The sequence below is a fragment of the Desmodus rotundus genome, chromosome 2 (assembly GCF_022682495.2).
Source record: "Desmodus rotundus isolate HL8 chromosome 2, HLdesRot8A.1, whole genome shotgun sequence".
Classification (NCBI taxonomy): domain Eukaryota; kingdom Metazoa; phylum Chordata; class Mammalia; order Chiroptera; family Phyllostomidae; genus Desmodus; species Desmodus rotundus.
In genome coordinates, this window is record NC_071388.1 from 39,984,792 (window position 1) to 40,056,880 (window position 72,089).

Consider the following 72,089-nt stretch of genomic DNA (forward strand, 5'->3'; position numbering starts at 1 on the left):
TTTCCTTTGTTGTGCAAAAAGGTTTTAGTTTGATAAAGTCCCATTGTTTGTTTTTTCTGAGCAATGTCTGAGATTTTGCTGCCTGTTTTCTTCTATGATTTTTATGGTTTTGGGTCTGACATTTAGTCTCTGACCCATTTTGAATTTATTCTTGTGTGTGGTGTAAGAAGGTGGTCTAGGTTCATTTTTCTGCATGTATCTGTCCAATTTCCCAAACATCATTTACTTTTTTAAAGGTTTTATTTATTTTTAGAGAGAGGAGAAGGGAGGGAGAAAGAGAGGGAGAGAAACATCAATGTATGGTTGCCTCTCATGCACCCCACACTAGGGACTGGACCCACAATCCAGGCATGTGCTATGACTGGGAATAGTACTGGTGACCCTTTGGTTCACAGGCTGGCACTCAATGCAATGAGCCACACCAGCCAGGGCCCAACATCATTTATTGAATAAACTATCTTTAGCCCATTGTATGTACTTGCTTCCTCTGTAGAATATTGATTGACTATAAAGGTATGGGTTTATTTCTGGGCTCTCTATTCTGTTGCATTGATCAATGTATCTGTTTTCGTGCCAGTATCATGCTGTTTCAATTTTTATGGCTTTATAGTACAGTTCGATATTAGGTAGCATGATTCCTCCAACTTTGTTCTTTCTCAGGATTGCTGTAGCTATGCAGGGCCTTTTGTGGTTCCATATAAATTTTTGAAATATTTGTTCTAGTTCTGTGAAATACATCATTGGAATCTTGATAGGAATTGTGTTGAATCTATAGATTGCTTTGGGTAGCACTGACAGTTTAATGATGTTAATTCTTCCTATCCATGAACACAGTATGTGTTTCCGCTTATTTCTATCTTCTTCAATTTCTTTCTTCAGTGACTTATAATATTCTGAGTTCAGGTCTTTTACATTCTTGGTTAGGTTTATCCCTAGGTAATTTATTCATTTTGAAGCTATTGTGAATGGGATTGTTTTCTTGATTTCCCTTTCTGTTAGTTTGTTATTGGCATATAAAAATGCAACTGATTTTTGGATATTAATTTTGTATCCTGGTACTTTGCTGAATTCATTTATCAGTTCCAGTAGTTTCTTGGTAGAATCTTTGTGGTTCTCTACAGATTCATGTCATCTATGAATAAAGAGAGTTTTATTGCTTCCTTTCCAATTTGGATGCCTTTTATTTCTTCTTGTGTGATTGCTGTGGCTAGGACTTTCAGTACTATGTTGAATAAGAGAGGTGAAGGCGGACATCCCTGTGTTGTTCCCAGTCTTAAGAGGCATGCTTATAGTTTTTGCCCATTGACTATGATGCTAGCAGTGAGTTTGTCAGATAGGGCCTTTATTATGTTTAGGTATATTCCCTATGTTCCCACTTTGCTGATAGATTTTATCATAAATGGGTGCTGGATTTTATCAAATACTTTTTCTGTATCTGTTAATATGATCATGTGGTTTTTATCCTTCATTTTATTTATGTAGTGAAACACATTTATTGATTTTTGAATGTTTTACCAACCTTGCATCTCCAGAATAAATCCTACTTGATCATAGTGTATGATCTTTTTGATACACATATTGCTGTATTTGGTTTGCTAATATTTTTGAAGGATTTTAGCATTTATCTTCATCAGAGATATTGGCCTATAATTTTCTTTCTTTGTAGTGTCTTTATCTGGTTTTAGAATTAGGATAATACTAGCCTCGTAAAATGAGTTTGGGAGGCTTCCCTCCTCTTGAATTTTATGAAATAGTTTGAGAAGCAAAGGTGTTAGTTCTCAAAATGTTTGGGAAAATTCCCTCATGAAGCCATCTGGTTCAGGGCTTTTGTTTGTTGGGAGTTTTTTGATTGCTGCTTCAATTTCACTAGGTGGAATCTGTCTATTCAGATTTTCTGATTCTTCCTGAATTAGTTTTGGAAGATTCTATGTTTCTAGGAATTTATCTATTTCATCCATGTTGTCTAGTTTGTTGGCATGTAGTTATTCATAATATTGTCTTATAATCCTTTGTATTTCTTTGGTGTTAGTCGTTATCTCTCCTCTTTCATTTCTGATTTTGTTTATTTGGGTCCTTTCTCTTTTTTTCTTGATGAGCCTGATTAAGAGTTAGTCAATCTTGTTTATTTTTTCAAAGCAGTAGCTCTTGGACTCATTGATCTTTTTGTTTTTTTAGACTCTATTTCATTTATTTCTGCTCTGATCTTTATTATTTTCTTCCTCCTACTCACTTTGGGCTTTGTTTGTTTTTCTTTTAGAAGTTCCTTAAATGTGAAGTTAGATTGTTTATTTGAGCTTTTTCTTGTCTTTTTGGGTTTTTTGTTTTTGTTTTTGAGATAGGCCTGTAATGCTATGGATTTCCTTCTTAGGATTGTTTTCCCAGTGTCCCTCAGATTATGGATTTTTATGTCCTCATTTTCATTTGTTTCAAGGTATCTTTTGATTTCTTCCCTGATCTTGTTGTTGACCCATTTATTGTTTAATAACATGTTATTTAGCTTCCATGTCTTTGCGTGTTCTTCAGAGTTCTTCTTGTGATTGATTTCTAGTTTCATATCGTTGTAGTCAGAGAAGATGCTTGATATGATGTCAATCTTCTTATGTTTATTGAGACTTATTTTGTGTCCTAATATGTGGTCTATCCTAGAAAACATTCCATGTGCACTTGAAAAGTATGTATATTCTACTGCTTTGGGGTGAAATGCTCTGAAGATATCAATTAAGTCCATATGATATAGTGTGTTATTTAAGGCTGCTATCTCCTTGTTGATTTTTTGCCTGGAAGATCTATCCATTGAAGTCAATGGTGTGTTAAAATCCCTGACTATGAGTGTATTTCTGTTGATCTCTTCTTTTATGTCCATCAAGATTTGCTTTACATGTTTAGGTGTTCCTATGTTGGGTGTGTACATGCTTACTAGGATTATATCCTCTTGTTGGATTGTCCCCTTTATCATTATGCAGTGTCCTTCTTTGTATCTTAGTATAGCCTTAGTTTTAAAGTTTCATTTTGCTCTTCCAGCTCTGGCCTGTAGGCTAGGAAGCCCAGCTTGAGATTTAGAACTCACACTTCCCTGGGGAACCACCAGCCGCTAAAATGTCCCTCTGGATCCTCAGCAGCTGCCTGTGGGAGCCCAGCCAGCCCTCTCACATCTCCACACTCCCTACCACTCACATTGTAGTGAAGTGGTTTCTTCTGTCTGTACATGGTGATAATATTCCTCTCAAGCTAGTGTTCAGTTGGATGCTTTCTCTACAATTTAGTTGTAATTTCGGACTGGTCCTGGGAGGAGGTTAGTGTAGTTTCCACTTACTCTCTGCCATCTTGGATCTCAATACTGTTTTTGAAGATCAACATAAAAACAGCTCAATTATTCTACCCCTGCAGGAAGTAGAAAATCCACTCTCTTTCCCCACCACCCTTAGAAGAGAAATATTAACTCGTTTTTTCCTGATCACCAGTAGTTCTCATTTCCTATTCCTCCTGAACTCTGAGTTTTACTGAGTTATATCATTTCCAGGAATTATTCTTTTTGCTTTATCTTACAGAAAGGAAGAAGCAAAGACTTTTCCTTGATTTATCCAAAATGATGTCAATTATTTGTGTAGATGACTTCCCTGAAGTATTAAGGTAATGGAAGTCGGGAGTTAAACAGCACAAAATTATATAGAAAACATTTTAAAAACTCCCTCAACAGCCAGCTATTAGGAATTATTCACCAACTACCTCTCCTCAAGTTCTAGTCATCTGCCATATAATTTTTTTTTCCTGCCATATAATTGGAGCACTTGTCTGTCTGACTAATCCCTGTCTTATTTTTCTCTTCCTCCCTGAAACCCCCAAATCAGTGATAACTTTTCATGCTGAATTGTTTAGCTAATACTTCCATATACTTCCTTCTAGACTATAATCCTGTCTTCATTCATAGGCATTTTTCTTTTCAAAAGCATCTGTCTCCCTAAGAGGAATTCAGATGCCATCCACTAACATACATTTAAAAAAGAAACCCACTTCATATTTAATGTAATAATAAATACTTTGATAATTTAGTTACTTGTTTGCTGATTTATCAAAAACCAGAAAGTAAGCATAAGGGATTTCTGGGAAGCCAAATTCACCACCTCAGGCAATTTATTTATAAAAATGAAATGGTGTGAGAAGTAGCAATACTGATCAAATGATGATAACAACATTCAAAAAATTTCTCTTAAACGTAAAAAAAAGTTCTCAAAAGCCCAGGTTAATTCAGAAAAATGTTTTCTTCCATTGTTAAAAATGAGCTCTAATAAAGGAATAGAAGGATAGTTCCTGGACATGACATGCTCTCGAATATCATTCTAATACATTAATGGGTTAATTTATCATTTGATGAAAGTTTTGAACAGCCATTTTCAACTGTTTTAATCTCATAACTCACATAAACTAATTATCAAAATTCTGAAGTACACCAAAAAATATGTTTTTTGCCTTTCTGACCAGAAAAAAATAGGTGTAATTTTGATTCATTCACACTGGATGGCTATTGTTGTGTTGGTTGTTGTCATTTTTTTATTTGACAATCAAAGGAAAAAGATGTCAGTGCCCTTGACTAAATAGTCAGGTATTGCATGTTTTAAAAATTCTTGCAGCACACTGGTTGAAAATCCCTGGCTCAAAAAACAACAATGATAAAATAAGGTACACATGAAGATAAAGCCAACTTGGCTGCACAAAATAATAGAAAAGAAAAAGAAAGAAACTAAAACATTATATACAAAAAAAAGCAGAAACAAAAATAACTGCAATTAGAATATAAGTGCCTAGTATTCTCCTTCTAATTAGTATCTGGTAGAGACAGTGTGGAGCTTTAGTTCAAATCTTTGAAACTCACTGCTAGTTCTAAATCCTAAACCAGCAGCTAGGAATCAACAATCATCTACATTAAATTTTGTTTAAAAACAACTGGTTAAAAGATTTACATACTGGGCCAAAATATTTTAATAAATGTAAATAAAGAGATTAATTATTGACTGCCTACTCAGTATAGCAAAATCTTCAAGAAGAACATGCTATTAACCTAGGCTTTAAAGGATGAATAACATTTACTAAGTTTAGAGCCATGGGCATTCCAGGAAGAGGGAGCACACAAGCAAAGAAACAAATGTCCCAATTGAAATACTTCTTACTCCATCAGAAGGACACAAAGATCATGAATGGGTAGAAAGGAGCTCCTATAATGAAAAGCTGATGAAACAAGTGATAGAATGATTAATTTAAGTTAAAATAAGTACTTCTTAGGAGTTTTGGTAGAGTGGATAAAAAGTTCTGAATTTTTTAATTTTTTATTTGACAGCAGTTACAAGGGAAAAAGGACTCAATATTGAAACAAGTTACTGACAAAAATGTGTACATTTAATTTAAATAAATTTATGGTTCAGCATTAGTCAGTGATATGACTAATAATATTGTATAATATGAACATCCGGAACACATTTTCTATGCATTAGTATTTATTATTTCCTTACTATATACATATTATGTTACTTGTCAAGTAAGCCCAAATACCTGGAACATGGTAGACTTAGTATATGAGAAAAAATAATATTTTTGTGCCCACTCCAACAAAGAATGCATTCACCATATCCCCAGATTGCAGGCTATTTTTCTATTGTCCTTCAATTCAACCATGTTGTTTAGCCACAAACTTTGAATCTAGAACCAGACCAGGGAATTCTGTCCCTAGCAACTCACATTGGCCATTAGTGCTCTGTCCATCACCCATATTTTTAAGTATTATAATATGCTAATTTGAGTATTAAAGTTCTCCAAATAATAAAGTTTTCTATGAATGACCTAGACATAAGTATATACCATATTAGCAATTCATTATGTTTAACTTAGAACTCATGAGTACCTTATATCAAGTTCTAACAAGACATAAAACAATATATGCTAAAAATTATTGGGTCTACCTTTTGATATTTTACGAGTGCCTTCTTTTCTCTCATGAATTCAAATGTGCTTTTTGGGCTGAACTTGTATCTCAAACTGTCAAGATGATAACCATCTGTTTGATAGGTAATTGCTCTTTTTACTATGTCTGACACATTTTTAATTGTTTCTATTGATTTACTCTTCCTAGCAATTGTTGGTGGTGACCAGAATATTTAATATATGACTCTTCTGCTTTGTGTTCAGGGAGATGGTGTAAGTCGTACTCAAGAGTATATTTTTAAAATCCTTATCAAGAGAGTGTCATAAACTTTGTACCTGAAAAGGCTATAAAGTATTTATAGCAAATTGGCTTTTGTTCCCATAAAGAAACTTTTAAAATAACATTTAAAGTTGATAATAAAATAATCTAAAAACACAGGCACAAGCAAAAACAACAGAGCAAGGTATAGAAGAAGATAGAAATTTAATGACCAGCAAAGGTTTCCATTGTGAGCTCAGAAAAATTAAGAACCAGTTTGCTGACTTAAACAAAACCTGTAAGATAAATGTTTTCTAGGTGAATTGTCCCACCCACACTTCCCTCCCTTCTCCCTCTTTCTTAGCCTGGAAAAGAAGAGTACTGGAAATTCTGCAGAGATTCTTATAAAGTACCCCCTCTTTATATGGGGTTTCACTTTCCAAGTTACTGTCACCCATGGTCGACTATCCAAAATATTAACTGGAAAATTCCAGAAGTAAACAATTCATAAGGTTCAAATTGCACACCCTTCTGAGCAGTGTGATGAAATCTCTCCCCATCCCAATCCATCCACCTGAGACATGAATCATTTTTCTATAGTATCCACACTGTATGCTCTACCTGCCCATTAGCTGCTTAGTAGCCCACTTGGTTGTCAGATTGAAAGTCATTTTATCTTAGTGCTTGCGTTCAAGTAATCTTTATTTCACTTAAAAATGGCCCGAAAGCTCAAGAGTAGTTATGCTGGCAGTTTGGATATGCCCAAGAGAAACCGAAAAGTGCTTTCTTTAAGTGAAAACGTGAACATAGTACAATAAATTATTTTGAGATAGACCACATTCACATAACTTTTATTATAGTATATGTTATACTTATTCTGTTCTATTATTAGTTATGTTGTTAGTCTCTTACTGTGCCTAATTCATAAATTAAACTTTATTATAGGTATGTACAGAAAAAAAACCCAAAGTAACCACAGGGTACTATGTGGTTTAAGGTATCCACTGGAGGTCTTAGAACACATCCCCTTGGGGCAGGACTACTGTACACTGTGAAAATTGCCCAATCAGCTTTCTAGAAGGTATAGAATTATAATCGGCAGGTCTTAATAGGATTTGGATTTGAATTTACCCAAATTTTGGCAATTGTGGCAAAAAAGAAAAAAAAAACCTGGTCAATTTTCTATCTTTCTGAATTATGCATTTAAGTTTTGAGCCAGAAAAATGTATCTTATGCCAGGTTCTTTTCTAAAACCTTTGCATTTTCCTAAAATTCTATGATGTTACTCCTCCTTCCACTGTCCGCCCCACCAGCTATACATCCCCCCCCCCCCCCACACAACAGTCTCCTTAAAACTCCCAGTTCAACTGTGCCAACAGGACTTTTCACAGAGGGTGCACATGGGCTACTCTTGAACAACCGTTTTGAAAACTGAATTTCTCCTCAAATATTGTTTCTAGATGCCAGAAATCCCACCTGGGCAGACATACCCTATACCTTTGGATAAGAAAGATAAATGGGCTCCATAGAGGGAAAGACTAAGACTGAAACTGGGAAGGAAAATCAAATCACTCAATCTTTTTTTACCAGACTAAAAAAATTGTTTGTGCTTACCTGATGGCAGTGAGCAATACTCGCTTTCCATGCCAATGAAATTAATCTTGAAGCTGATGTGAACTGTGCCTGCGTTCAGAATACCAGCCCCTTCTGCTGTTGTCTGACAGGACCACCCCTTCAGAGATTCTTCTGGCTTTGTGCTGTGGACATTTGCTTCCTGCAAGGATGGTTGATTATGGTTAGATTTTGTGAAGGTTGGTAAATCCAATGACAACTATTTTCCCATACAAGCTGTGTGAATATGAAGTTGAAATTGGACATGATTAAGAGGAGCCCTTTCTGTCCATTTCCCCTTTATATCATTACCAGGTATGGATATCTCAGGATGAGGGGACCTATGTTTTAAGTAATTCTGGAGGCTTAAGTAAGTCCTGGGTGAACATGGAGGTAGGGTTAGTCAACTAGAATTTCAGAACTGGCCAGACTTACTCTGGAGTTAGGACTTGCAGCTAGCAACTGGGCAGTGATTCAGGAGGTTGCTGATGCTGAAAGAAAAAAAGAACACATGAGAGTTATGTGCTATAATTAGCTCCTAATCTCTTTAAAAACACCCGTAATTTCCCTTGTGGTAGCTTCTTTTTCCAACAGGGTTTCTGGATGTTAATTTTAATCTGATTTCATCAGGACACCATTGTGGGGAGAATAAAGGGCAAGGAAGATGAGTAGCAGAGGGATTTTATCTGAGCCCCACTCATTCACTGATGCCTCTGGCTGAAAACACCAGAAAAATTAAAGTAATGGACACAGCCAAGAGTAAACTTGGAGAGAAGCTGGAATGCTGACATCTATACACAATTAACAGAGGAAGAAGAAACTCAGCAATCGATAAGTATAACCTGAGGAGAAATTGGTAGGAGAAGAGGGGGAGGAGAGGGAAGGAAACATGGAGGGAGAAGGATGAAGTGAGAGAAGCAAAGGGAAAATGTGGGAACTCTATTCCTGGATTAGAGCTGGGTCCTCGGCATCAGCTCAGTTTTGCTGTCATGAGATGACTCAAACATCCCTGTCGCCTACCAACATTACATTTATTTCTCTCTCACGTGACATGTCTATCACAGGTCAACTGCCATTGGGCAGTTTGTTGTGTTTGTGTAGGTTTCAGGCTGACTGACAGAGAGGCCTTGATGGAGGTTTCAGAGACAAAACAGCATAAAAAAGTCAGAAACTCAGAGGGACACATTTTAACTCTGCTCACATTTCATTTGTCAAATCAAATAGACACAGCCAAGCCTGATGTCAGTGGGGTAGCTGGGAATGTATATTTTGAACTATATGTAATTATTTAACAATATGTAATAACCGAAAATGTAATCTTCACAAGAAAAGATAGATGCCATTTACCCTTTCTTGGGAGTACTGGTTGGGGCATTTTGTGCAATGTTCTTCAGTTTAGGTTTTTCTGATGTTTTGCTCATAGTTAGATTGGGGTTATGGATTTTGGCAAAGGAATACCACAGTGGGAAAGTGCCATTGTCATCCCACAATGTCAAGGGAACATGTTATCAATGTGGATCACCACTGTCGATGTTAAACCAGGGGGAGGGCTTGTCAGATTTTGCTGCTGTCGAGGTATCTGTTTTTCCTGCTTTATGTACTGTACTCTTCGGAAGGAAGTCACTGGGCACAGCCCACAGTTGCAGAGTAGGAGGTTATATTTCCTCTTAGCACAGCTGAGGAACCTGAGGTTCAAGGAGTTTAAGCTCAAGCTGATATAGTTACTAAATAGCATCAAGACTGATACCCATATTGTCTGACTTGTAAAACTATTCTTTATTCAGTAGTACTCAAAAAGAAGAGTAAGAATAGGAAAATGGTTAGAAAAATGAAAGGGTTTATCTGTGAGTTGTTTTACTGAAGCATGTTTGGCGATATTGCCCCTTGATACTAGAGACATTCAGATGACTCCTTAACTTGCCTCTCACTAGCGTTGGGGCCGGAGAGTTATGCTCCTTGATGCTTATAACGCTATCCAGTTATTCTCCTGCCATGGCCTAACTAGTCATCTGACTCTCTCCAATCACACCCTGACTCCATTCTAATCACTAAGCCAGTTTTCAAAATACAAACCAAGTCCCTGGAGCACTGTGATGGGAGAACAGATAATGAAAGTGATTTTATCTGCTCTTCTTCTAAGCAGTGTTTGTTTTGTTTTTTTAAGATAGTTATAATTCCAGGTCTGCTTAATAAAGAGAAGGCATATTTCTGTCACAGAAATAGATTTTGGACAAATGAGAAAATGTCACTGAGGTCTGCATCTGGCGGGTGAAAATTCGGTCAGGTTTTTCCTTCTTACCATGGAGTATAACTCAATGCTGATGTCTTAAAGTATGTGTCAGGTCCCACTTCTAGTTTCCTTTTGAAGTGTCATTGACAATGCCGTTCAAAGACACAAATGACCATGAACTCTACTGAGCTGTGTTTTCTGGACTAGGATCAAACCTCTCTTCTGACAAAAAACTAAGTAACAGAGAATGTATAAAGAGAAAACAGAGTTTGGGGAAAGAGTGTATATTTTATATGAATAAAAGCCTTTTCTCTACCCATGTTTATAAACAGAAGAGACATTATGTGATGTCTGAGTCACATGTGCACACCATGTGTTTATTTGTAATCATGACACCCTTGAACATGATTAGTTTAAATATTCTGATATGCAGGGATTTCTGCGTAGTCTGAGCTCTTGGCGGGCAATCAATATGTTGAGCTATTCACCCCTATTTCTCATACAATAGAGACATTTTTATGTTCAGAGATAATTTTCTCCTTCGGTTGTTGAGATTATCTGGAGTTTCCGAGGCCGGTATGTAAATCCTGCATGAGGACTGAGCTTTTAGGGCAGGGACTGATTTGTTTCCACTGTGTCCCGACATTGGGTGCATTGGAGGATGCCGTATGCACTTGATAAATGTGTATGAAATGAACACTGAATACATGTTTTAAAGAGAGAAACATTGTATAAATTTAAGGTAGTCATAAAACATGACTATATCTAAAATGAAGGAGTGTGTCTAAGTCCAAGATGTTTAATTTCCCTCAGCTCAAAATAAAGCTTATTTTTATGAGACCAAGTATGATAAAGTCTTATCACATCACTTGTGTGATAGCATGTTTTCTTCCAAATATCCTGATCAAAGGTGAGAGCCCCCAAGGTGGATATTGATGACTGACTCCTGTGCTATGCCTTTAGGAAGTTGCCTTTAGTATGTATTTATGTTTATTATCTCTTGTGATCCTCACACCAAACCTGCGAGGTAGGAGCTACATTTAATTTCCATTTTCCAATGTGGAAGCTGGGACATGGAGTTATAGGGCTGGTAAGTATGGAGTCTGGGATTAGCACACAGGGGATCTGGGGGGAGAGCTCATGCTCTTACCTCCACACCTTACTGCCACATCAATAAATAATCTTTTCAATGAAGGGTAAAGTTTTCATCTGAGTGCTTTTGTTATTATTCTTTTATTATTTTGTATTTGGTATCCTGAAATTTCACAATGCTGTATCTTGTGGTGGGTCTTTCTCCATTCATTATTGTTTCAATCTGGAAATGTTGTGCTTCAATTCTGGAGAAATTTCCCGAATTCTTCGTGTATTAGTTTCTTCCATTACATTTTCTCTGTTCTGTTTCTAGATTTCATGGACTGGTCCCTATAACTTTCCTATTCTCTGCCTGTCCTATTTTTCAAAGCTTTGCCTTTTTGCTCTACTCTCTATAAGCTTTCCTCAATTTAATCTTCCAAAATTTCTATTGAATTCTTTTATTTCTACTATTACATCTTAATATCCAAGAGCTCTTCTCTGTGTCCTCTGAATGCACTACTTTAAAGCATTCTGTTTCCCGCATAGGGTTATTATTTCATGATATATCTCCCATGCTATTCACACTCGCATCAACCGGAATATTTTGTTTTTAAAAGTTTAATCCAAGTTGTTGCTTTTATTTCCTATTTATTTTGTATTTTATTTGTGCACAACATAGGGTATTTATATCAGAACTCTGACTGATTTGTGCAGGTGGGTGAAGCATCTGTGCAGTGAGATGGCTGGGCTGCTTCATGAGGGAATTCTCAATGCCAGTATATTTCAGTTTTTCTCTCGGGCTAGGCTGGTTCCTAAAACACAAGTGCTTCAGTCTCCTGCTTGAATGAGAAGAGTGTGAGCCAGCATTTTGGAATTAAGTAGGTGAAGGGATTCTCGGTACACACATGCTCTCCAATTCCCCTGCTTTTGACACAGCACCACACCCTTAAATGCAGTGGTGTCTCCCATGTGAGGGGCCTTCTGTTTTACCCTTTCCATGGACTAAGCCTCCAGTTTCTTGCTGCAGGGGTGGGAAGGGGCCAGAGGAGCAGGTTTTTGCACGTGTGGAACAGGATTCCAGATCTGGGGCTTAAATTGCTTCTTCAACACTGTCAACCACTTTCCCAATTTTCAGCTTCATCTTCTCCACTCTGGTGTCTCTCCTGAGTTTTGGGGTCAGTTACAAAAGGCAGAATGAGTTGCTTTTCAAATTTTCTTACTGCCAGTTTAGAATTCAGCTTGCTTATTTTGCTAAATTACACTTGTCCATCTACTTTTTACTGCTCTTGTGCTCTGGGCCCTGGCCCTGGTGTGTATAAGCCTTTGAAAAACTCTCCTTTCTGTCATTTTAGCAGGGTTTGAGGAGGTGACAAAGGCAAAGGGGGTCAGTAAACCTGCCATTCCTAAATAGTACCCTTTACTTAAGCGGCTTAGGCTTCAGTTTCCTCATATGCAAAATTAAGATAACAATACTTACCTCTTAGGGTTGATGTGAAGATTAGAAAACATTGAATGAGATAAATGAACATAAAGTGCTTGGGATGATGCTTTTCACATAGCAAGTTAGTCACTATTAATACACACTGGCATGATATCTTAAGAACAGAATCTTAATCAAATTAGCAGCTTAAGTCAAAAGTATGCTTAGAGCAAAGGCACAGAGAAGGGTTTGGGAGTCCATTTGGAGGTACGATAGCTAGATCTCCCTGCATCTGCAGATGCCTCTGGCAGCTGCTCTTCCTGTCCCCTCTCTCTCTGGACACAAGGGGGTCCAGTTTTTCATTCTGATCCTCTCCGTGTATCTCCTCCATTCTCTTGTTTTGTTTTGTTTTTTTTGTAAATCCAGACACCTTTCTCTGCTTTCTTGACGTGCCTACGGCTGAAAACGGCCTTAAGCCTCGGCATAGACCCCTAAGGGCCTGACTCTATTTCTGTTCTTCAATTCCATTTTCTCCTCAGGCAAGCTTGGTGATGGGCCTCTTGGCAAAGAGTCCCTCCCCATCCAGTTAGCCAGGAGGGGGAATCATGAGGTCCTGCTGCTGTCCCTGCCGGGTAGGAGGTGAGGGTGCCACAGAGTGATAGGCATCTCTAGTGCATATGAGGTGCAGCTCATAATGTAATCTTAAGAGAAAAGAGAAGGACTTAAAATGATGCATATGGAACGTTAAAAAGTTTAATACATATCTGTGGGTATATGTGTATATATGTAAATATATGCACGTATATATGCTAAATACTAAATAATAATATACACATACTCATGAGGATAAGGTTAAGTGAGAAATTGCATGTAAAATATTTAGCATAGTTTGTAAGACACAGTAAATTCAATAAATGTTTTATATTATCATATATAAATACGTAGAAAAAGTGCTAGAGGAAAGTTTACCAAAATATCAATTGTAATTATGATTTTTTGTCAGAGGTGTAGTTATGGGTGATTTTTACTTTCTTATTTACATTTTTATACAATGAACATGTATTTCTTATATAATCAGATTACTTTTGTAATCTTATTGATATTAAAATGGATATTTGAAAGTATAGAATTTCTCTTTATCTTCTTTCTAACTACTGGATAGATCCTTTCTTCATTTGACAGCCTGAAAATATTTTCTAAACTAATTCTCTCCTTTTTATGTTTTTATCTTTTTCCAGTTAAAAAAATTTAATAAGGTAAGGCCAGGGGAGCTGAGAGTGTGTTGGCTCTGTGACAGACGGGCTATTTGTGAAGTTCAATTTTCCAGCTGCATGTAGCAGCAGTTTCCCAGTTGATAACGCTTACCGCAAACATCCAGATATGAAGAGTTGCAAAACAGGAAAAATTGTTCAAAATCTTTACACCAAAAATTAGGTATTTTTAAAAATTACAGAACTAAAACATTAACACATTTAATGAATCATGTTACCTTTTTTTTTCTGGCACCCTGGCACTCACTGTCATCCCGAGTTGTTTGTTTTTCTGGTTCAAGACAACCCATCTTATCTCTCTGATTCCAGAGTATAATTGCAAACTCAGATTCTCACAGCTAGAAAGATAGATTAAGTGTTATCTATTTCAAAATCAAAATTTTCGGATGAAAATATACAAGTTAAGAAAGTTTTTTTCAGTAATAAACCTAGTAATAAGCACTGATGTTAGCTATAAAACCACCGTTCCAGAGTTTAGATTGACCCCTTTCTGCTGCAAACCTCTCCTACTTCCCCATGACTTGTTCATCATACGTTTTCAGGTCATTATCTACTTTGCCAAATTAGATTGCTTTTTGAAATGCCAATTAAGTCATTGGCGAACTCTATGGCACCAGGGATTACATAGGTTAATTCTCAATATTAGAGACTCATTACCAGGCAGGTAACCACAGCATTTTAAGTAAGAAAAGAGAATATCGACCTATACAATTCAAGTTATGTCTACTTATGCAAATGTGTTTCTGTTGGGGAAAGCAAAGCACAATAAAATAATTTCCTACATTGTAGCAAATTGTTTTGCTTTCATAAAATTGACACTGTGACTCATAGCTCAAGTCTCCTTTTGTGCTGAGCCTTCTAGGAAGCTCAGAACCAAACCATGAGTAATCCCATCACTAGCAAGCTCTTTTGGCATTTTCCTTAACCATATTATTTTTACTGATGTTGTTTCATAAATAATTTCAAGTATTTTGTTTTAGAATAAAGCATTAAATAAACAAGTGAAAAAATTTTCATATGCTTTTCTCAATGTACTTACTGGTATAGATATATGCAATTTTTTTTAAAAAAACCTGTTACACTTTATTGAGTAACAAGTTTATTTTCATGCCTTACTCAGTGTTCACTACAAAAGGTTCTGTATTATCCACTATGAGGTTATTAAATAAAATGAATAACTTCAAGACTTATAAAGTTCTTCAGCCGTATAAATCAGCTTTGCCCTTGAATCTCCGTGCAGTTCAGTTTTACTCAGAAGATAAACTTTTTTTGTAGTTTTGACAGATATTTACAATTCTAAGTAAAATATACACGAAATTATGTGAGCTAAATAGGAAAAAAAGGGGCATATTAGATGCACACACACTCAAAGATGGTTTTAACTTACCTAGAACAGAAAAGACATAATTTGGATTTATGCAGGTACCTCACTGAAAAATTAACAAGGGCACCCACAGAAGCTTTGGGTTGATTGTGAATACTCAGATTACGTCAGCCATTGTGACTTCACCTTTTGGTTCTGTAACAGAGATTTATCAATAGCTGCCATGTCTATTTACTTATATATATTCCAAGTCATAGTCAGCAAATCATAGGAGATAAGGTATGCTATGACATGCCATTTTACTTATAATTATAATTATCTGTATTATGATATTGAAATATGAGAAATTTATAGTTTTAATTCCACATAGTGTGTAATTTTATACCTCTTGGTGTTAAGAAAACTGATGTGTTATATATATGTAATTCTACCATCAGCATATTTGTATGGCACAATTAGAAATACAATCCCTGTATAACTAGTGTATATATTTGATTTTTTATAGAATATTTTATAGTCTATATCATATTCTATACTGTTTCCTTACCCTTGAAGTATTTTCATATACATTACTTTACTGAATCCTCAAAACGGTCCTAAGCACTTTATAGTGTAGACCCTGCTTCAGATGTGTGAAAACTAAATTTCAGAGAGATTGTGTGACTGAAGGCTGCACAGTGAAGGCTAAATTTCTATTAAAATGAAAGTGTCAGGACTGGAAGGCAGGTACCTTCACTCTCAATTCAGGTTGTTTCTATTGCAAACTATTGCAGTTTCTAAGCTTCTAAAAATCAATACCACCTTCTCCTCAGACTGACACAGAGTCTCTTATGAAGCTGACCTCGTCCTGTTCTATCACTTATTAATATTAAACATCAAAGCTGAGGGAATTGAGAGAGGCTAACATATCCACCCGTTAATACCAATGATCCCACATTGTATTCACACTGAGAGAAGACAAGCACTTTTTCAAATGTTAAGGCCTGGAATTTGCTGGAGTCTTCTCAGCCTTGCATCTTTACAACTTGCACAGATAATTTCAGTTTGCATAGAAACTTCACAGAAAACTCCCTTTACACATTAAAACATCATCTAATACAACATCATTTTGTACATGAGTTCATGTACAGAAAACACAATTCTTTTGAAATAAAGTAGATTTAAAGCTAAACCAAAAATATAACATGCAAATATTCAGAAAAGGAAACTATAATGCTAATAGGCATTTTCCTTTGAATTAGAGCACTATATTTGAGATTTTTCAAAAAGTCTTTTTATTCTTTTGAATATTCCAAGTCCAGGATCTCAAATTTCCATATAATTAGTACTCTTGAATTTCTTTCCTACCCATCATACATACCAGATGTTTGCACCCTTCTAGGCATCCACGAATTATTAATGGCTTCTACATTTGCGTTTTTTTCAGGCCAAAAACCTAGGAGTCATTCTTGACTCCTCTCTTTAGTTGAATACACATTAGAGCAAAAGATAACTTAAATTTGACCACTTCTGATAATCTCTACTGCCATCCCTGAATCTTACCTACATCTTACTTTAAAAGCCACCTAATTGGCTTCCCTGTCTTTGCTCTTTTCTATCTCCTTCCCTTTCCTCCACCAAATCAATTCTCAGCAGCCAGAAGAGTCTCAGTAGGGCATAATTCAGACCACATCATTCTTCTCTTCTCCGATGGCTTCCTCAAATCTTTCCTCAGGCTGTAAGAGTTCTGGCCCTGGCCCACCTCTCCAGCTTTCTACCATTACCCTCTGGGACCACTCCACAGGCTACAGTGGCCTTCTGTTCATCTTTGAAATGACCATGTTTATTCCTATCTCAAGGCCTTTTCATTTGTTAGCTCGTCTGCCTGGCACAGACTTCCCCATGTCTTTGCAGAATTCACTTCCTCAGTTCATTCCTATTTCTGTTCAATGTCATATCCTTAGAGAGGTTCTCCTGACTCTACCCAAAATATTGTTCCTTCACCTCCGTCTTCTTGTCTATTTCCTTACCCTGCTTTAATTTTCTTGATAGCACTATCACCGCCTCACTTCTACTAAATGTACATTTGTTCATAATCTGCCCACCCCCCCGCCCCCCCACCCAAGGATGTCAGCTCTGTTGAGGACAGGGACCACATCATCCAGTGCTCTATCCCCAGTGCTTCAGCAGCTCCTGCTCAATAAATATTTTCTTTCAAGTTATAAAGTAGTACTTTATAATTAAAAATAAAATATATACTTCTTCTCAAGCATGACTGCGAACATGCTGCAAAGTGCAACTTGGACAAAGGAAAAGAATGAGCTGTCAGGAGAATAGAGAGGTTAAAAGAAGAAAGTGAAAGTTGCACAGAGCCTGACTGGAAACAAGGCATTACAGAGGCTAAGAAGGACAGAAGTAATAGGAGAAGGAAAAATAAGACTGCAATTAAAAACAGAAAGGTCGTTGAAGGCCAGTTTCCATGTTACGAGTGACTGAGTGCCCGAAAGGACTAAATTCTATAACTAGCTGTGGAGAGGGTTTGGCATCAGGCACAGTGCTGCCAAGGTTATTACCCTGCAACAGAGCTCTGTGGGCCTTTAATGATGACAGAAGTCACTCCGCTGAAAGGTTAGCTGCAGAGGGCACCTGAGATGGAAAGTGAACAGCAAAGTGTATGCAATGATATGGCTTAAATCTAGCAACTGCACTTGCAGAATATGGAAACATTTATTGTGTACAGACTATAAACAGAACAAGCACATGAGACAGGGCCCCAACTGGTTCCAATAATCAGGTTTACTGTAATATAAAATGAGGTTAAATCTCAAGTAGCCACAAAAGTAAAATATCCAAAGAGAGATAGAACTGGTAGAGGGAGGAAGACAAGAGAGGAAATCACATGCATATGTATATTGAGCTGAGCATCCCTCTACAAATGATGTTCTAAGGGGAAAACAAGAAGAAATCTGGAAATGAAATCAGAAACGTTGTATACAAACACATACACACTCATACACACAGCATGACACAGATGAATGTCTACATGGAACCAATTTAGGATCTTTTGATACCCATATGGCAGCACTATGAATTCAAAGCCAGGATTCCCTGGGCCTAAAGGAGGTCAGTTCACAGATTGGTTCAGTCATCTTATGTGAGTCATTTACTCTTCTAAGCTTCATTTTCTCATGTGTAAAATAAAAGGATTTAACTAGATGATTCCTAAAGTCCACTCCAATTCTAATAGTTCTTATAACTATTGGCATTGATTTGAGTGAGGTGAAGTAAATAACAACTGTAACATACATAGCTCCTAATGATTGACTCATTCCTTTATTCTGCTTCTAATTAATCAAATATCATTCATTCATCACCCTTCTATCTTTCATTCAATAAACATTTATTGAGTAACTACTATATGCCAAACATCACTCTAAGAATTTTAATACGATCCCTGCCCTTACTTAATGCATTCAATAATAATCCTTTACCAAAGGGTTTGACACTAGTTTTTAAAGGTTAATTTTCTTTTAGGACTTAGGCAAGACTCATTTGGTCAACAGAAATACAGATTTTTTCATTTGCCAACATGCAGATTTCTATATATTCATGTATGCATCCGTGTTCTCTTGTGAATCATATTGGAATCTTATCTGCACTTTGTGTGTATACAAGTATATATATGTGCATGCATGTGTATATACATATATGTGTACACACATGTATGCATATACACACGTGTACAGAATACACACACACACAATGTGTGTATATACACATATATACATATTCATGTTTTTCCAAGCTACTAAAGTCTGTCACTGCACTGATAGTGATAAACAGTATCAACAGCTCTGTTCCCCTGATTGATTCACAGGGCTCCAGCCCTCGTTAGGTTCCCACCTGGGCATGGGTGAAGGCATACTACTGCTTGTGCAAGCAACTGCAAGCAGCCTCTATGTCTTTACTGAGGTGAGTCTGCTGGGTGGCTCGAATGGAGCAGACCCCCCTCCCAGGTGGAGCAGAATCCCTCCACTCCTTAGCCACCCCCCCACCTGAGCTGTCAGACTGCTCTCTCTCTATGAGTCTGTCTCTATTTTGCCTGTTAGTTCAGTTTGCTAGATTTCACATATGAGTGAAATCTTAAAAACAACTATGGAGCATTTACACAATGGAATACTACTTGACTATAAAAAAGAAGAAAATTTTACCCTTTGTGACAGCATGGATGGAACTGGAGAACATTATGCTAAGTGAAATAAGCCAGTCAGAGAAAGACAAATACTCTCTTTTCATTTGAGCTTAGCTTTGCCCCCTTGGCTTTACACACAGAATTCTGGAGACTAGTTTAAAGTGTTGCCTTTGCCCCAGGACCCTAATCAGGAGGAGAGGGGACAGACCAGTTGGTTCAGGAACTTCTCTAGTGCAGCTGAGAACCACACAGATGGAGCACAGCCTCTTTCACCTGGGGCTTTTCCACATCTCCACAAAATATTCCAAGCGAGGGCCAAAGAAGCTGATCTTTCCACGTCCATTTCTCCATCTGTTTATTGAGGACCCTATAATAATGATATGACTGGCAGAGGCTTGCTGTAAAGCTTTACTGAGATGGCAAATATGAGAAGGTCCAGCACAGTGCCTGGCACACCAGAGCTGCTCAAAAAGTGGATGTGTCTGTTCATATATTTGTTCACTTTCCCTGGCCTTCTGTCAGGAATCTATGACGATATGATGCATGCTCACATCTGAGCCCACATACCTGTTACAGCTAGTGGGGTGAAAGGAGGGGAAACCCTTTAGGAGACAACATTTCCTCATGGATTTGAGCTGTTTTGCCTTCACTGCTCTGCTCAAAAGCTGCCCTCCCACCCCCAGCCCATCTCTGGTGATTCCAAGCTCTCCGTTATAATAACTCCAAGGTAACCCCAGAAAGCCCTCAGGTAGCCCTCCCTGTCTTTAAATGAAAACAAACCACCACAACAAAAAATCCTTGTAGCCCCTAAAAATACAGATAGCATCTACTATATAATCAAATATACAAAATAAGATGCTACTGGTCTGTAAAATCTAGTACCTACTTTTTATTGTCCATTTATTGATTATTTACTATGTGCCAGGCACTGACACTTTATATATACATTCTTTCCATTCATCTGCCTTATAACCCTGTGAGATAGAGAAATGGGTACTGAGAAGTGATGGAGCCAGCATGAGATCAACAACAAGCAGCCATTGATTTTCTATAAAGCTAATGCCACTTAGGCTTCAGCTCCTTCACTTGCATGGGTCTGTGGAAGGCTCTGTAGGAAGCCCTAGCACTGTGTTCACATAACAATTTTTTTAATCTGCAAAAGCAAGATGTTTCAACAGAAATCAGTTAAGACTGTTTTCTTTTTCCACTACAGCCATCACATTCTCCCTCATGACATTGGAGTGGCTATGAACATTTTTTGGAGATGAATAGAGGCACATAGAGGTGGGGATACATTTAACTTGAGTTTAGTGGCATCTTATGTTTGGTTAAGTTATTGTTAGCCACCCCACTGTTGGTCATTGTTGATAGGTGAGACCCTACTATTGCCATTTGTTCGTTGTTTTCTCTCTGTTTTGCAGTTTTTTGGCCTGTCTTCCTCTCTTGCTGTCTTCCTTTGTTATTTGATTTTTTTGCAATGATTTGCTTTGATTCATTTCTCTTTATCTCCTATGTATCTATTATAGTTTTTTTTCTTTGTGGTTAGCTCAAGGGTTACATAAAGTATCTTGTAGTTATAACTTTCTCTTTCAGGTTAATAAAGACTTAACTTCAATTGTACTATGGATATTCACAATGGTGCTCTCTTTTTTCCCCCAGTAGGGGGAAGTCATGGCCAAGGGGATTGTCTTGGTACAAGCTAGGGTCAGAGGCATGGGTGCCCATGCTGTGGTTCCAGGATGGGGGAGGGAGGGTAGGTTTAGGGAGTGAATACCTTTGGCCCCAGGGGACACAGCTACAGCTGTGTTGGACCTCAGGAAGAAAGCAGCTGTAGGACCAGGGGCAGTACTATGGTAAGGTATCTCAGTCTTAGAAGAACACTGTGCTTTCATACATCATTTTCAAAAGCTGCATAACTGGAAGGATGTTGAGCTTCATCTAGCCTAGAGGTGGGTTATATTCTGCCCATGGTTGATAAGCAACATTCTTTAGTCCATACTGTGTTTTTCATAAACATTGTACCAAAACATTAAAATCTGACAAATTAACAGAAATGTCAGGTTTTGCTTCCCAGGAACCATAGGGAGATTTGACAGCCCAAGGCTGAAAGTTTCATCTGGCAGCCATTGGTTGGACCTGAGTAACAATTGCCCCTTTGGATGGTGTACATGTTCTTCAGTTTTATCACCATCCTTGTCACCCATTCAGGAATCATCAACATCTGAATTTCCAGCTGCTGACTTAGTCCAATCTTCCAGTATTACAAATGATGTAATTAGGACCCAAGGTGTTTCTGTGGTTACTCCAAGGTCACATAAGCTAATCAGAGGAAGTGTTGCACCTGCTTCCCCATTACCACATTGCTACACGATTCTTCTTTAGCTTAACATTTTTGATGTGCAGAAGCAATGAGCCTTATCCTAATGGAGGTAAAAAATTCAGGTGAGACATTTTGCCATTATTAGCTTGTGAACCATCCTTTTGAAATAATGCAATTCACTCAGGAAGTCTTGTCACTGGGCAAATCAATAGCCATGACCTACTTGATTATGTAACTTGCAATTGTGTTTCCATTATGAAACTCATTACCTAGAACAGTAAGAAAAAAAATCCTCACCTTTTTTTTTTGGAATCTTTTCTCAAACTACACATGACAAAGGTCAGGGCTCTTTACTAGCTTTATAGCAACTTTCTGGCTTTTGATCAGGCAAGGAAAAAGTAAGAGACTATAACTCCGATTTACAATTCATTCTCATTAAATACCCTGGATTGACATTTAGACAGCTTATCTATGTTATCCTGGAAATTCTTTATTTCTTTAGCATCTATACACATTTTATTTGTTGCTGTCATGAGAAGTAAAAAGAAGGGATACTTCTCCATTCCAAATTATGGCATAGGATCCTTCTTTCCCTTTCCTTTCCCCTCCCAGCCCTCCCACTCCCCTCCCCTTCCAGCTCTTCCTTTTCTTTCCCTTCTATGCATTTCCTTTACTCTCCTTTCTCTTCCTTTCCCTCTTTTGTTCTTTTACTTCTCTTTCCTTCCCTTCCTTCTTTAATATTTTATTGGTTGCTTGATGCATACTAGTCATTGTACAAAAAAAAAACTGAGGTGAAAGGAGATTGGCAAAGAGCAGGGTCAGGTAAATGAATGCATAAATGAATGTGTAAGTCATTAGACAGAAGTAAAATGCACAGAGAGCAGACACACCCTGTGTTCCACCCTTTCTTCTCTCAGCTCCCCTCACCATACATCAACTTGACTTTCAAAGGCAGCCCCAGCATCTTTGTTGGTGGGCTGCCCTCAGGCTTCCAGAACCCACTGTGCTCATGTGCACCACAAGCCAGAAATGCCTGTATTGGTAGAGGGGTAGCTTGTAACCAAGGACTCACCGAGGTAGGAATAAAAATACCCATTCCACCTTTGTAGCTGAAATAATTCTGAGTGCTAAGCTTTGCAGAGTTTTTCAGAGCTTCCCTATGAGACAGTAATTATCAGTTAACCACCACGATAATTGACTTAATAATAAATCTCTTAAAGGCGGCCTTCCCTTCTCCAATTGCTTCCTCCCCTATCTATACACATTCCCTGCACCTCTCAAAAAGACTGCTTGACTCAAATCCTTGTCTCAAAGTCTGCTTTGTGGGGAACCTAGACTAAGATAAGAGTAACTCATGACTTCCACAACCTCTTGCCTAAAGGGAAAAGACAAATAATGATATGACTAAAGTCATCTGGGAGCTTAGGAGAGAACAATTCTGTCTGACAGAGTTGGTAAGGTATCAACTTAGGAAGCAACATTTGAACTAGGTCTTGAAAATTACTAAGGGTTTTCCAAGCAGAGGTGATGAGATGCAATAGTGTTAGGAGTTAAACACTTTACGTCTATTTTCTCCTTTGATTCTCACAAAAGTTTTATGGAGAAGGTGCTTACAAATATCTTAAATTTTACAAATGAGGAGACCAAGATTTGGAGAGATTAACCAATTTACATAGTTTATTCTGCCTGAAAGGGTCGGGGCTAACATTTAAGCCCCACACTGTGTGGTTCCAGAGTCATAGCTCTTCATGAAACTATATGGGAGAAAGAAAATAAGCTTCTGAGGCAGACAGATCTGAGCTTGAGTCTTCTTTGTATTAGTTGTGGGTCCTTGAGTGAAAATTAACCTCTAAATATGTTTTCTACACTTAAATTGGATATAATTCCTCTGATACGGATTTTTATAAGGTTTAGCTGAAATATAACATACGAAGTGCCTTCTGCAATGCTTGTCGTAAGTAGGCGCTGAGTAAACAGGGCAGCGGGCCTTGTCATGACCGTAGCGTGATTACTATAAGCAGATGAAACCGCTCATGTGAACATGTGGTGTGAGTCTGAACACCAGCCCCTGTGACCCCACGATTTGGTAGTTTAGTGTGCTTACGTACAGGGTAGCATTCATGATGTAAAGTGGTGAGAAATGAGGTTACGTGGAACTTCCTTAAGTTCCTGAAACTAAAAAGATATGTATGTCACACTGAAGAGGTCAACTTTATCTTGCAGGGAGCTACCAAAAATTTTTATGTAGGGGTGAAGATGACACATTTAGACCTGTATTTTTCAGCTAAATAAGGATGGAGTTGACATGTTAAGATATGATGAGGTTTTTTTACAGTGGCGGGGGATAACTTAGAGTCACTAAGAATGATAGTTTGGAAAACAGTGGGTCTGGGGGAGGAAGAAGACCTTTCAGAAGGCTTCTGAGGGCTGTTGTAGGATTTTTCCCATTATCATTGTTCTCCAACATTTTAATAACAAAATTATTATGTGTGAGTAAATTCAAATGTAGTATGAGAGGGGGGGGGAGAAAACATAAACAAGGAAGGTAAAAGTAAAGGAAGGCAGGTCGGGCTTAGCTAACCTAAAAAGGAATACTGGAAAGCAGTCGAGTTAGTGCGACTGCAATCCAGGTTGTTAGAGTTTTCTCTAAAGAAATCAATATCTAATTGTGGTAGCCAGCTTCCAATGATCCACATCTTCTGGTGTTCACACTATTATGTAATACCCCACCCCAACCCATTCAATCTGTGTGGAAAAGTCAACCCAGAAAGAAACTGAGCCTAGGACCAACCTGCTGGATACACAAGTGAGCCTCCTTGGATCCTTCACTTTCTTCAAATGACTGCTGCATGAAAGATTCTAAGCAAGGATGCAGCAAAAACTAGATAAAAAACTAATATTTACTAAGTGTCTACTATGTGCCAGGAATTCTACTAGGTGCTTTTGAAAACATGATTTCTGTACTGATCTTTTAACATAGGTATACTTATGTCCACTTACCAATTAAAAAATCAAAGCCGTGATAATTTAGGTAACCTACATGTAGGTGCTAAAGTTTTGAGGGCACCTGAATCCAGGCTAATGTTCCTTCCACCAAATAAGTTTTGACTGAGGAAACAGAATGAGGGAAGGCTACAGGGCAAAACTGGTTAAGACACCATAGCAAAGACTTTATAAAAAACTATCCTCTTGGTGGGGTAGGGAAGTGGGAAGTCATAGAAGCAAAGATGGATTTGCCATGAGAAGCAGCTGGAAACTCAGTGCCAACAAGTAATTTATTCTGAGGGCTCTTAAATGTCCAGTTCCATTCTATGCTCTGTTGGCATATGTGTGACTAGATTAAAGAGCATACATAATAATGAGTCAGTTGATGTCTGGATTAGAATGGTGGTTATAAAAATATTTTTCACTGATAATTTCTGTTCCTAAGGAAGTTGTCCATCACATTTAAGAGTTTGGTCCTTCTTCAAACTTTCACTAAGAAGACCTTTGCCTTTCCTTACCAAGAATTCTCATTCATGTTACTTACAAACCTCTGGATGTTCATAAATATTCACATATACAAATTGAGTACTAATAGAGTGATAGAACTGTATGCACGAGTCAACACCTTGGAATTCATTTTCATAATTTTCAATTTGTAAACCACAGAATAGTTTGTTTTCTTATCTACACAGTAAGGTTTTAGAAATATGATTGATTAACTGTTTAAGAAGAAAATCTTGGCTTGCAACCAGTAACAAAAGTGTTTTCAGTTTAAAAAATTCAAGAATAAAAGCTTTTTATATCGAAAATTGTATCACGACCTTAATTGTATCTCTGGATAGAATTTCTTTTTGATATATTATCTTCCTTTAGTTATTGAGCATCTGAAGAAATCAATCCACATGGTAATGAAAGGACATGAATAAATCAGGAAAGTCTTGGTGGACAGATGAGTCTGGTCTTAAACCAGGAGAGCACCAGTGGAGGTATTGAGAAATGCTTGCACTCTGGGTATCTTTTGGAAGGACAGGGCCAGGGTTACCATGAATTAAATGTGTGCTATGAGAAATAAAGTGGAATCAAGGAAGATTCCTAGGCAGCCAGATATGATCCAAGAGTAGGGTACCATTTATTACAATAAAGATGACTTGATGACAATCATTCATTTAAACATTTATTAAATGATTACTTTATGTCAGACACTATGCTAGGCCTTGTGGGCAGAAAGACTTTCCTAAGGAATTTTTTTTTTACTCTCACCCTCTTTATTTATTTGTGTGTGTGTGTGTGTGTGTGTGTGATAAGAACACTTGATGTAAAATCTATCCTCCTAGCAATTTTAAAGTGTATGATACAATATTGTTAACTATAGGCTCCATATTGTACAGGAAATCTCTAGGACTTTCCCATCTTGTATAGGGGAAACTTCGTATGCGTTGACTAATCTCCCCCCACCCCCAGCACCTGGCAGCCCCCATTCTTTTTTTTTTTTTTAATTCAATTACAATTGTCTGCATTTTCTCCCCATCCCTCCACCCCACCCCAGCCAGTCCCATGTAAGGAATTCTTATCAAAGCAAGAAGTGATGTGGGCTGGCATTAAGGCAAAGGGAGAAAGATGAAGAAGAAATGACAAATTTAAGAAATATGTGGGAGGTGAAATTGGCAGAATATGGCTCCTGAGAGTGAGAAAAGATTCTGGAATGATTCAAAAATTTCTGATTTAAGTGGGAAGATGACAGTGCCATTAACAAAGATGGGGAATACATAATAAGAAATTAGTTTGTGGAGAAAGTCCTTATTACACTAATAATGGAAGCTAATGATTACTGATGACTTCTTATGTACCAGTCACTGTGCTTAGTGCTTATCACAAATAACCTCGTTTATTCCTCAAAACAATATTCCTATACTATTGTGTCCATAATGGTATACTATTATTGTCCCTATTTTTACAGAGGAGTAATCTAGAAATTCTGGAAGTTAAATAATTTGCTCAGTGTTACATATGTAGCAAATAGGATAGCCAGTCCTTGAATGCACAACACCAACATTTGGATATGTTGGGGTGGAGTTGCTGTAGATATTAAGTTAGGGGCACTTAGTAGATTTATAAACATGGACCTAGAACTTACGACACAGTCTGGAGAGACAGATTTGTGTTTTCAGTGTAAAACTGATTATTTGATTATATACACTGTATTGGCTTCCTTCTCTTCCCTGTCTTGCTTTTTCTTCCACTCCGAATGTATTTTCTGGGGTCACCTTTCAAGTAATCTACTTGTACTTGAATCCTTCTCCCAGAGTCTGCTTCTGAGGAAACCCAAACCCAGACAGAAACTGATTAAAAGAAAAATAGAAGGTGAGGAAGAAAGAGCAATAAACCTTTTCTTAGGAGCTTGGTTATGAAAGGTGGGAAACTGAGAGGGAAGTAACAAGAGAATGTAGGACAAGTTCTCCAAAAGGGGAATCTACCAAGTGTATATGCTGTGAGTGAAGTGTCAATAGAAAGGGAAATGTTGAAGTGGTCCCGGTAAAAAAAATCTAATTATTTTCTGTGAAGTCAAAAAAAGTTTTCTGCTCAGAAGGAGGAGTGAGAGAAAGAATGTGGATTAGAGTTTTGGGTAGTTGCTGAAGGGTTGAAGACCAGACATTTTTGGTAATATCAGTCTGAGTGACTCATAATTTTTGCCATGAAAGCTTGGCAATTGAAGAATAGAAGTGAAAATGAAGGTGATTAAAATAATATGAGACTGAGCTAAAACTTCCAAAACTGACCTACTTGAGTAATACGAATGTCCAGAGTAGAAATAAAAGTGGCCAGGTCAAAATGCAGAAAGCCTAGGCATTTCCAGCAATTCTAATTCTTGCTGATCTGGTCACAGACTACTTGACTGAGACTTTAAACCCCCAATCATCTCTGCTTTGTTTTCTTAAATTCACTTTGCCTTACCAATTTCTGACCTACAATTTTTCTGATCTTCAGACTTCATCATATTCTTACTGTCTTTCTTTAGTAAAATAAAAGGAGTTATAGAGAGTCACTGATTTGAAGAGTTAGTTGTTAAAGCTAGAACATTTTTGCACACACACAAAAAAGCCCCAGAGAGGTATTCACTTGACAAGGTTATAAAACAGGTTAGCAGGGATGCCAGGAGGCTTGGTCTTTTCTACCACACACTACCCTCAGATGTCTATAGTAAAGGTAGGAACAAAGAAGTAAAAGCAGAGAGGGAAATATGCATAAAGGAAAGTATACGGATTTAATCCTTTTAAGCATTTTTGGGCCCAGCGAGCCCCAGGCCTGGCATTAGCAGCAGCCAGCCTAGATTCACAGCTTGGCTTCACCAGGGAATCTGGAAGCCCAGCACAAGTAGCAGCCACCTTAGATTGCTTTATAGCTCAGGCAGAGTAGTCCCAAGTAAAACACAGGTGGGGGCTGACCTTGGCCTGCACCATCTGGGAAACCCCAGGGCCATTGACCCAGGGGACAGCTACAGACCACAATGAAGCACCACTACCCTTCACCTGTACAGCTGATCCTCCACAGAGGGCAGAGGTTGGTGGTCAGTGGTCACAGCCAATTCTTGCAGCTGACTGGCCTGGGTAAAACCCTCTCATTGACCTGCCAACAGCAACCAAGGCTCAACTACAAGAGGAGGGTATGCTCAGTCCACATGAAGGGCACACCTCAAGTACCCAGCTTGGGTGATGGGGGAGACTTTGTCACTGGATACTACAGGACACCTACTACATTAGGCCACACCACCAAGACACAGAGTCAAAGCAGCTCTACTTAATACATAGAAACAAACACAGGGAGGCTGCCAAAACAAGGAGACAAAGAAACATGGTCCAAATGAAAGAATAGATCAAAACTCCAGAAAAAGAGCTAAGCAAAATGGAGACAAGCAATCTATCAGATGGAGAGTTCAAAACACTGGCTATAAGGTTGCTCAAGGAACTTAATGAGGACCTCAACAGCATCCAGTCAGAAATGGAAGGTACACTAACTGAAATAAAGAACAATTTACTGGGAAACAACAGGAGAGTGGGTGGAGCCCAGAATCAATGTTTTGGAACATAAGGAAGCAAAAACAACCAATCAGAACAAAAAGAAGAAAAAAGAATCCAGAAAAATGAGGATAGTATAAGCAGTCTCTGGGACAACTTCAAGAGGTCCAACATTTGCATCATAGGGGTGCCAGAAGGAGAAGAAAAAAGAACAAGAAATTGGAAATCTATTTGAAAAAATAATGAAAGAAAACTTCCCTAATTTGGTGAAGGAAATAGACATGCAAGACCAGGAAGCACAGAAAGTCCCAGACAAGATGGATGCAAAGAAGCCCACTCCAAGACACATCATAATTAAATGTCAAAGGTTAAAGATAAAGAGAGAATCTTAAAAACAGCAAGAGAAAGAAGTTAGTTGTGTACAAGGGAGTTCCCATAAAACTGTCAGCTGATTTCTCAAAAGAAACTTCGCAAGCTGGAAGACATTGTTAAGAAATATTTAAAGTCATGAAAAGCAAGCACCCACAGCCAAGATTGCTCTACCCAGCAAGCTATCATTTAGAATGGAAGGATAGATAAAGAGCTTCCCAGGCAAGAAAAGGCTAAAGAACTTCATCATCACTAAACCATTATTATATGAAATGTTAAAAGGACTTATTTAAGAGAAAGAAGAAGATCAAAAATATGAATAAAATGGCAAAAAAATACATATCTATCAACAACTGAATCTAAAAAACAAACTAAGCCAACAAAAAGAACAGAGACAGGATGATGGATACGGAGAGCATTTTGATGGGTGTCAGATGGGAGTGGGGTATGGGGAATGGGTGAAGAGGTGAGGGGATTAAGAAGTTCAAATATATAGTTACAGAATAGCCATGGGAATGTAGAGTACAGTATAGGAAATGGAGTAGCCCAAGAACTTACACACATGACCCATGGACATGAACAATGGTATGGGGATTGCCTGAGGGAGTGGGGGCTTCTAGGTGGAGGGGGCAAAGGGAAAAAAAATCAGGACAACTGTAATAGCATAATCAATAAAATATAACTTAACAAAAGAATTTTTGGAAATAGTATTACTTTTTTCTTAATTCTCACTAAAACTTTTATTTCTACAATTTATTACTTTGTTTTCCATCAGGGATCAGATACAGTGTTAGTAACTCTGGTTCTCTTACTGAGACCATTATCACTTTGTCTTTCCAGGAATGACCTCCATTTAGCTAAAAATAATGGGGTTATAGAATGAATGAGATCACCGAGGTCAGTTTAAGAGTCTGGCATCCACAACTGAAGGTCCTGCCTTCTCCCCCAAGGAAGCACCTCTGCACTCTGCTCTGTCCCAGGAGGCAAAGGAGGCAAGAGATAAGGCAGGCTAATTAACTCAGATCTCTCCCTTTGGAGGTGGAAATCATTAATCATAGAGTTACCACCACATGGCCACCCATCTTTTAATGATGATTTTAATTTGCATACTAAGCAAACAGTTTCAAGAATGTTGCTTTGAGTAGAATTTGTGAGACATGCCTAGGCAGGTTATTTCAAAGTCAATTGCACTTTAATACTCTTTTCCGAAAAGTCGCTCTTTCATTTTGACAACTTAATTTTGTAAATACTGTCATTGGGCTGTCACTTACAGGTACTGGGTAAATTAATCCCAGCCAAACATTTATTAGTTTTAATGAAAGGAGAAAAAAACATTTAAATTTAAAATTACTTTTAAAGGTTGTGAAATAGTCTGTGTTTTAGAACTAGAAGGGACTTTAGATATTATCTACTCCAAGGGACTTGCAAGTAAAATAGAAAGCCGGAGACGTCAAGTGACTTGCCAGAGCTCATACAGCAACTGAGTGGCCGAGCTGAACTGGATCACAAGTCTGGTATTTTCCTCTCAAAGTACTAATGAAATTAGATACATTAAGATATCATAGTGCTTCAAAACAATGTACCCTTTTTTTAGAGTCAATTAAATCCTGCATATTGAGTGTATCTGCATTCCGAATTAGACAGCTTGGCTCACAAGCATTATGGCTGTCAAAAGCCATATCATCACAAACTAATTTTCTTAATTTGCAAACCAAAATCCATTTACTTGTTTTTTTTTATTAAGTAATAATACTTGTCTTGAGGTAATATGGCCCAAGAATTGCAATCATAAAAAGAAACAGCTTAATTGCCCTCAGAATTGTACTTAAAAGGAAAAAATATACCTCAGACTTCACAGCATAATGTGTAGGGAATAGTCTGATAATAAAGGACAAGACATTTGAAGCAATTTATAGTTTCACAAGTGATTTTGCATAAACCCTCTTTATTATAAACTATCCAATGACTGTCACTGTCTTTTATAATGTAAGACACGGTTATGTAACTTGTTTAAAGTCACACAGCTGGTTAGTGGCTCTGCCTCAATTAGATCCTAGGTCCTAAGTCTGCTCTCAGGTCAGAATTTCCCTGACACTGTACAAACAGCCCTTCATTGAACCACACATGGCAACTCTGTTCTTGTAGGACACTGGACAACTGACCAGCTGCTCCCCCAGTGAGTGTAAAACTCCTTAATTCAGGTCGCGTAACTGGGAGAACTGGGACAGAAAGCATTGCTTCTTACCTCGCCAGAGTCCTCTTGACTTCAGTGTGGCTCCTGCCAATTCTCTGACTCATTTAACTTCCTGCCCCACCCACAGCAAGGTCACTTCCACCAGTGGATAACACATCCCTTTTTGGAAAATGCACTTTTTTCACACTCTGGGGGCAACACCACGATGGCCCAAGAACATGCTCATTTAGGAAGTGCAGAAATGAGAATAAAACCTTTTTAAAAATGGTCACTCGGCATTAACAGACAAAATCAAACACAGTGGAAACAGAAAGATGCAAAAGCCATGAAATCTACAGCTTAAATAGCTACAGCCCGAGAAGTTCTGCAATGAGAGAGGAGGGAGCTATGGCAAGGGTTTTATATGTAGGAGGCAGCACACTTCTCTGCCCAGGGACACTCCCCCACTACAGGCCTGTTCAACATGGCAGGCAGATTTAAAACATTCTGCTTGCTCTCTCCATTCCAGGTTCCTGGGAGAAAGGAGCTCATTTCAAATTATCTTTAGTCTAGTCAATCCAGGTTACTTCCAAACACCCGCAAACTGTGGCACATACTCCAATCGCTTCTGTTAGTGCCCTCCATATTTTAAAAATCTGATTATACTCAACTTCCTCTCTGTAACCAAGTTGGTTTCATGATGGCCAAAGGGAAGAGGGTGATATAATTAGGATAATCTTTAACAGAGTAGCATTCAACTCTGTTTTTACAGTTTTCTCTTATTCGTGATGACCATACATTCCAGTGTGTGCCTATTGTCCCCATTGTAATTATCAATAATACTCTGTCTTACAAAGTGTCCCTGTTTGGAACAATATGTTATGTGGTCACCGTAATCATATTTTGTAAAATTAGTCTGTAATTTATTTGAACGTATTATGTATTGGTTTTGTTGTGTTACACTTTCATTTGAACAAACATTTATTTTCTGATACGCACAAAATATTGCTGTAGAAGTTGCAGTGCTAAGGTGGAAATATAGTTTCTAAAGCCCAAAAGTTCATTGTTATAATGAAAAGATAGACAATAAAAGAAAAATCAACACTCCTTATAGGAATAAATATGGCAAAGAAATATTCCTCTCCCCTAGCAAAAGAAAACTCCCCTCACTTTTCTAAGAGACATTCAAGAGCATAGATGGGGTTTTACATTTCTTATTACTTCTAGCCCTACATCACCTAATTCTCAATGCTATGAAGTAGAATAACATGAATTATAAATAAGCTTTCGATACTATGCTATGGGACAGTGAGGAAGCAAGTATCCTTGGCATTGAGGAGTTTTAAAGAAGGATAAGACTTGAGCAGGCATTCCAAGCACAGATCATAAAAATAACAATAATAAAACTAACAGCGCAAATAGCTATAGCAGTTACAACTTATTAATGCCTACTATTTTCCAAGAATCATGCAAGATGATGCTTTAGAGAGATGATTTCTAATCATACCTAATTTAATCAAACCTAATTGAATCATAACTTCTATTAGCAAAATAGAGACAGAGTCATAGATGGAGAGCAGGCTGACAACTCTGGGGATGGGGTTGGTGGGTGGAGGTATTGAGCAAAAAAGTAAAAGAACTCATGGACATGGACAAGTGTGGAGATTGCAGGGGGAGGCCTTGGGTAGAGGTGGAAAAGCGTATAAGGGGGATATATGGTAATGGAAAAATGCAGTAAAAAAAACTATTAAGAAAAATCTAATCTACAACATTGACGTTAGAGTCCAAGCAGAGCATATGGCTAGGAAGGTTGGGAGATGTCTTGCTATAGAGAACTGAAAACCTAATAGTTGAGATATCAACCTACAGGCAGCAGAAGCCCTCTCATAATTTGAATGGAAGTGGAAATATGATCAGATGGCAGTGGTAGAAGGATGGTCAGAGGGAAAGGAAGGAGGAGACTCCTTAGGAGGTTATGGCAACATTGCAGATATAATATGAAGTAGGTGAGGTGCAGTGGAAACTGGGGGACAGATTTGAGATCAATTGCAGACATAATATGATGAGATTTTTTAAATCTGATGAAGTATGAGATTTTCTTGTTTGTCTTGATTAACTCTATTAAATTTCTGATTCTTGGGATACACTGCTGGCTTGTGTGGAGGTATGAGTTGTTGTATTTGAAATACTTTGCATTTTTTCCTTTTCCTTCTTTATTCCTGCTTAGCACATCATATTTTAAATTACTGTTAGCTCACTAGAAAACTTCTAGTGAGTTAAACTTCTATTAGCAAAATAGAGACAGAGTCATAGATGGAGAGCAACTTTCAGGAAAAGAACAGCTATTCTCTTTAAATGACTTATTTCCTTTTTCAATTATATTTTTGTTTATATTATTACAGTTGTCCCCACTTTTTCCCCCTTTGCCCACCTTGACCCAGCCTACTTACTTCTTGGGTTTTTTTTTTAAGTCACTTTTAAACCCTGTGCAGTATCATGTAAATGAAATTGGGTTTGGAAAATGGATTTGCTCACTGGAAAATTTAAAAAGTAAAATAAATGCAGAGAAAAGAGAATCTGGCTTAAGAGCAATTATGTGCACAGCAAAGTGATATCAATGATCATCATCAGTAGGAAATTCATTATGGATTATTTTTATCACTATGGTGTTGGCCACTGCTTGCACATTCATAGTCTTTCAACTGGCTCCCAGGTTAGGATGCGACTGTGATCAAATCCAGAGATAAGACCCCTCACTTCAATTTCATTAGCAATATCTTCGTGTCCGACAAGAACTATGGCCCCAGCTGAAATAAGTCCAGGCTCAAGAATGATAAAATGTGAGCTATATTAATAATTGTAAGGCATCGGAATGTCATGTACCCTTTTAATGCTGAAACAGAAAAAAATATTCTAGGAGTCTGTCTTTAAGTTAAATGTTGGACATTTCAAAATGTGTATTGTCTTAAAATGATCAGGTACAAATTTGAAGGTGACATCCAGATTCACGCCAGTAATGCACTCATATTCTTTTTATTCAGAAAGGAAGTTACAGCTTAGTTCAAAGTGTCTGTTAACAGTGTCTCCAGTTTCCTATATTAGCTGCAAACAAGATTCTAAGCACTAATAATTTATGATGAGCTCCTTTGAATTATGGGTTCATTGCAAACTAAAAATAGATTTCTAAATCATTTCATTTAAAAAGTAGATATTTCCTACCACACTGTATCAAAATGTATTATCTGTCACTTCAAGGATCATTTAACATTTTCTACAAAGTTCATATGAGTTGGACTATCTCTGTAATATTGTTCCCTTAGAAATGCCCACACGAGAAATTTTTGTATGCTTTTTTTTCCAGTCATGGCTAATGCTTCTCTCTTAATCTTATATTCTCTATTCCCCACCAAAGGTAACAAAATGCTAAGCTTTTAGTAAAAAGAAAATGATTTTTTAAATCACTTTTAAACCCTGACAGTATCATGTAAATGAAATTGGGTTTCAAAAATGGATTTGCTCACTGGAACATTTTTGACTATTATTTCTGGAGGAATGAGAATTTTAGAGGAGTCTTTTTTTCCCTTGTAAACATTTCTTTCTATTTTCCTTTACAAATTAACACCAATGGTTAAAAAGAATTTATTCAAATTTGTATAATACTTCATGCTTCACAATACATTTCACAAACATTATCTCACTTGATTCTTAAAAGAAACTTCTAACAGAAGTAGGGCATGTATTACTGTTTTGCCTCGGTAAACATGAGAAAGCCGAAGCTCAGAAAGATGGAGATTGTTTAAGAAGCAGATGGTGAAACTAGGATTTGCAACGAGATAAGTGTGCCTGATATTATATTGCAAGGATGATGTTTGTGCCAATATGAAGGAATAACAGGAGACTTTTAAATAGGCTACGGACTTCTCTGCCAACTGAATGTTATACAAAAAGAGGAAGGATCTTCTTACACTACTAATGACTGCAACATTTGTACAGGCAGCCCTGGTACTCAGCACAGGTGGCGAGATCTGCACCTGGGCGAGGCACAGCATTTACCCAACCGCAGAGAACAGTGGAAGCAGGGTGGCAGAATTCAGGGCCAGATGAGGGGGGGCTTACTTATCCCACAGCAGGGTGCATGTTACAGTATTTGGTGAGATGGTAATCTCTTTCCCAGGTTAGCATGCTCTCCAGAAATCTGAGTAATGTCATGCTCAAGTACTGACCTTCAGTCTAGCTCAGAACACTGCTCCTCTTCAGCTTCCAGGTCATTTGTTCATTCATTCATTTATTTAGCAGAGGAGTTGGGAGCCAATGAGTGACAAAAATTTGTCTTAAGAAGTTTATAGGGATAAATATGACAAAGAAATACTCCTCTCAGCTAACAACAACAACAACAAAGTCCAAACCTCTGCCCACTTTTGTAAGAGTAATTCAAGAGCATAGATGAGGTTTTGTATTTATGACCTCTAGCCCTAAGCCATCTAATTCTCAACATGTGTTCAGTACATATCTCTCATATAAATGAATTAATTTTTCTTAGTATAGGCGTCTTCATTTTCTCAAAGTTAGTAATTTGCTGAGATAGGAAAAGCTGAAGTACTATAAAAATTTTAATGTTTTTTTCACCTTAAATTAATTTTGCTTACCCCAAACTTCACATGTAAGGAACTTTTGAGGTTGGAGTCTGTCACTGACAATGATAGTACCTCCTGACAAAGTGTGTAGCTGCAGTCTAGCTCTATTGAAAACTGGTCGTAGTAACATCTACTTGCTTAACAAAAGTTGGTGTCCCCTTTTCATAGTGAAGAGTCACTTTCCAGGCTGTTAAGAACAAAGTGTTTCTTCTTCACCAGAGAGGACAGTGACCCTTCCTTCATATGAGCAGACACAGGAAACAGGAATTGGAGAGGGTGGCAAAGTGTCTAAATAAAGATCTCTTAAAATTATGGAAGACCAAAAGAAGATAATGGGATCTAAAAATATGTATAAGTTGCTAAGTAAGAACTTTGTCTTTCCACGGATCTTTACTTTTGGTAAAACATGATGTGAGCATAGCATAGACTTAATCGCTTGGTTGGGATTTTTTAATTTTTATTTTTATCAAATGTGTTTAACTCAAGTCTTCAGGGACTTTTCTTTGCCTCCAAATATACATATATTCAAATTTTAAATAAATAGCAAAAATAAGATTTTCTATACAATTTTTAAAAATCTAATCTCATTTAAACTCAGCTATATAGTGATGATTATCTAATACTGGCCTATATGTTGATTAATAGTCTGCATATGAATTTAAGGTGTTCAAATAGCTGTATTAGTTATTTCTCTGTCCAGTAAAAGAAACTTATTTTATAGATTCTTTTCAAAGGATACTATTGCTATTAATTTTTTTCTTGCTAGAAAAGCTTCAGGCCTACCTCTCTCTTGATGCTGTGATATATTACAAAAAGTCTTTCATGATGTCACTTCAAAGCCCCAATCATTTCCATGAGACAGCAATCCTTGTATATGGTCCTGAAGGGATTCTTCCTAACAACTTTACTTATGATAGAACCATCACGTCTTTCAGAGCGACCCACAACAGTCAAAACTAGTTTGATAAAAATACATTTTTAAAATTAGGGCCCCAAATTTTAGTCATAAATTGACACTTCTCAGATTTTTATTCATTTAAAAATGTATATTTTTGACTTTGCTTTCCCTCTAGTTACAATAATTTCCCAAGGCCAAATACATGTGGACTTGTATGCTCAATGTCAGCTGAGTTATAGAAAGTTGCTGGCAATTCGCTTCCTGAAATATTATACATTATTTTTCACTTATGGAACACTGAGTGGGCCTAAATCCTTTGCATTCATTTTGCTTTAGCCAGAGGCTGATACAGGGTTATATTACAAAGCTTAAAATAACATAGTCAACACAAAGAGTGAAATCAATGTTGTTGAAGACAAGAAATAACACACATATTTATTACCTTATGATGATTTTCATTTTTATTTTGCCTATTAGCCAATTATTGCCACATTCACTTCTAATTTCAATCTCCTGGTGATTTGTTCAATAACTGTTCTGTCGATACTCTTGTTATATTACCTATGCTTTTTAGAAGAGTATTTAATATAAAATAGATTCCCAATAAATATATGCATAGCTTACTAAATTTTTTAAACGAAGCAGATATACTATTTTATTCTTGTTGATTTAGAAGATCTAAATTTTTCTAACAAGCTCAGATCAGGATTCATGCTGTGGTGATCTGATGGAGGTATTGTGTTGAAAGCTGTGCTCATTTCCTTTCAGGCTGCAGGCAAAAACACCCACCAAAAGAGAGTTCAGCACCCAGTAGTCCAGAAGATTTCCCTCTGGACATTTGTAGATGCCCTTCTTTCTCCTCCTTCTCCTTTTCTCCTAAGACTTCTATTCACTTAAAATTAGATTGAAGGGCACTGGCCAAACAACACCTAGGATATCAGTCTTTAAGGAGTGCTTAGGCATCAGCAGGGTAAATTAGAAACCAGGTGCCAGTTTACAGAGGTTTCCACCTGCAGTTGACGGGTAAAGTGCAAATTGGCATTGCTTCTGCCAAGAGGAATGCGAACAATCCTACTTGATGGTGCCTACATTCTGTTAAATATTCTGAGGAACTTGCAATCAGCAATGATGGCTGAAATTTTTGACATGATGGAATGCATGGCACAAGGTTATTAAGAGTGAACAATAGATACATTTTATCTAAATATTAAATCCTTTACTATGGTTCACAGAAACTTTTCTGGTTCTGAAGATTGACCAAAAAGAAAAAAGAAAAAAAATCCCTGAAGAGAGAACCAGGACTATAGAAATGGGGACAATGATGTGGTGATCCTATAATACAGGTTAAACAACATTCCTAAATATATTAGTTCTTACCTGGACCATATTTTCAGATTGTACTAGAGATGATACAAGCAAGAAACATTTTATATGGATGTAAGAGAAGAGGCTTTAATTTTATCCATGTCAGGGATAATAGTCCTTGTCTAATTTTCACAAATTTGAAATTAGTGGAAAGCTAATTAATGTGGTTTCTTTTATTGAAAGGTCTAAAAAAAAAGCTAATTTCTTCTTCTATTAGGATGTGTACAGTGAAATGTTACTAGAGTCTTTGGGGTATTTTTGAAAAGATCTAATATGGAAATTACAAATAGGTTAGCAAGGGTTTAACATTAATCTGTAAAACATTCTGTTTTTCAGAGCTTCTTTCAGGTCATTATTCAACAATCAAAAATATATTTTGCTAGATGTGTATCAGTCATTGTCACAGGAGTTGGAAACCCAACAAGTACGAGTATGGGATCCCTGACTTCAAGAAATTTAAAATACAATCTGTGAGTCAGGTGAGTAAGCACGCATAACTAAACAGAGTGTGAAGAGTGTCTAGTTGGGGTACACACAATGAGCTACAGGGATCTATAGGAAAGGCTCTCAAAACAACACAGGAGATCAGGATTGGTTGGGACAGTATTGTAATGAGGAATGCTTCTTGAGGGGCTGGATGCCTGAGGCATGAGTTGTGAAGGGCAAATATAAGCAGCAGATGGCAAGAGGGGATGGATACAGAAAGGGTTCCAAAAGGAAGAGAGAGCATGTACTAGGTCCCCATCACCTAGAGGAGAGGCAGATGGAGGAAGGAGTGGGACTCAACAGAGGTATGATATCCCTAAAAATAGTTCAGTATAATTGAAGGTGGAATGTGGTAGGGAGACAAGTGGAGATTGATGGGAAAGAAGCATTTGAGTTCCACCCCATTAATACCAGTTGATATGCATTTTTGAACCTCACTTGCCTACCATAGATACTCTGGCATCCAAAGAAACAATAGGCAGCGCAATCCAAGAGGCAAACTTTCAAGAGCAGCAAAGTCCATAACTAGCTGATGTCAGGCTGTGCCAACGGCTGTGACTGGGGACAAGAAACAAATGAAACAGGGGAGGAAGTTAGAGGAATGAAAATGAGAAGTACAGGCAGAAGTTGGCTGAGCTTTCTGATCAATAGTACCAGATAGTTCTCTGACTTGTAAGTCCTTTGGAGACTCATGAAGGCTCAGTGTTTCACCTGATAAAAGTCACAGAAGATACACATACTTGGCTACCAATGTGGAGCATGGCTGCCAACTAGAAACAGGCAGCATTATAGGACCACACAATGTTCAGGATAAGGCTGAGGGCAGAGAAAGGCAGAGCTATTTTAGACTCCTTGGCCTTCTCCTCTCTGACAAGAATAAAAAGGGAAGTATGGCTTAATTACATTCCTAAGTGAAATATCACACAATGGCTTGGTGAAGACATGGATGCTGAATTTGTGTAAAATGAAAATTTCTTGACAATATTAAAATACATATAATTTTACTGTGGCATAGAAAGTGTCAGTTTCCCAAAACTAAGTAGAAAAAGATTGTGTGTGATATCTAGGAAATAATTGGGCCCTGCTGGGATTGAGTTATGGACAAGGCAATCAATCTCTTTCCTAAAATAATTTTCATGTCTCCAAGGTAACATCACACAATCAGTTTTGGTTTTTCTATAGCATGTTTAACATAGCAAAAAATATAAACAGATTGTTCTAGCTTACAGATGAGGGAGTTAAGAAGCTTAAATTGCTATCTACTTATTTAGTCATGAAATTGTTAATTATTAGATTAAAAGGCTGAATTCAGAGGCTAATACCACCTTCATGGTCAAGTCATGCTGGTCAGCATGGAATGTGAGGTTCATCACGATCTGCTTCTTGCACACTTCTCCATCTTCCCACCATCCTCTCTTAACTTTTTGAATATTCGCTCCGTCAAATGTCCAGGCTTTGCAAATGCTCAGAAGCGTTTCCCTTAATTATCTGCCTGAAAATTTTCTATTAGCCCTTTAAAAACCTCCTCGGTCTCAAAAATCAATAAAAATCTAATCCTCTGTTGTTCTATCTGAAAACCATTTCTGTTTCCATCATTGATCTTATAGCATTGCATTTTTCCTTCTCTCCTTCAACATTTAGAATGCCTTTAAGACAAGGATTATATTTTATGCATCTATACAACAATGCTTGTTCCAATACCTGGAGCATAGAATATGCTAGAGATCTAGTTACTGAATGGAACTGATAAAAAAAAAACAGACAAACACAACAGCTTTTTCAAAAGTAACTTGTCAGAGAAGAAATTCAAATGGCCAAAAAGCATATCAAAAAATTCTCAAACCCATTTTTATTTGAACAACTAAAAGTTGAAGTAATATACACTATTTTCTTAAAGTTAAAAATACCCCATCTCTCACTGATGCACTCAGTTTGGTACTTTTTTTCAAATTAAATTTATTGGAGTGACATCTATTAATAAGATTATGTAAGCCTCAAGCATACATTTCCACAATAAATTATCTGTATATTGCATTGTGTGCCCACCACCCAAAGTCAAACCATCTTCTGTGACCAAATATTTGGTCCTCTTTACCCTTTACTACTTCCTCACCCCCTTCCCCCTGGTAACTACCACATTGTTGTCTGTGTCTATAAGATTGTTTTTCTTGTTTGTTCATTTGTTTTAGATCCCACATATGAAGGAAATCATGGTTCTTAACTTTTTCTGTCTGACTTATTTCACTTAGTATGATATTCTTAAGGTCCATCCAGGTTGTCACAAATGGCAGCATCTCATCTTTTCTTATGGCTTCCATTGCACATATGTACCACATCTCCTTTATCCAACCATACTGCCTTTCAAGTGCTTTAGAAAAGTTTATAACCTGTAAATACATGGCTAGACATCCGTTCTCAGGAAACAACTCAACAATGTAGGCATTCAGTTATGTACTAATATATTTACAGTGTTATTTATGATAAAGAAAAGGGAACTTAAGCAAAGGTCTGACATTAAGGGAATAATTTTGATATATGTCTACATTGGAATGTGGTGTTTTACAGTGTGTTTCATAACATGGAAATATGCTTATAATACAGTTACCTCAAAAAGGAGATATAAAATACATATGTACACACAGTATCATTTCAATTACCTAAAGACAACTGTCAACTGAAAGATTAGAGGGAAAATATAGCTAAAACATAGCCATGGTGCCTCTAAAAAATGAAGTTAAAAAATATTGTCTGCATCCATATAGCTGTGGTTCCTGATTTCCTATAATAATCTGATTATCAGGAGAAAAACTGATCCTCCTCCCAATTATTCTTTCTTATATATGCTAAAAACATAAAACAGAACCCTTTTAATTAAACTCTGGAAAGGGCATGCTGAGTATCAATAAATCTAAAAACACAGAATATTTTTAAATCATTTTTAATTACTCTCCAATGACCAGATAAATAGAATTGGTTGCTAAAAGGTAGAGCACTTCCCAGAGAAGAAAACAATGTGAATCATCAAATATTTCTTAAAAATGTGGAACCATGTGGTGGGACAAACCCTGTCACATGTTTCCTTATTTAACTGCTAGGGAAACACTACAGAGAAGACATTACTCTCCACAAGTTGCTGGCTTGTCAAAATCACTGTAGTGTGTAACGAAGTCATATTTTGATCCCAGGACTTATTGCTAATAAATTCTTGTTCACTCTATTGCAATTAAATACCACTCTAAGCAAAATAAGAGTCCAAAGCCTGCTTTATGAAGAGATAAAATTTATTTGTAGTCAGCCATACAATTTACTTACTTAAATCTTTTAATTTAGTAGATTGCTCCCTGAATCATAATTATGCACAAACCTTTCATCAAGGGAAACCTTCCCAGGCAAGGAATGCTTTCAAAGCAGTGAAGCTGCTTTCAGCTTGTTGTCCTGAGCCCGGCTCTGGGTCAGAAGCAACTATAGGGACTCAGGAAGAACTCGATGAATTGAATTAATTAGATATTTCAGCAGGAACTTAAATCGTTTTGTTCCTGCTGAAATATACCTGAAAAAAACCAATTTACCTGAACTTCAAATTAGGACAAACTAAATAATAAGATTTTATTGTGTTTCCTCACAGACATTTTTGTAGGCATGTTTCTTTACCCCAAGTGTGGGTTTTACTGTGCAGAGACATGTCTCCCTTAAGATTTTAGTGCAGCTATTAGAATCCCTCTTTCAAGATGTATGAAAAATTACAGCATCCTATTTTAGCAGCAATGATTAAGGACGATTGACTTTTCTCTCTTCCAGAAACACTTGCTAATTGATTTTTGTGGCCATTACTACAAATATTTCCTTGTCAGGGGCACCTGGAAGTGACCAAGGTTTTAAAGAAACAATTCTAGATAAATGGGAGCCCCTTTGAGTCAGCTTTGGGTTCTGTGCTGCTTCTGATTAAAATTACTAAAATTAAAGCATAGCCAAAGATAAGATTTGGTGGCCAAATTATCTTCAGAATCATTTGTTTCCTCATCTTTCCAAGAAAGTAATGCTTTGAGGAATATTTGTAAATGGGAAAGGGGAAAATGTGCCTTGAGCTCCCATTATGAATCTGAACCAGCCCACTGTATATTCCTTATTTCATTTGCTATCACAAAACTTCTGTGAGGTAGGTAGGTATCCCTCTTCTCATACTGCAGATGAGGAAACTAAAACTCTAAATGTTAAGAAAAAAATCACTCAAGGACTCAGCAAAAAACGTTTAATAGGGTTTCTGAGCTGTTTCTTTGCTCTCAGATATGTTCTCTGTCTTCTCTCTGCTCTGCTCTCTATTGGAGGGAACTGTAGTTCCTAGATTCCTTTGTTGTGGCTTCCAGATAAATATTTTCAGCCAAAGGGTGGGAGAGTCAGGTCCTGGTGGAGACTGGGAGGCCACAGAAAAGAAGAAGAAGAATCTACGCTCTCTTGCTTTTTTTGAGCTAAATTTCCCAGAGCAGCAAAGGCCCCTTTTGAGCTCCAGGTGTACTGGGTGTAGTTATTTCTAGCTCCCATTAGAAGGCCTGAATTTGGGACTCTGACAATCCATCTCCTCTCAGCAACTTTAGCTTTAGGGGCTGTCATTGCTTCTTGTTCTTGCTAATTTCTAAATTGCCCACCACAGTCACTTCTCCATCAGCTTCTCAGTCCTTTCGTCAACCATGCAAACAGTTTCTGCATTAAAACTCTCTAGCATTAAAAGAGAGATTGGAGAGAGGAGAAAAAGAGAGAGGAAGGAAGGGAGGAAACAAGGAAGGAAGGAAGGAAGGAGGGAAGGAAGGAAGGAAGGAAGGAAGGAAGGAAGGAAGGAAAGAAGGAAGGAAGGAAAGGAGAAAAAAAGGAAGGAAAAAGATAAAATCAGACTGGATTGGTTTCTCTGTTCCTGACTCACCCTGACTAATCAAGATTCAAATGTGAGTCTTAGATTCCCTTGCCTAGCTCTCTTTCTCTCAGTCCGTGATAGCATACTGCCAACAGAAAGGTGATAGTTATTTTTAAAGATGAATGTGTGGTCACACTAACATATGACAAGAATTTCTGTCTCCATTTCATATATCCCCTGACTATAGGATGTCTTGTCACTTTATGCATTTCTTTTTTTAATGGTTTTATGTAATTAGAAACTACTGTTGGCACGGCTATGTTCAAAATATGTTTGTGTGTAAGTTATAGCAGCGTGGGCTGGATTTTGGCAGAGAAGCATATGGAGTCCAAAAAGCATGCCATATAACCATGGATTTCAATGTTTTGTTAAGATCCATTTCCCCTTGGCCACCAGTCCTATAATTTGTCATATTGTCAGCTGCTGAAAGTGAAGCTTTGCTACATGTTGTGAAAAAGAAGGAAACCTGATATTTATAATTGTCTAACCCACAGGCAGTCTGAAACTATTTCGTCCAAGCTTTGGGAAACATTCAGATAAGTAAAGATGCTCCTTGTCTAGAGACACATGAAATTTTATAAGCAATTCATTGAATGAGCTGGAGTCAGGAGGGTGCCCATAGAAACCAACTTATTTTTATTCCTTTTTTCTTCAAACTACTCAGCATTCTGGTTTTCCTTCGCTGTTAGGATGACCTGTCCCCAAGCCCCCTAGCTTTTCAGTCACTCTTATGTGACACGCAGATACTTCCTTTGCATTTGTATTAAAAAGTTCACTCCAGTCTAATAACCATAGAATCCTTCCATTAACTGACTTAACAAATATTTACTGAGCACATATTTACTTGGTAATATTCTAGGTTCTGCAGTTACAGCAATAAAATAAATCAGACATAAAATCGTATTCTCATGAGCTTCACATTCTACTGGAGAGGGAGACAATATATGTGATAAGTAAGCAAAACATAGTGTGCTAGTGATAAGTGCCGAGAGGACTGATGATAGACTGATGAGAAGGGACTTTTCAGTTTCCGATACTTTACTTCTGGCTGATGATCTTGCTTTCTATCTTCCTGAGAAAACTGAAGCAATCAGAAGGGAACTTCCACAAGCTCTTATCATCACATCTACCCATCCGCCAACACCAGTGCCTGTATATTTTGCCTTCTCCCCGGTTAATTTGGAAGGACTACCCATAGTCTTAGGTAAACCCAGTCCTTCCGCTTGTGCACCAGATGTAGTCACCTCCTGCTTACTCATGAACATTGTTTCAGTCCCTCTCCTGTCCCTTCCCCGTGCCACCCGTTTTCTTTTGCTCAGGGAAACGTAAACATCTCTCATCTTAAAAATCCTTTTAGAGTCCACTTTCAGCAACCACCCCATTCTCCTTTAGATCAAAACTCCTCTCCTTGCCTGTACTCTGCCCTCAGTGACTCCCCTGCTGTTCTCTAGTATAGAATCCATTCAAATTGGGCCTTTGCCTCTGCCACTCAATCCTCAGCTTATTTCCCCTTCACCACGATTTCACAGACCCATCAGTCCACCTCCTTGAAACATATTCTTCACTTGCCTTCCAGGACACCTCACTACCTGACTTTCCTTCCGTATCTCTGGAAGCACCTGTATGTCTCCTGTGTTTTCTCCTCATCACCTCATCATCTAAACATTGAAAGGCTTCGAGTCTCAGTCTTTAAACTTCTCAGTTTTTTCTATTTACCCTCAATTCCTCATGATCTCATCTAACCTCATGGCTTCTGATATTACATATATCCCGAAGACTCCCAAATCTATATCTCCAGCCTTAAATTTTACTTTATTTTATTTTATTTTATTTATTTGGAGGGAGAATTTTTTAAATTTTTACTCACATTTCCCCCAGATTTGTTGAACTATAACAAATAAAATTATATAAATAAAATTTATATAATAAAATTTAAAAATAAAATTATATAAATTTAAGGTGTATAACATGATTTGATACAAATACATGTATTGTGAAATGATTAGCACAACAAAGTTAATTAGCACATCCATTACCTCACAAGGTACCTTTTGTGTGTGTGTGTGTGATGAGAACATTTAAGCCTTATTCTCTTAGTAAATTTCAAGTATACAATATAGTATTATTAATTATAGTCACCATACTGTATGTCAGATCCCCAGAATTTATTCATCCTAAATCTGAAAGCTTGGACCCTCTGACCAACATCTCCCCCTCACCCCCAAGCTCCAGCCCCTGGCAACCACCATTCTATTCTCTGTTTCAATGAATTCAACCATTTTGGATTCCACACACAGTAGGTCACACAGCATCTGTTGTTCTCTGCCTGGCTTATCTTACTTAGCATAATGCCTTCAAGCTTCATCCATATTGTCCCAATAGCAAGATTTCCTTCTTTTCGTCGTTAAGTAATATTCCATTATTACAGTTTCTTTATCCATTCATCTGTTGACATTTATTTAAGATATTTCCATATCTTGGCTATTGTGAATAATGCTGCAACAAACATGGGGTACACATATCTCTTTAAAGAAATGTTTTTGTTTCCTTTGGATATATTATGCACAGCAGTAGAATTGCTAAATCTTATGGTAGTTCTATTTTTATTTTTTGAGGAAGCTCCGTACTGTTTTCCATAAAAGCTGCATCAATTTACACTACCACCAACAGTACATACAGATTCCCTTTTCTCCAAATCCTCATCAACACTTGTTATCTCTTATGTTTTTGATAATAGCCATTTTTACATGTGTGAGGTAATATCTCACTGTGGTTTTGATTTGCATTTCCCTGGTGATTAGTGATGTTTATCACATTTTCATGTATCTGTTGGCCATTTCTATGTCCTCTTTGAAAAAATATCTTTTTTGGTTTTTAACCCATTTTTAATTGGATTACTTGGGTTTCTCCTATTCAGTTGTATTAGTTCTTTACATATTTTGGATATTAGCCCATTTCAGACATACAGTTTGCAAATATTTTCTCCCATTTGCTAGGTGGGCTTTTCATTTTGTGGATTGTTTCCTTTGCTACGCAAAAGCTTTTTAGTTTAATGTAGTCCAACTCATTTGTTTACCTTGTTTTTGTTACTTTTGATTTTGGTGTTATATCGAAAAAAATCATTGTCAAGATCAATGCCAGGGTGCTTTTTCCCTATGTTTTCTTCCAGTTTTATGGTTTCAGGTCTTTCATTTAAGTTTTTAATGCATTTTGAGTTGTTTTCATAGATGGTATAAGATAGCAGTCCAATTTCATTCTTTTGCGTGTGGATGTTCAGTTTTCCCAACAGCATTTATTGAAGAGATTCCCCTTTCCCCATCGTGTGTTCTTGGCACCCTTGTCAAAGATTGCTGACTATATATGACAAAGCCTGTCCATAAAGTATCCAGCCATGTGCTACAACAAATAGAGACATTTATTGAAGAAGATACAAGAAACATTGTATATAAGACAATGGCCTCAGTTCCCTTCAAAGTAGGCACCTTGGGACCTCACACAGTTCTCCCAGTGTCACTTCCATTGTTCAAAACACTCTGCAAAATCCTTTGTTGGAATGACCATCAGCTGCCCTGTTGTATTTTCCTGAATTTCATCAACAGTCTGAAGTCTTTTCCCTGTCAAAGGTGATTTTAGTTTTGGAAAAAGCCAGAAGTCACAGGGTGCCAAATCTGGACTATAAGGGAACTGAGGCACTGGGGTGATTTGATGTTTCACCAAAATACTCTGATCAAGACAAGACATGATGCATGAGTGGGTGCATTGTTGTGATGAAGCTGCCAATCACCAGTTGCCCATAGCAGTGGCGTTTCTTTGTATTGCATCTCTGCACTCATTGCATGGTCCCGAAAGCCTTCTGAATCATCCAAATAGTTTCTGTGGACGTGTGTTCAAGCTTAACACAAAATTTGACGTGGATTCGTTGCTCTACTCACTCAGTCATTTTGAATGTGATGGTCATATAGTACACATGCTCACTCAAAAGCATCTACTGTCCCCACTAACTAGTACAGTGAAGTCATCATTGTTCACACATGCTCATTCCAGTCCACTCGCCTTGGCTGCTGGATTACATTGAAGTCACACAAACCATTCTTGTTATATTAACAACAGCTGGACTTTTGCCAGACAGGCCAGGTTTATTTCTGGGCTCTTCAGTCCCATTGATCAATATATCTGTTTTTATGCCAGTATCATACCATTTTGATTACTTTACTTTGTGATATAGTTTGAAATCAGGAAATACGATACCCTACCTCCAAGCTTTGATCTTTTTCCTCAAAATTGCTTTGACTATTTGTGATTTTTCGTGGTTCCATACAAATTTAGGATTGTTTTTTCTATGTCTAGGTAAAATGCCATTGGAACTTTTATAGGTATTACATTGACTCTCTAGATGGCTTTGGGTAATATGAATATTTTAATAATGTCATTTCTTCTGATCCATAAATGAGATATATTTTCATTTATTTGTGTTTTCTTCAATTTCTTTCATTATGTCCTACAGTTTTCAATGTAGAGATCTTTAATTTCCTTGGTTAAGTTAATTCCTAAATATTTTATTGTTTTTGATGCTATTAGAAATAGAATTGTTTTCTCTATTTCTTTTTCATATAGTTCATTGTGAGTATATAGAAACCCAACTGATTTTTGCATGTTGTGCAGGCTTGGTTGAGGGAAGGAAAAGGTATAGTTGGCTTCTTTCTTTCCTCATTCTACCTCCTTCACACTCCTTTAATCCATTCCAGCACTGAACAGGACAGCAAAGAGAAAATGGCAGGGAAGATCTCCCTTGACTATTATGTGTCTCTCTGTATTCTGAAGATTTAGTACAATATTTCATGACAAATTTTCAAAATTAAAATGAATTAGGGGATAGAAGATGAGAAACAGAGAGACCAGCCAACAAGTTATTTTCACAATTCATGTGAAAAATAATGGTAGCCTAAACTAAGAAATAGTAATAGGAAGAGAAAAAAAGGCAGACAAGATGGTGACATTTTTAGGCTGTAAGTTAGCCAGGTATTTATGATTAATTGCAATTAAAGAGTAGAGAAGTGGGAAAAGTCAAAATTATTTCAGGTTCTGACTTTTGAGTCTGGGTGGTTACTGGTAATATACTGATAGAGAATACATGGAAAGCATACAATTTTGCTGAAAGAGGAATAAATGATTAAATTTCAGTCATACTGAAAACTCAGGTCTAATATTCAATAGAAATAAGAAACTGGAAAAGTTTTCATATAATTTCAGTATAGATAATTTTTTAATGTGAAAGTGAGTATGTAGCAATGAGAAAATTAGTCTGTACAAAAATCAGTCTGACTTGGAGGGCTGGAATTTTGCATTAACCAAAGTAAGAGCCATCAAATATTAGAGTACCTCCATTTCTCCACTCTTTATGGAAAAAAATATACTTGGAAAAAAACAGACCCTTCTCACAACAATGTCTTTATACAACTAGGGGAAAAGAAATGGGCTGGTTGGCATAATATTTTGCTATAGAAATAAAGATATGGGCGGCCTGCCCATAGTTACAACTTTTCAACACCTACCTCAGGTTTCTTTCCTTTCTGTAATCCAAACTCTTGCATAAATTTGATGTCTTCTCCTTATAAATCTCACCCACTCCAACCCCGTCCCCACAACTGACTTCAGAGAAAATGGCATGTATTTAGGGCACTTAGTGAATATAACAAAAGTAATACCAGCGTGTCTCCCTGACAATAGCAATTTTGGAGGCTTTGGGGCCAGTGAAGCTGCAGGGAAGCTGAGCTGGAGATCATTTTGCATCATGAATCATTACCAAAATTGTGAGTTAAATTCTGATTGCAAAATCTTCATTACTGTGATGTTACAACAATCCAAAATGAACACTGCTGGATTCTCAGATGACAGGTGGAACTTACAATTTCTGGCTGAAGACAACTCAATTTTGCAGTTATAAATTGTGCAAATTTGATGTGGACATAATTGTAAATTGATACACGTGGAACCCCACTAGGTTATTATTACAGTGACTTTTTCTCTGGCAGTAAGACTCACTTCATGATTGGAATTTAGCAGCATATGGAGACCCCCTGTAGGGAACTCTCTCCACCCAGAAACTTTCTGGAATTTGATTAGCTTAATTTACTGAAAGTTTAGTTTTTAGTTGTATGGTAAACAACGGCAATATTAAAACCCTAGAATTAGGCCGCATCCAACATTTCCAGTCTTAACTCGTTACTTACCTTCCTCAAGTTCACTCGTCAACTGAAGTATCCTGCTTACTACCCTCTGACCCTGGATTGAATTTTCTGTACCCTGCTCCGAATTCTCTCCTCTCCTGAGCCCTTCAGCCAGCTCAACATCTTGACTCTTCTTCCATATAACCTTGTTTGATCTTTGCAGTTTGGAGTGATTCTCACTCTTTCTGAATTCCTATAACAGAGTAAATTGTGGGAAACTTTTGTAAATAGTAACATACTTAACAATTGTTTGATATATTATTATAACCCTTAGTGTCTCATAATTCTATTTAAAATTTCAGAGGACCCCAAGACTGCCTTCAGTTCAATGATTTTTCTAGAAGGACTCACAGAACTCAGAAAAGCTGTTATATTCACAGTTGCAATTTATTGCAGTAAAAGAATATAGATTAACATCAGTAAAAGCAAAATATGCATAAGCCAGAGTCCAGGAGAAACCAGGCACAAGCTTCCAGTTACCCTCTCCATTGGAGTTCTACAGAGAGCACTTAATTCTCCTAGGAACAATGGGTGACGAAGTGTGTGATACGATGTCAATGAGAGAAGCTCACTAGAGCCTCGGCGTGCTAGGTGTTATTGGAGACCAGTCACATAGGCACCCCATGCTTACATGACTGACTAGGTATTCAGTCTCTGACTTTCTTTCTCACCCCCAACCCCACCCAGAGCTCAAACTGATAGCATGGCCCAGGGTCCCAGGAGAACAAAAACAGGCATTCACCATAATGCTCACTGTCAGCAAAAATTATCTGGTATGGTCCAACGTGTCAGGAATACAAAGACACTCTTTTCAGGCAGAATAGTCTGAAGGCTCAGAATATTCTGGAGCTAGCCAAGGGCCAATACTTTCTCTGGACTGTGCAGGGATTGAGCAAAGCTAGTCCACTGAGTTAACCAACCCTCTACTACACACCTCAGTATCTTATGATTCTTGGGTGTCACTGTAGAGCAATATCCACATCTTTTCCTTTATTTTTAGTTGTTATTCAATACATATTTGAGTTTTTGTTGCATCATTATATATCTTCTATTTATTATGCTTCATATATCAAATATATTGTTCATATTTTGTACAGCTTTTCTCTGTAGAGTAACATAAAGAAGGTTGATTCTTGGCCAAATTCTCCTCTTTATCATCATGACATATTTCTATAGCTAGTTCAACTAAGATCACACAGCTAAAGCCACAGAGTGACATTTTTCAACAGAGAGTGGGATATGAAATGTTTACAGTGCTCATTTGAATTGTAAAACTAAAAGAAATAAATTTAAAACCTGAGCTGTCTCTATGAGGCCTGATGAGTCCCCCATCTATTCAGAAATGGGGTTTATGTTGAGTGTTGCATATATATATTTTGATATTTATGTCAAATGGAAATTAAAAAGCACAATTTACACCCATTATAAACAGCCACAATTAATATTTTTAAAGTAAGAAAAAAATGACCAGAATGACTAGCTTTATGGAAACAGTATGCTTTCACTAAGAACACCATTATTGAATAATATCAAACCAGCTTTAAAGGGGAGAGTGTCAGGTGAGAGCCAGACTAACATCATCATGAAGGTATGTGACTGGTATATGACAGGACAGCTGGGAAGCCTGGTCTTCCTACTGGTGTGGCGAACACGTGTCCTGGCAGTTAGGTTGATGTAATTTGTTTAATTCTCTCTAGTGAAATCTAATGTGTCACTTTTCATTCCCAGGCAGTTAAAAGTGAGTGGAGGCTGTATTCCGTAGGGTGGGACTGGCTGACCTCTACTAGACTTTATAGAAGAAGAAACAAACTTTCATTATACTAAAGCCACTGAGATTTCAGGCCATTTGTTACTGCAACTAAGGTTAGACCAACCTGGCTATTGTATAGGGGTCATAGTAACAACTCTGCAATTAGCAGTGTAACCAAAGGCAAGATACTTCAGCTTTTAGTTTACTGAAGTACAAAGTCCATGGTTTAGACTAGCTCTGTCTAAGGTTTCTCTTAAATATAAATGCTTGTGCAATTGGTTTAAAGCAGGGGCCCTGTAGGTTCATTTCCTGGCTGTGCCACATACTATCTCTGATATTAACCCCCATTGTCCTTATCCATAAAATGAGAATATTAATGCTTAATGAAGGTCATCACTTTTAAAATTGCACACATAAAGCACTTAGCCTGGCATATAAGAAGAGTTCTAAAATCCAACAATTAATAATTATACCCATAACAATCATAAGCACATTGCTAAAAGAAGTTTACAAATCAACTATAAATGTCATTTTCTAAACATCCTTGACTTGACAATGACACTGTGAATTTTAGTAAGTGCCTTTTATATCCATCATTCTTAAACTTCTTCCAAGAAAAAATGATAGCAAAGTTGGCCCCTCCATTATTGTCCTGCAGTCATGTTTGGGATATAAAAAAACGAGAAAACTTAGTTCCTCACAGTTCATAGAACATTTAGAGAATGAAGAAAAAAGCAAAGAAGGTTTGCTGGGGTGTCCCATAGTGTCAGCACTGGCTTTGATGATACAGAGAAGTAAGTTTTTCCTCAGAGCGCTACTTCCAACTATGAGACCTAGAGTCAATTTCAATTTCCTTGAATACACATAAAAATGTCTGATTTATCTGAACAGGAAGTTCATTGACTCTAAGAAGCAAATATGTAAATATTACTATGCCAATTGTATATTACAATTGCTTTAAAAATGTTTAAATGCTTAACAGATAGTGTACGAGACGATCTGTGGTCCACGGGGCATTACCATACACCCCTTTCTACATCCCCTCTGCGTCATAGATGAGACGTCAACACTACATTTCCTGGAATCCCTAACAATCTAATTGAGCACTTGGGCTACATTTGGAAGGTGGGAGGAAAGAAGCCAGTAGTCCCTGCTGGCAGAGTGAGCAGGTGCAGAAAGGAAGCAGAGGCCTCTGGAAGAACTCCGGAGAATCATCCTTCAGAGACCCGAGTTGGAATACCTACAATAACAACTTTTCCTGGTTGAAACCTGACTGATATAGATAGTATTTATAATATTAGTATGAACCTAATACTTCCTAGGAAATATAATATATTAGAAATTTAAACAAATTTAAAGACTATTAAAAGATTATAAAATTTTCTAACTTTTCTCTTAAAAACTATTTCAAACTATACTCAAAATTTTTTTTGATTGCATCCTGGCTGGTAGCTCACTTGGTTAGAGAGTTGTCCCAATACAGCAAGATTGTGGGTTCCATCCCCAGTTAGGGCACAGGGCACATACAAGAATCAAACAATGAACACATAAATAAGTGGTGCAATAAATCAATGTCTGCCTGTCTGTCTGTCTGTCTGTCTCTCCCTTCCTCTCCCTCCAAAATCAATGAGCATATTCTTGGGTGAGGATTAAAAATAAATAAATAAATAATAAAAAGTTTTATTCGATTGCAATTTAATCCCCTTTTTATGGTATACAATGTTCTTTCTTTTTCTTTCTTTCTCTTTAAGCCTAGTGTTATTTTTAAACTACTATATAAGCTCTTAAAATGAAGCTGGAAATAATCAATAGAAAATTTAAACTACCTGTTATAAATGTACTTGGCTTGTCTTTATAGATTCTTTAAAGTGCCTTAGCAGAGATAGATGTCAAAGAGACTAATTTTTAAAGTATTTTCCCAAGGTCCCTTAGATCTGCAAATTAAATCAAGAAACATGTATTGACCGCTTATACTGGTTTTGCTCTCTAGAAACTTAAAATTCAGTTGGCAAGAAAAATGCAAGCATGAAAATGTAGAAAACAATTAAATATATTTAAATAATACTTCAAAGAATAGTAACTGAAATGTTGCAAGGTAGGATGATTTGTTGCTCCCAATATTCACCAGAAAACTCTACCAGAAGCTGTGGGGCCATTCCATGCACATGTTATCGACTCTTCCCACCTTTTGAATCCCATGTTGTACCCATGTTGGATCCCTGAGTGCTGAATCCTCCAGAGGACTCTGCCAAACTGTGGATACTATGTTCTGCTATTTCTTTAACAGCTGTGGCTAGTCTTCTTCCCATCTAGGTGGTAAGGGCAACTTCAGGTTCAGCCCTCCTTAATCTGCCTGCCATGCCCCTTCATGTGATAGGGACTGTACTTTACAATTAATTTATATCCCACCTAGTCCACAGAACATGTAACAGATACATAATAATTGCTATAGAAAGGGCATTCAAAAAACTCACATACAATTACACATTATTTATACTCTCTATGTACCAGGCGCAGTGTGAGGAACATTACTTAATAATGTCATTTATTTATAATGTTATTATAACAAATAACATTACTCTATGTAATTTCAAATCCTCAAAAAATATAGTGAAAATGAGCCATCATTTTAGTCATAAAGAAAATAAGAATTTAGAACACAGGTGGCAAACACAAGGCCCATGGGCCGAATCCAGCCTTCCACCTTGTTTTATCCAGCCTGGCACCTTGTTTCTACCCAGTGGCAGTGCCAAGCACTTCCTTAACTGTTAAGGAGTAGTTACATTTATACAGTCCTAAGGTTACATTCGGCCCTTTGAAGGCAACCACGAGACTGATGTGGCACCCAGGGGAAAATGTCTGACACCCCTGCTTTAGAAACATCAGCTTTATCCAAGGCTTTCCAGCTGGTAGAGCTGAGATACAGAGACAGGACTTTCTGGGTTCAAGGCCCACACTTCCCCCATGATACCACAGTGCTTCCCTTTGCTTTTTTCTTTATTTGATTATCCTCCAATTTTCTCCAGGAGGTAAGGTGAAGGAACAGCTATAACAACTGAGTGCTGAGATTTCAACAGAAACAACAAATGATCTGGTTTAGAGTATGAAAAATGAGGACACAGGATCTTGGGATCTAGCAAGCAACAAACAAAGGAAAAGCATATGACAGAAATCACTTTGTATTCATTTTTTTTCATACTTCATTAAATTTCTTTTGAAGAGGTTCTTACCATTGTTCAAAATGCTTTGTTTCCTCTTTATTGTTTTTTTAACACATAATGAAAAAATTCAATTTAACCATGGGCCACATGATTTTCATTTGAAGGGCCAAAATTAGAAGAAGTCACATAGCTCTAGACCCACATTAAAAAATTATTTACAATTATTTTCACTGCAATCCCATCGGTAATGGATTTTCACACTCATATGTGGAAACTAATTCAGAGGCTCCTCAAGTGAGAATTTCTATTTTTACATTTAACCACAGCAGGGAAAGCATACTTGGCAGAAATATCTTCAAAAATGAACTTGGAAATGCACTGATCATTAGTCAAATAAGAACATCTACCTTTTAAGGCAGATAAATGCAGAACCCATCTGCCCCAATTCTGGGGTCTTTGAACAACCCTAGTTGACTTTTTAAGTCACTAAGCAATGCATTTGGTTTTTGTCACTAGATCTTAATCTCATGAAAGATATAAATTTCAGTACCTAGGAAATATGCATTAGGTGATTAATAAATGTTTCTCAACAAATGTTTGTCAACTAAAAGGAAAACATCTTTGCCTCTGGAAGAGGAAAGAAAAGGGTGGAATAGTGAGAGGAAAAAAGAAGGTAACAAACACCTTATATAATTTCTCCTTTTTCTAAGGTCCTGTAGCAACCATTAGATATAATTCATGTATTTGATGTACATTCACTTAATGCCTACTCTGTGTTCAGAGGGGAATTAAAGATGATAAGAGAGAGGTGTTATCTTTATCGTTTTGAAACTTACAGCATTGGGGGGAGGGGAGAGATAGTCAATAAAGAATGACAAAATTAAAAGGGAAAAGTTCTATACAGGGAAAGCAAAGGGTTCTGTGGGACCGGTAACAAACAAGCGTAACCTCACGAAGAGAGTTTGGGAAGTCGGGTGTAGAAAGTGACATTTTAGCTAACAAAAGAGAAGGAATTAGATCTCAAAATTTGGTAGGAAGGCTTAAGAAGAATTTTTTAAATCTAAATAACTTTTGAACTTTTGTAAGGAGTTTAACTACATATCCTTAATCTAAAGAAAATAAAAAGTGAATGATATTGAACTTTTCTGAGTAAATTTATTTTTATAGCGGTATAGTAATTTTGAAACTTTTTTGTGTATTGTGGAACAGAACAATTAAGTAAACATATTGATGTTAGAAACTACAGAACAGAGATACAAATGGAATAAGGATAGTAAAGAAAGAACCCTATGGAGTTTAGATTGGAATGGGAAATCAATATAAAAATGTGTGTGTGTGTGTGTGTGTGTGTTATGGGGATGGGTGTGTATTTTCTAGCTGTCTTTGCTGCAAGGAAGAAATGGAATCATTAGCAAGGAACACGACTAACACACACGTCTCTATTTCTAAATACCTTTCCACACTAAAAGAATCCTAAGCACCTTAGAAAATAAGGAAGTGCCCAAAAATATAGGGACATGATAAAGGGACTAGGAATCACTTCAAAGGAGCCCCCACTGACCACATCTGGAGTAACTGAAGTACAACTAAATACAATAACCTATTGAATAATGTAAGAATCCATGATTCCATACTGATGCATATGTAGACAAATAATAAGGAAAAGTTGTTCCTTACAATAGACTACAAGCTAATAAATACAGAAGAAACAATGGAGTTAGAAAAATATCATTTTTACATTTATAATGTATGTAAAAACTTGATTTTTGTAAACTTAATAACTGGATGCTATATAGTAGAAAGCCTTTGAAGGTAAGGGCTATTAAAGGAGTAAGAACCAGCAAAAGGTCTTGCATCTGGAAGAAGTTATATATACAAAAGCATATTGTATTTCTATATTTATACTTAGTCATATATCTATAAATATGCAAATATATATCTGTAGAATTTAAACATCTGTCAAGAGGAAAGCCAGTGAAAGAATACCCTTGGTTCCCACTTATTCACTGACAGAGAAGAAATGTGCGTCCCTTTACCTGCCATGCTTCAGTGCCAGCCCAGCTGCCAAGTACCAGGCACAACCTTTTGTTCTGTTACACAATACAGGCACAGAGCCCAGGGTCTTCAAGCTTTTCAAGGGCTTACACAAACACTGGAGACATGAAAAATATATATGTATCAGTCTCAAAATATGAAAAGGAGCAAATTCTAAATCTATAAATATTTAACTGAATATTATAACATGTCACCTTCATTCTTGGAATTACAAACATTGTCTTTATATTTAAAAGCAATTTTTAGGGTAACCTTTCTCACTTCATTAAGAATTCCTTTCGTCAGGTAGAACTGTGCTCTGACTCACTTGTGCCCAGTTGTTCCCTGTAATAAGTTGTTACACCTACTTGGGTTTGTACATGCTGGCTCTATAAAGGTAAGATGGGGATTCCTCCAAAGGAATCCAGAGGAATCTCAAACCCAGCCTCGGTGACCATGTCCCGGCCCGGGAGTACAGCTATAATTTGTCATGCCCAACATGAAAGAGCGAGAGGAAAAGACCCGGCGCTAAGGGCATGGCTTTGGAATTGGACCTGGGCTCCAGATCGGACACGTAGGAACTCAGTGGCCTCTGTTAAATTACTTAAGTGCCTGTGCATATTTCATGCTCCCTCTGTAAATGCAGGGGTTCAGAATAATATATGCCTCATAAGACTTTAGGTAGGTTTTAATGAGGCAATGCATAGCACTCAATAAATATTATGATTATGTCTGTCCTTTATGTGGTTATATAGTTTGTTTCAGAAAAGTAAGAAAAGTGCATATCCTTTAAAGAGTGACATATAAACCTATTTGGAGGAGCAAATTTTTCCTGTTTTTAAATGTACCAGAGGAAAACCTAGAAATGTTATATTAACCTTTTCTAATGTAATAGATTTGATTTTTCTATGTGGGCTTCAAGTAAGGCCCATACCTGTCACGAGCTCCATGTAAATTTAGATGGGAGATACATTCATTCACCTGACGCTAGAATTCCGGTCTACTGGTTTAGTCACTTCAAACTTCAGGACCTATTCTTTCTCCTTTCTCCTGGCTATCTTTGCAACTTCATCCAATGTTCCTGCTCAGGGGAACTACTGCATTTCCCTAATTGTGGCCTAAACTTCCACGAAGCTTTTTCCTCTGCCTAAAATCTAACTTTCTCCCCATAGCTAACACTCCATCTCCAAATTTAGCTCAGTGGTTATTTCAGCTAAGATGTTTTCCCACCACCTCCATCCGTTTGATTTTTTTTCCTCTCTTTTCTCTGTTCCCAAAGCACCATGCACATACTCTTATCATAGCATTTATCATTGCATTGGAATTGTCTGCTTACTTTCTGTCTCCCTAACTAGACCACTGATTACTTGGTGCAGGTGCCATAATCTCCCTATTTACAGACCAGCAATATCAACTTGTTAGACAGACAAATTCTTGGGCCTCACCCCAAGCTTACAAAAACAGAAAAACTGGGAGTGGAGCCCAGGAATCTCTGTGTTAACAAGCCAACCAGGTGCTTCTGATGCACAAAAAAGTTTGAAAATTTGTGCTCTACAATAACAAGAGTTAATAATCTGCAACCGCACATAATAACATGGAAAAATTCACAAATACATTATTGAGTGAAAGAAGCCAGACATGAGAAGTATGTATCATGGGTTCATCCACATATTCATTTATATCCATTTCCAAAAAAGGCAAAATTAATTTCTATTCTCTTCTTGAATAGGCAGTTCTAGGTTGGTATCTTTTGGGGCAAGATAGGGAAAACCTTTTTATTCAATCTTTAGGATTACTAAAATGTAAAGTGTACTCATGATAGGTAGTATATATTCTTTTGTATTTTTCTTATGATTCTTACTTATGTAATAGAGTTCTTTCAGAAAAAAATGTGTGACTGGACTAGTAACACCTGTATTTTTTATTCTTATATAATAAAATATGTCCATTAAGTCCTGCAGTTTAGAAACATTGCTTGTATCATCCCATGTGATGCACTGCCCAACAACATAGCTCAATGACGTGGTCATCATTATCATCATAGTTATCTATTCATCAAATGGTGCATAGTGCAGATACAACTGTTTCCTAAAGAAGATACTAGTCTACATGAACAAGATACAGGTGTACATGCACACAATCCCATGTATTTTAAACAAACATTGAACAACCATGTCGATTCATGTGAAAAGTTGCAAAAATGCAACGTCGTAATCCTTGTCCTCTCAACCTGTGGGGGCAAGTTACTAGGATTCTAACAAATGGATGTAATTCTGTGAAAAAGAACTAATCAGTAACATGAAATGCACCATGTCTCAATTTTCACATTACTGAATATTTCTCTCTTCTAGTAAAAAACTAAGACTCTGTAAAGTACTCTCTCAGTGTATTTGGAGTTCCAGGTCTATATTGGTTAATTCAATAAATCCCCAAGGTCCTTTGTGCATCTAGTGAAAAACTCAAAACTATTTGTACTTTGGTTAATATTCAATTTATTAAAATTATGTATCTGATGAATAAAACTTGGGAATCAATTTTTCTTGGGCATTTAAACCTTGATTACAGTTTGATTGTTTCTGTACAAAATTGCAATTATAATTTAGCATAGCATTCTCTTGAGTATGTCAAATCCCTGAACACCAGACAAAACACATACTAATGCACTAATTACAAAATGTGTTATGATGTATACCGAAATTTATTCTAACATATCGACACCAAGGGTTTAATTCATTCATCTGTTTTACGTGTTTTCATCCCTTCCTGCTGTACTTAGTGTGATAACTTCCTGCAGTTTGGCCAGTTTGGCACCTTCCCAGGTTTTATGCAGTTTCATGAACACAGGTTTTCAGTGGGTTGTTTATTAAGTTAAGAAACTGATTTCTTCTCTCAAGTGTTTCAACTCTAAACTTTTACATTCCATACCTTTCACACAAGTTTTACTTTTGTAAAATTTAATGGTTTCCTAAAAGGTACTTAATTTTTTTATTGTTAAAAATTTCAAACAGACAAAAATGTAGGAAGTACAGCAACCCCTCATACACCTGCCTCCTACTTTCAATACCAATCAATATTTTGCCACTTTTTTCATCTGTTCCTCCCTCTCTCCTTGCCTTCAATATTTTAAAGCAAATACAACATATCACATCTTTTCACTATTAACTACTTCAGTTACATCTAAAAAGTGGAAGAGGTATATAACCTCAAAGCTACTATCACAGATAAAAAAAAATTAATAATTATTTGCTATAATCGATTCCCAGCCCATATTCAAATTATCCATTATTTTAGTTTAGTTTGTTCAAATAAGTGTCAAAACAAATCCATTCACTGTCTTTGTTGGGTTTTTTAAGTTACTTTTAAGTCTCTTTGAATCTAGAATAGTATCTTTTAAAATTTTCATTCCTCTGACTTGAAGAAACTGGTAAGTTAACTTCTAGACTATCTGCACCATGTACGTAATTGATTGCTTACTTGTGGTGTCATAAAATGACTGGTTTCTTCTCTTTGGGTATTTCCTGTTGATTAAAAATTGGTGCTATCCAATGAAACAGTACTCAGCCATAAAAAGAATAAGGTCTTACCATTTGCAACAGCATAGATGGACCTAGAGGGTGTAATGTCCAGTGAAATAAGTCAGTCAGAGAAAGACAAATACTGTGTGATTTTACTGGTATGTGAAATCTAAAGAACAAAGTAAACTAACATGCAAAATTTAACACAGACTGAGAGACACAGAAAGAGAACAGGTGCTTGCCAGATAAGAGGGAGCATGGGGACACTGGGTGAGAGAGGTGAAGGGACTAAGAAGCACAAATTGGTAGCTACAAAATAGTCCCGGAAAAGTCAGTAAAGCATAGGAAATACAGTCAATAATATTGTGATTGCTATAGATAGGTATGTCTCCCAGGAGGGGGAAGCTGTGTGAGCCTTAGCCATTAGTTCTCTTCTTCAGCTCTAACTGTCATCCTGAACACACTGTTAAGCCCCTCCCTTACGTGGCTATTGTGTGTGATCACTGATGCTAATTCACAGCTCACTCCCCTTCCGGTACTGACCAGTCCTTGGTGTGACTGCTACTTTCACCGGGATCATATTCATAGTGCCCAGTGTTTGGATGAGAGTAAATACCTATCTATACTTGATAAACACATGTACGTTAAGCGGTTGTAACAATACACCCAAATACATTAGTATTCCCCTGTTCTTAAAAAATAAATGAAAAATTAAACGTGCCATTCACTCTTTTTTGTTACAACTATGTTTTGCATCCTTTATATTATAATGAACTCATGACCCTATACAGACATAACTTATTCTAATTAACTACAGATACTATCATTGGGTTTTTTTTTTTTTTTTTGATGCTTACATTATCACAGTTTTTCCCTTTTAGCACTGCCACGATATCCTTTAAAATGTCCTTTTCTGGCAACAACAATTTTTTCCAACACTATCTAAATGTTTTGTCCTAAGACCCTCAATAAGCTATCCTACAGAGTCTTGGTTCCTTTTAGAGAAGAATGTTTGTTATCAGATAGAGTCTCTACCCCACCCTTTCCAGTTGGCTTTACCACGATCACTGGCACCATTTCCAAAATACTAGCATTCTGCTTCTCTCTCTGTGCCTGAGGGCTTTTCTGGTGGCTGGGTTCCACTTTATGGTTGGCAGGCTGGAAGTGATAGGAAATTGACACCTCACGGGAGCAGTGTTCAATTGATAACTCATGAAAGTTGGATATAAATACAACTCCCTCATCCACAGCTGGGGTCATTTTGAGGCTTGAATTTTACACTGATTCCCAGAGTTTCAAGTTACCAGCAGTAACAACTATCAAGATACGTATCTTCTACCAGCCTTCCTCCCTTCCCTACCACGTTTCTCATTTCTCTCTTTGCACTGGAATCTTTGCCTCAATGTTTGCTGTAGAGCAGACATAGGTTACATACCAAGTATCAAAATCGGGCACCTGAGTACTGATGATAGGCAGAAATGTCCTGTTGTCAGGGCTGGAGTGACCCAGCTAGAAAATACACGTCCTTTTCACTGATGAACTCTGAATGTATTTTCCAGTTTAAGCTTTTATGTTGCAAGACTACTTTTCTTACAGTATGATACAGTTTCACTGATAAGACTTTCTTCTAATTTAACAAAAGGTTGTTATTAAATGTTTGATGATGGCAATGTGGTGATAATGATGGAAATAGCTTCTATGATCTAAAGAACCAAACTTTTTCAAGGACTTCATTTAAATTAAAAAACACTGGGGTAAGAGCTGGGAACACAGGAGCAAAAAAGACATTTGCCTGTCAGAAAGTTGAAGGATTAAAAAGGTCATATTTTGACATTTATAATCCTATAAAGGTCACATTTTCACATGAGAATGGTTCTTTTGTACTTAAAAAAGATGACTATTTGAGAGAAAGACAATGGTGGTATTTTGTCCATACTTAGGGATGATGTGGTGAGGACCTTTCCTACTCTACCTCAAATCTTTTAAAAATCTTTGTTAATCTTAGAAAATATATTTTTTAATACAAGCTGCTATGTTGATTTCAAAATCAATAGCAATACCTGACTTCCATTAGCATTTCAAAAAAATTAAATCCTGTTAAAAGTGTCTTCTCTCCTGGAAGGATACATATTTTAAAGAGTGCTGAGAAGCAAGTTTTAGGGGTAGAAATGACTGGATGGCACAGTATGCAGAGCAATACAAATTCAACAGTGGGTTGTCTTTAAAACATATTGGTGTGACTATTTAATTACAAGGAAGAAAGTTCACTTTTCTTATAGCTTACTTCCAGTCAATACAGAAGTATATAACCACACATAATTCACTATGGAGCGTATTCAGAATGAAATGTCTGTAGTGAGGGGGTCCTGGTTTCCCTATCCTAGTCTTAAACTTTTTTCCCAATTTACAGTTAATTCTTCTGATTATTGGATTGTTTGGTGGTGTTTATTTTTGGAAAAGCATCACTTATTGTTAAAACATTTATTCCAGTTTATTTTCTGTTCCTAAGAGATACTCCTCTTATCTGATTCCCCTTGTCATTTCAGTACAGCAGAACTTTGGATGAGCTTTCAACTGTCGTTTTGTTACAATGTTGATGAGGCATCACAGGAATGTAACTCTTGTTTATTATTAACTAGCCTATGGTAAAATTGGCTTTGTTATACATAATTTTGCTTAAAGTCATAGAACCTGTTGACCACTGTGAGGACTTGTACTTTGGATAATACTATGTGTTATTAACTATTTAGAAAAATGTATTTCCCCTCCCCCCAAATGATGCTTACACATATTAGTTCAGATAAATTAACATTTTATAGGTGCATTTGGCAATAGCAACAAATTCACATGCCAAAACATATGTTAGGCAGGATAGATAGTAAACCAAGGCAGGGGGAAGAGGAGGAAGACATGTCTCACCCACTAACTCAGCAGTCCTGAGCCTGGTCCAATTACATCGCCAGGTTTTCCAAACATCATAAGAAACACCATGCTAACCCCATGCTAACACAGGGGAGCCCTTCAAGTTCTGTATGCATTGTTTCCGCTATCTGGGAAAGAAAGCCTTTGCAACTGTATATTCATCCCAAGGTCCAGAAGGCGGAAGAGGAGGAGGTTCACGGTGCCCAGAGAAAAAGCCTATAAAACAACCTTGGTTAATTGCCCGCCTCTGGTCACTATCTGTTTTACGAGGGGGTGTCTAGTGCTTACAGAAAGAGCCCATAAATAACGTTGGGTAACTACCTCAACTTTAATTAACTGCCTCCTGTCACTTATCTGTTTTACAACAAGATGACCAAATGTAGTCTGGAGCAAGATAAGGATTTGGGCTAACACATACCTACGTTTGGGTAGTCACGTCGCCCTGGGGGAAGCTGGCTCCACCTTTACCCACCAATCAACATGTAACTCCCTCACCACAACTGGCCAACTATATAAGTCCTCAGGACAAAGGACCTGACACTTTTGCTTTAGCCATCCTTGCTTTTTTCCACCCGAGCCTATGCCTTTCACCTCCCCCTCAGAAAGGCTCATCCTCTTCCATAAGAACGTATCACTAATAAACCCTGCTTACATACTAATAGACTTGCTGATCTGTAATTCTTTACTGCATCAGCAAAAGACCCAGTACAGCCAATGCAACACTGAAAGAAAAGAATAGAGTTGGAGGACTGACGCTACTGGACTTGCTTTACCAGCTATCCCACCTAACATTCCCCCTCAAGCATTTGGACCTCAAACCTTTGGGGCTTTGGGGCAATGACTGCTCTGGCTGCTTCCTGCTATAAGGGGATGTTTTTTATTCTTATTGTTCAAAGGTATATCTAAAGAAACATTAAGTAGAAACTTAGACTGAGACCTAATTATAGTACAAAGTAGGGTAAATGGATGCCAGACATGAGTCTGTGTGCTGAAAATAACCGTGAAACTGCAACTTCCGGGATAGTAAATACATAGCATGAAGGCTGTCACGTCTCAAGGCTGAACTCCTGGCAGACGTGCTAATCAAACTCATCATTCTTATCTGCTGAGTTTAGACAAGGCTTCTGCACAATGTTTCCAGTAGCACCATCCTTAGGTCAAGGTGGGTTTGTGGAATGAAATTATTTACCATCTTTAAAGTAAAATATAAACACTTTACAAAATAAATTGCTACTTCTTAATTCTCAAGGTATACCTCAACTAGAATAAGATGAAATATGGAAGAGTTATAAAGTAGTGCACTTTTTCCTGGGTTCTAAATTTGTGGATATTACTTCATATGTTGCGTTAAAATTTCCTGAGTTTCTTGCCTGTCCTAATGATGATAAGAAGTAGAAATAGCCCCAGACCTAAAGAGCAATAAATCAACTATTTAGGAAGTGTGCATATAATGGATAAATTGTTTTTCCTAACAACCCATTTAATGTTAGATAATGTTATCCTAAGCCAAGTTTAAATCTCTGGGCACTGTAGATTATTCTAAGTAGAGCTAAAGTGATGTTCCCACTTATTTTTCCACTCAGGTTCCCATGGAAACACATTTTGAGGTGGCTTTTGCCAGAAGAGAATATTTTGTTTTATTTTTAAATTAAAAAAAAACAAATGCTATTTACTATGCAAAGCAAGAATTCTTTATAGACTTGTGGACTCAGGCTAAAATGTGATTTCATCATTTGTCTCTCAAGAAAGTCAAAATCATACAGCCAAAAATATTTAGGGTTTGCATATGTGCATTAGAGAAGAAAATCCTTCATCCTTCAGGTTAGTAAATATATTATTTATTTTATTAAATTTATGAAGCTACTTTATATTTTCATACAAAATCTCAGATAATACACATTTTAAGGCATGGCAAGTTTTACAAAACTTGATTAAATTTTCAATTCAATTCAATTTTACTTTTAATGGTTCTTATTTATTCCTAACATGGGGTCTATCTTTAACTAAAACAAAACAAAACACAAAAAATACATTTGTACCCTGCTATTTACTCCAGCTATAAAAAGAAAAAAGGTCCTCTTCTAATGGTACCACTGAACACCTATGTAAAGTAGGCTAATTCTCTAAAAATAGCACTTCAGAATAAAGTGTTTATGTCCATTCACAATATTACTTCCTAGAATCTCAAATTTGAATGAAGAAGTCTGTATCTACCTTATTCATAGCATTTATGTATTTTTTAGATACTAATTATGTCCAGTATAAGCCTTGGTCTTTTCTCCCTAAAGAGATCTTGTTGGTCAGTCTACAAACTGCATATCCCTACCCTTCTGATCATTTTAGTTATCTTTTTCTTGAGATCCATTTACTAGACTTGTATATAACATGCCAGATGCAAATGGGCAATTGCTTTGACCACAAGTCCGGAGAATTTCTTCTGTTCGATAAATGAAAGAAAAGTAGAGTGTATGTAAGAGACATAGAAGCCTGCATCTACATTATTATGACTAACATTGATAATGTCTAAAACAAATCAAGAATAGCAGAATAATTACGTTACTTAAGTGTATTAAAGTAACCCTAGAGGGTTATGGAAAAATGCATAGAAGATGGCTGCCTCTTAAGCAGAATCAGAGAAGGAAATGGTTGAATAGTTGAGTCAGGAACTGCTATTACTATGAGCTTCCTAGTACTTTTGTACTTTTTAGAATATGTACCTATATTGATTCATTAACAATTTAAAAACATAAACTGGTATAGTAAAAATAGGGAAGGAAACAGGTGCTACCTTTTTGCTCACATGGATATATTAGGGTATGTATCAATTCACCAGCATATTCAATTAATGAATAATACAGGGTCAAATGCAAATTGGTATTTACATTGTCCTCTTCCTTTCAGTTACTTTTTATCTCTTAATTTAAAATGTAAATAAAAAAAGTTTTCTCAAGAAGAAAACATTATATCTTTTTCTATGCAAAAGACAAAAGTACGAATTCCTCCTTGAATATTTGTCTCAAGCTATCTCTCTAGCTATAGCAAACACTTGCCACTCACCTCCCAATTCTATACTAACTCATTTCCATAAATCCATTTCCTTCCATACAGAACTCCAAAAAATCATGCATAATTTCTCCTTATAGCTACATTTACTTAAAGATAATATTTCTCACAACTGGCTATATTTATTTAAATGCTTTAAAAATAATCCTTGCCATAGACCCTACCTGCTATCTTGCTCCATGAGGCACAGCTGCCTTTTCTTAATGATGTTTGATCAGTAAGGGTGCTTTGTAGAAATGGCCTATCTTTCTCTCATGTGACATAATGGCTCATCTGTTGGCTCCCCTTGCAGCCAGCCATTGTACATTTCACATAATACTGGATTAGTGATGATCAATTCCTTCAGCTTTTTCTTGTCTGAGAAGCTCTTTACCTGTCCTTTGATTCTAAATGTTAGCCTTGCTGAGTAATCTTAGTTATAGGTCATTTCTTTTCATCACTATGAATATTTCTTGCCATTCTTTTCTGACCTGCAAAGTTTCTGTTGATAAATCAGCTGACAGTCTTATGGGAGCTCCTTTGTATGTAACTTGCTGCTTTTAAGATTCTTTCTTTTTCTTTAACCTTTTGTATTTTTAACTATGTTGTGTCTTTGTGTGTGCCTCTTTGGGTTCATCTTGTTTGGGACTCTCTGTACTTCCTCGACTTGTATGTCTAGTTCCTTCACTAGGTTAGGAAAGTATTCCATCATTATTTTTTAAAAATAGGTTTCATATTCTCTCTCATTTCTTTCTCGCATCCCTATGGTGCAAATATTGGCATGCTTGAAGTTGTCCCAGAGGGTCCTTACACTATCCTCATTTTGGGGGATTCTTTTTCCTTGTTGCTGTTCTGATTGGGTGTTTTTTTTGCTTCCTTATATTCCAAATTGTTGATTTGATTCTCAGCTTCACCTACTCCACCTCTGATTCCTGAAAAGTATTCTTCATTTCAGTTGGTGTATTCTTCATTTCTGACTGGTCATTTTTTATGCTGTTGATGTTATCACTAAGTTCATTGAGCATCCTAAAGGATCCATTTTCTTTAGTTTTTTTTCTGGAGTTTTCTCTGTCCTTTCATTTGGAAGATGTTTCTTTGTCTCTTCATTTTGGCAGTCTCACCATGTTTGTTTCTATGTATTAGGTATAGCTGCTACATCTTCCAAACTTGGTAGAGTGGCCTAATGTATTAGAGGAACCTAAGTGTTCTGTAGGTTCCAGTAACACAGCCTTCCCTATCACCCAAGCTAGACACTCGAGGCGTGCCCACCATGTAGGCTATGTATACCCTCCTCTTATAGTTTAGCCTTGCTTATTGTTGTCAAGTCAGTGGGAGGCATTTTCCCCCAGGCCCATCAGCTGCATGGACTGGCCGTGACCACTGATAACTGTGGAGGATCAGCTGTGAAGAAGCCCTCCCCACAGAGCAGGACTTACTTCAGTGGGATTCTGGTGACCGCTGAGTCCACCCCTTAAATGTGTCATTTGTGGATGTGGTTGGGTGGTAATGCTTTGATGTGGTCTTAAACTGTCTACAAAATGCATTGGCTCTAGGGACTCCCCAGAGGTGAAGGCCAAGGTCAGCTGTTGCCTGTGTTCTACCTGGGGCCACCTGGCAGGAGCTACAAAGCAATCTTAGATGGCTGCTACTTGTGCTGGTCTTCGAGGTGCCCAGGCAAGGCCAAGCTGCAAACCAAGGCCAGCTGTTACTAGTGTCAAGCCTGGGGCCACTTAGCAAGAGGTACAGGACATGCTAAGGCCAAATACTATTTATTTGATGGATTTTAGAAAATCTGAAGCATAGACTGCAACAGGCCATGTACGGAAAAACCACTGGAAACTGCTTGGATGGGCCTGAAATTGTGCTTGAGTATGGTGTCAGGGAAACACCAGGGTGGGGCAAACAGAAACAGTGTGAGCTACATTGATGGAGGCTCAGAATAGGCACCTGCCTTCCCACTCTGTCAGGGGAAGGCTCATCAAAGGAACAATTGACTCTGCCAGCATTTCTGTCTGGGAGAAAGCTGCCCCCCACCAGCTCTCATCCTGATGTGGGACAATTCAGTTCCTCCCTGTATGGCTCTGCTGTTTTTCAAGCAGCTGTCCTCATGCTGGAGCTCAGAGGGAGTGAGTCTATGTAAGTCCATGCATGGGCCCTTTTAGAGAAACTGCGTGGGATTCTACAAGACCTTTATCACCCTCCACCTCAGTCCCCAATGGTTTTTACAGCCAGGAGTTATGAGGACTTCTCTATCTGGCACTGGAAACCTGGGCTGGGGATGTGTGGTAGAGGGATGGTACCCTTCACTCCTGAGATATCCCTCCTGGTTTTTATTTTTCATGTATTGATTCTTCACAGATTTAAATAAATTTGTGACCTATTTTTGTTTAAGTATTTAAGCTCTAGTCACTTTCCAATTTAAATTCACATATTTAATAAAGATAGGCTGTAAATATGAAATTTTCCTTTTGTTTTAACACTAGAATATTTGCTGAATTATAGTTACTTGCATCTAATAATTGAGTTCTAAGCTATAAGACTTGACTGAAGTAAAGGAAATCTTACAATTTAAACCACAGTTTTTAATTAAAAGTAGTTACACTCTTCTCTCTTAGACTAAGTTTTCTCAAGATGAGTGCATGGATCCTGCAACTTTGACTTTGTAAAAACTAACCAATAAATATTCAGGAATTTTGAAAGCTAGTAGTAGTTTGAAATTAGTCATAGTGTGAGTATTTACACCAGAAAATTTTGTAAATGCTACATATCAGGAGCCCTCCTCTCCAGAAAGCCCACCAATAGATAATTACCAACATACCACTGCCTGTACATCATCAAGTGTTCCACAAGTGGTTTGGCAATTTCAGAAGAAAAAGTACATAGTTTCGCTCACCTACATTTCACAAATGTGAAATGCAAGACTAATTATTACCATCCCCCAAATATTATTCCTCTTCATCATTTCCTTAAATGATGTTCAAGAGTAGTAAGGATAGCTATGAATACAAAGTTAACAAGGTGAATGAATCTCAGCTAATAAATTTTCACACCATTTGCACTAAGCTGGCCTTTTAAATTATCATACTGTTGTAGTACTATATCTATGAAAATAGATCAGTGACTCAAAGTAATTTGGAAATACATAAAAGTAATAACAAAAAGGGTAACAGAAAGGTTTCAGTTCAGAAATTATATATGAACAGTATTCCCATACAAAGTAGAAATTGAATGTGTATGTTCTGACAAAGATCCCATGAATATAATGATTATATGCAAATAACATACAAATACAAATATCTAAAAAGTAGACTTTGTCAGCTAAGAGATCTAATCATCTCCATCTGCTAAGAGACTATGTGAGATAACAAGGTAAAGAAGCGTCCTCATTTCAAAACACAGAACAGTGACCTTTCCAACAAACCATTTACATTTTACCAGAATCAATGCATAATAATGTTTTCAGCATGAAATTGATTAACATTATTTTCAACTTTTGTTAACTTTGTTAATTAACTTTGTCAATCACTTACTTTAGGGAAATGTAACTAAAACCACAGAGGCATCATGCACAGTTCTGCTCCTCATGGGAAAGAGAAGTAGATGGCCTGCTATTGCTGAGACACTTGTTAAATTAGCTACAAAGTGATCAGGTACCACACTCATGGGAAAGCAGAATGAGCTCTCTGTAAAATTCCTTTATCAAATGGAACCGTTTGATGCCATTTAATGTCATTGCATACAACATGGAGGAGCAAATGCCCACTATAAGAAAATGTGCACTTGGATCAGAGCTGATGGAGCAGGCCATGTGTGTGTGAGTTTGTGTGTATGCAGGAAGGAGGATTCCTGCTGGACAAATGAAAAAATTGCACCCACATGCAAGGTCACATACTGCTTTATTCATAGAGAACTGCTGGCAGTCACCAACCTGCCTCCTCATCTTGACTCAGTATCGAAGGAAACGGTTCCAATTGCAAATATGGTCTAATTAATTCAATAAACTTTTATTGTATCTGACAGGCACTGATTTGTGGGGCTGGGAATGCATCAGTGATTACAGCAGAAAAAATATCCTATCTCATTTTGGTGTATGTGTGGGTGTGTGAAAAAAAGCAGACAGTAAACCAAATAAGTAAGTGAATTAGATATTTGATATTTGACAGTTTTTGTCCTACAGAAATCATAATTTCAAACAGTTCAAGTTAACATTTGAGAGGATGATAAGTACCATGGATATAAACAAAGCAGTGCAGAGGGATAGGGACTTTGGGGATGAGGTGGGGGTAAAGGAAAGGGAGGTGGGAGGTAAGGGAAGGCTTCATTGTGGGACCTTCTCAGTGAGGTGTACAGAGAAACTAATAGCCTGAACTAATCACCTCATGACCAGAATGGCACAATTTTTGATATTGAATTTGGGGACATTAGAGTTTCTTAAGGAGACCTTATGATGGGACAGTCAACTTGGATACCAAGACAACAATGCTTGACAGAGAAAGAAATTGAGCTTGTTTTAAAACAAATCTAAATCCTTCCATAGAAATGGCTTATACTTTCAAACCTGAGTACGACCTAAAGGGTGGATGGAAAACCATTGGCTACATCTCCCAAGTTGAAGCCTTTAGGGTTGATGTGTATTAACCTTGCCTACTTAGCATTTTTTAGAATGTCCAAAGTAAACTTCAGTGAAAATTTCTTCATATTTCTGGATCCATATGCACTCTGAAAATCTGGAACTATATGACAGCACCAACACTTGCTACCATTTCCAAGAGTCTATAATTATAATGAGAGAATTTGTAATTTACTAGAAATAAAGACAAATAAAGGAACCAATTGCATATAGAACATGACCCATAGCTGAAGCCTTCATATTGAATACATACATTCAAGTAAAATGTCACAAACAGCATCATCCCTCCCACAAAAATGATAAAGGGAGTAGTATAGTGTCTGGTTAAGGGCTCAGGTACTGACATCTGGGTTTGAGTCCCATTTAACTTGCCGCATGGCATTGAACAGGTAACTTAACCTTTCTGTGCGTCAGTTTGAATCTGGGAATGATCATAATAATGCCAACCTCGTAGTGTTAATGTGACTATCACATTGGCTAATGCATGTAAAAAAATGTAGTGCCTGGTATACAGTGATGTGCCTTAGTGCCTGGTGTACAGAAGGGCTATATAAGTAATAAGACATCCCCGATTGTGATGACCTGATGGATTTGGAGACATAACTACTAATGAGAAGCACTATGTATATATAAAAACTTTCTCTTATGGCTTGAAGAACATGCAGATGATTCAGTCAATCAATATCTCTCTAAAACCTAGATGTAATCAGTTAAGCCTAAAGAACATTAAAGTGGCAAAGGAAACTTTGTCATATAAAAAATAAAACAGTGCTTGAAAATAACTTGTTCTATTTTAAAACCATTTCCTTTTGCCCACATGGACACTTCTCATTTGTTTGGCAAAAAAGCACTTTTCATGTCCCTGATTGTTTACAAACTCCTAACTTGTGAAATCTGGTTAGAGTGTTTTATTAGTGCTCATCTAGATCTTTATAGCTTTATGGGAATTCGAATAGGTTTTTCTTACAAGGTCATGCCAAGGTATTAAGATCTAGTGTTGCTTTTATTTAGTCATACATTTCTGGGCGATTTTGCTTTAATTAAAAGATTATAGGCATGGAATGCAGTGAGGTGTAGGGGAAAGAACAGCAGAACCAAGCAATCTAAGTCTTAATTAAATCACTGAAGCCTTTGGAGCTTCCCTTCCATATCAAGCAAAATAGGAATAATACTTTAAAAAATGAGAAAATACTTTGAAAACTGAAAATGCTATGCAGAGAATAAGGGATACATCCAAATTTTGTGACACTTATATGTATTCAGGGTTCCCTATTAAAAATACAGTATTATCAATGCAAAATTAGACTCAGAATTAAATATTAATCAGAATGAGAAAATAAGCCACAACAGATTAAAATGTTAAGATACTGACAAATACCACAAACA

At 37.1% G+C, this 72,089-nt stretch overlaps 1 long non-coding RNA gene across 1 annotated transcript; it reads right to left on the reverse strand.

The window, feature by feature from the left end:
* Nucleotides 1-7,799: 7,799 nt before the first annotated feature.
* On the reverse strand, nucleotides 7,800-49,836 carry LOC123480130 (uncharacterized). The gene is made up of 3 exons (XR_006656013.3): nucleotides 49,653-49,836; nucleotides 8,219-8,274; nucleotides 7,800-7,946 (listed from the first exon to the last, which is right to left on the reverse strand). It is a non-coding gene; the product is annotated as an uncharacterized lncRNA (long non-coding RNA).
* Nucleotides 49,837-72,089: the final 22,253 nt, after the last annotated feature.